The following is a 50,824-nucleotide window of genomic DNA, read 5'->3' as shown; positions in this document are numbered from 1 at the left end:
GGAAGGGTCTGCCCGTGTGCCCAGGCGGGTGCCCGCGTGCTGGGCAGCTTCTCCGGCCTCGCCGGGGGCGATGTTGTATCATCCCTTGTGGGTATGACCAGACGCATCCTAAGATGTTGATTCTTACTGTGTTTATAAAATAGAGTGTAGTTTACAGAAAAAAGAAAAACTTTTGTAAAAGTTAACTACATGCAAAACTGTAGGCAATAAAAATGATGTATTTTTTTTTCATCTTTTTTTGTTAACTAATTTGCAATAAAAAACTATACTGATGCCATCCAGGTTTTGGTAAACTCGGTGGCTGGCCGTGGTGTTGGCTCCCTGTCTTGGGGGACTGGGGATAGGGTTGGGGGAGACCCACACTGGAGTCCCTCTGCCTCTTCTGACCAGAGAGCGGGAGAGCCACAGAGACCAGCAGCCCTGGCCCAGGGCCCTGCTGTCTCCAAAAGTTCCATGGGTGTCACTGCATCTTCCAGGGCAACCCCCGCCTGGAGAGGGTGGGGACACAGCAGAAAGCAGGGCCCATGCAGCTCCATCAAAGGGACTGGGGTGACACTTGGCTCTAGGTTCTCCCGTCCTGAGCCACAGAGAGACAAAGGCACCGCTCACACAGCCTAGGGATGGCGGGCAGAAGGGTCGTCCGGACCCCGGCCAGAGGGCAAAGCCAGTCACAGAGGTATCTGCGCAGTGGCACTGGGGTGACTGAGCTTCGAAGGTTCCGTGAACCCAAGAGGGTGCTGGCTGAGGAGCACTGTTCACCTGTGAGTACTGAGCAGGACCATCAGTCTCCAGACCTTGCCAAGCGCTTACATGGGACCCTCTCCTCTCCCCCCCTAGCCCCAGGCAGGTGGGATTAACAGTCTGCTGTCCCCTCCTGCCAGGTGCCCTGCCTCCTGCCCCCTGGCCGCCTGAGCACACTGAGCCCAGGATTTCCCCACTGCGCTGGGGCTTGCGTGCTTCCTCTGGCCAGATGGCGCTGGGCAAGAATCTCCAGGAAGAGAGTCATGTGGCCCAGCTTTCAGCTGGCAGGCTCATCCTGAACTCTGCCCCATGCACTCTCAGCACCCCGAAACCCCACTCCCAGGTGTACACCCAAAAGAAGTGAAAACAGACTCAAGTCCACGTTCACCCGTGTTCCTAGCTGCGCCTGTCGCATCGGCCAAGAGGCGGGACCAGCCCAGTGCCCACCCACTGACAGTGGGCGGACAGAAGTGTGGTCCGTCCACACTTTGGCTGGGCCATTTCACCAACTCTGAGTGGCTCTGGATAGGTTCCCATTTGAACAGATGGACTGAGCCAAGCAGAGGCCACCCCCAACTAGCGGGGGTGGTTCTCACCCAATCAGGTGAAGATCAAAGAGACCCCAATGGCTGAGTAAGAGAGCTGCAGCCAGGCCACTTGGGCTGGACGTCAGGTCAGCCCTTCCCGCCTCTGGGCATGGACGGGAACAGCCGCTCTCCTGGGCCTCCGGCCTGCTGACCCCATATCTTGGGTCTCCTCAGCCTCCGTCACTGCATAGGCCAATTCCTTATGACACCTCTTTATTACACGCGATGTACCGCCTGATTGGCCCTGTTTCTCTGGAGAACCCAGACTCATACACAGACCAAGGAATACCTTGCAGCCATGGTGAAGAAGCCAGAGACAAAGGCCAAATAAAAGTGATTCTAGGTATGACTCTAATTGTCCATAAATGTCCAATTTTATGTTCTGTGAACTTTATCTCAACAAATGATTTTTTTATTTATACATAGATTTAGTGATGATTCTAATGGATGATTCTTCTGTTTTTTATTGGTCTCCCCTGCCCCTCGCCCCTTCCCCCTGGTCACTGTCAGTCTGCTCCTTGTTTCCAGGCCTCTGGTTCTACTTCACTCATTTGTATGTGTTATTCATTAGGTTCCTGTATTGGGTGAGATCATGTGGTGTTTGTCCTTCGCTGCCTGGCTTTTTCACTTAGCGTAATACCCTCCAGTTCCATCCATGCTGACACAAAAGGCAGGAGTTCCTTCTTTCTGCTACATAGCACCCCATTGTGTAAATGTACCCCAGTTTTTTGATCCACCAGTCTGCATTCCCACCAGCAGTGCACCTGGGTTCCCCTTTCCCCACGTCCTTGTCAGCCCTTGCTGTTTGTTGATTTGTTGGTGACGGCCATTCTGACTGGTGTGAGGTGGCATCTCATGGTGGTTTCTATTTGCATCTCTCTGATGGCTTGTGATGTTGACCATTCTTTCATTCAACAAGTTCATTTTAAAAAGAAAGAACTAGCAATGTGACCTTCCAAGAAAGTCATTCAGGGCGTGAGGTTCCCACGGAAGCAGCAGATGGGCCTCGGGGGACCTGCTGATCTGCTCCCCGAAATCACTGCAGCCCCTGCAGAGGAGATGCACCACCTTGAACCTCAGTGTCATGTGTGCACTGGGCACAATGGACTCCTGGCCCCGCCCTCTCCTGACAGGGCCCAGAGGGCGGCTGGGGTGAGGAGTGCCTGGCCCCAGGTTTCTTCTTCAGGGACTCAACCCCCACTGGCCCCCCAGGCTCTGAAGTGCTGGCGTAGACTCCCCAGGCCCCAGACGTGCCCCTGACAGCCTGAAAGGGCCTGACACCCACCCATGTGTCCCAGCGGGGGTCCAACGTGCTCGGGCTACCTGCTGGCCTCCCTCCCTGCCCCCTGACCTTGATCCTGATGTATGTGCGGCCCGGGTCGGCCTTCTCCACCAGCCCCCACACTCGGAGGACCCTGTCCCCCACCACACACCTCCCAGAGAGGACACAGCCACTCCGTCAGGGCTAAGCTCAGCCGAGACACCCCTCACTTAGGAGTCATCCGCTGAAGTTCTGGCCCCCAGGACCTCAGAATCTGGCTGTTCCTGGAGGTGGGTGTGACAGGAATCATTAAGGTAAAGTGAGGTCCCTAGGGTGGGTCCTAAGCCAGTCTGTCTGGTGGCCTCATGAGAAGAGGGTGAGGACAGAAAACGATGATAGCACACGGGAGCAGGTGGCCGTCTACACGCCCAGGAGGGAGGAGGCCTCTCAAGAAGCCGACCCCCCTGCGCCTGCACATCCGGTGTCCAGCCCCCAGGACGGGAGAGAACTCCTCTCCATTAAAGCCACCCAGTCTGCGGTACATAATCACGGCAGCCCCAGCAGGCAAATACAGGGCCCCAGGTCACACCTCCTGGGGACCAAATGCATGTCCCAAGGGGCCGCATCAGCAGTAGGCGGGCTCAGGGGTCCGACCGGCTGTCCCGGGCATCCCGCCACACCCCAGGGGCCTGGGGGCTTGTACTTTCCACACTCACAGCACGTGACATCGACGTGGCAGCGGCTGCCGCCCTCCCAAGGCTGCCTTCCCCTCGAACGGCTTCTCGTGTGATGCAACGGGGTCTCCCTCCTCCGTGCCTCCCAGTGACTTTGAGGCACGGCCCCCATGCAGGCCACATCTGCAATTTAAAACACGATATTTTCATAGCCGCCTTAAAAGGGTAAAAAGGAACAGGTGAAGTTTACTTTAATAATATATCTTAGTGAATCCAGTATACATTATAGTTAATCCTTGAACAACAGAGGGGGTCAGGGGCGCCAACTCTCCAAGAGTCAAAATTCTGAGTATAACTTCTGACACCCACCCCCCCACCCCCCAGACCTTACCTCCTCATAGCCTGCTGCTGACCAGAAACCTTCCAATAGCATAATGAGCTGATCAAGGCTGGTTTTTGGACATTGTATGTATGATATACTCTGTTCTTTTTTGTTTTTTTTTAAGATTTTATTTATATTTTAATATGGGCAGACTTCCAGCCAAGATGGAGGTGTAGACAGACACGCTGCATCTCCCTCCACAACTAAGAAGGAATACAACTACCTCAGAACTAGAAACAACCAGAAGTTCCAGAAAATCAAACTGCATGGAAGTCCAGCAAACAAAGGAATAAAGAAGAAATACTCACCCGAACAGGTAGGAGGGGCAGAGCCAGGGCGGAGAGGACACGGTGTGGTGGCAGCAGCGGTGGCACCATCAGACCAGCATAAAGCAGTTACACATTTTAAAAATTCTGGAGGGTCACTGGACCTAGCAGCTCACACTCCCAGCACCCGGGAAAATCAAGCCTCATTGCTTCTGACTGTGCAGACCAGTGGGGGCTGGGGCAGAGGCAGAAACTGCCTGTCTCTCAGCAGAGTCCGCTTGTTTAAAGGGTCCCCACAGTCCTGGAACATCCACAGACCCACCCACTCTGGGAACAATAGCCAGGGCAGCAACTAGAGGGACGCCAGTCCAGTGTGAAAGAGGGAGAGGTACTTGGAAAAGGGGTGAGTACTGAGCAGGCAGCATTGTTCCCTCTCAGCCCCCCCCCCCACAGCACCACAACGTGGTGAAATGGGTCGCCCTGTACTGACGAATCCCTAAGGTTCCACCCCTTATAATGTAACAGGTGCAGCTGCTCTACCTAAGACACAGAGGCAAACACAGGAGCCTATCAAGATGAGAAGACAGAGACATACAGCCCAAAAGAGGGAACAGATCAAGGTTCTAGTGGGAGAACTAAGCGACGAGGAGACAGCCAACCTAACAAATGAGGAGATCGACAACCTAACAAACGCAGAGTTCAAAACACTGGTGATAAAGACGCTCACAGGCTTGACAGATATGCTTGAGTACAGCAAACGCATAAGGGAAGAAGTGAAGGCTATGCTAAGTGAAATGAAGGAAAACCCACACAAAACCAATGGTGAAGGGAAGGAAACCGGGGTTCAAATCAATGACTTGGAACATAAGGAAGAAGAAAAAAACAGTCAACCAGGAAGCAAAAATTGAAAAAAAAAAATGAAGAAAACTTCCCAAATTTTGTGAAAGAGATGGACATACAGGTCCGGGAAGCACGGAGGGTCCCGGGCAAGCTGGACCCAGAGGGGACCACACCAGGACACATCATGACTGAGATAACAAAGGTGAAAGACAAAGAGTCTTGGTGGCAGCAAGAGAGAGGCAGAGAGTTGCCTACAGGGAGGTGCCTATAGGAGTATCAGCTGATTTCTCATAGGACACTGTGCAGGCAGGAAGGGACTGGCAAGCAGTATTCAATGTGATGAAAGTCAACCTGCAACCAAGATTACCCTATCCAGCAAAGCTAGCATTTAGAATGGAAAGGCAGATGAAGTGCTTCCTAGACAAGGTAAAGCTAAAGGAGCTCATCATCACCAAGCCATTAATACATGAAATGCCAAAGGGACTTACTTAAGAAAAAGAAGATCAAAACTATGAACACTAAAATGACAACAAACTCACAACTATCAACAACTGAATCTAAAAAATAAAAACAAAATCCAACTAAGCAAACCAGAATAGGAACAGAATCATAGGTATGGGGGTCATTTGGAGAGAAGGGGGGTACTGGCCAGAGGGGAGCAAAGGGGAAGAAAATTGGAACTATTGTAACAACATAATCAATAAAATATACTTTAAAAAGATTTTATTTATTTACTTTTAGAGAGAAGGGAAGGGAAGGAGAAAGAGAGGGAGAGAAACATTGATGTGCAAGAGATACATCGATCAGTTGCCTCTCGCATGCCCCCAACTGGGGACCTGGTCCACAACCCAGGCCTGTGCCCTGCCTGGGAATCAAACCGGTGACCTTTGGGTTCATAGGCCAGTGCTCGGTCCACTGAGCCACACTAGCCAGGGTGGGTATACTGTATTTTTACGACAAAGTAAGCTAGAGAACAGGAAGTGTTGTTAAGAAGATCATAAGGAAAAGAAAATACATTTACAGTATTTATGGGGGGAAAACATACATGTAAGTGGACCCAGCAGGTCAGACCTATGTTGTAAAGGGTCACTGTATCCAAAACAGTATCATCTTAGCATGATACTGCCCACAGGAGCGTCCCTGGCGTGATGCTCAAGATTATTCAGTGAAAGTATTTCAACGAGAAACCCACACAGTGATCCGGCTTCATCCGGGGGAAAACCAGGACCGGACGCATCGTGTCCTAAAGGGTGTTTGGCGGGAGGCTGACAGGTTTGGGGGCCCTGGGTCTGAGGATCCTTTCCTTCAGGACTTCTTTGGAATGACGGCGTGCCATGGGTCTCTCAGAGAGCAAGCGCACGGGGCAGCTCCCACACAGAACCCCCTTACCACCGTGAGGGAGGCACAAGGCCGCCCATGGCGCAGCGGCTGGGAAACGACATGAAGGCCACGCACGAGCCAGTCCCGGGGTGCTTCCCCGTTGCATGGCTTTGAGTCTGCAGCCATAGGACCACAGGCGGGTGGGCGGCTTGGTGTCTCTGAGCCTCGGTGTTCTCAGGGTACAGTGGGAGCCGCTCCAAGCCGGCTTCTGGGGCTCGCGGGGGATCCTGGCCGGTCCCCACACTAAGCTCCTGGCACAGTGACGACTCCACAGTGGCATCGCCGCAGCCGTGCCGAATGCTAATGGCGCGCTTCTGTGCTGGCTCACTCTGGCCAGGCAGCGGCCCCGCTCCGTGCACGCCGTCACCACCCCCACTTGGGATGAAAAGCCAGGCTCGGAGGTGACAGTCTGTGCCACCAAAACCACCTATGCCCCAGACTTAGGCTTTCCACATCTTCACACAACCTTGGACTCGTGACCATGCCCGACCACACAGCGTGGGACTCCCAAGAAACGTTATTAGTGTTTATTACGAACGTGACTGTCTGTAGATTCAAGACGTTTCCTACGAAGCTTTATCTTCGACGATATTCCATTGCATTTTGCGGTGAAATGTCCCCGGCTCAAGGCAAACCTTGACACTACTATAGCTCTTGTCACTTTGTGACAAGAAAACTGGGTGAACCTCAGTAAGTGACCTGTTCCCCACCCACCTTGTCCTCATCTGGAAGATGAAAGGCAGGATGAGGATGTGGAGCCCCCGTCCCTGGCCACACCCACAGTCGCCAGGGCCCCCAGTGGGTGCAGGGCGAGGCTGAACGGCTGAACATCATCCTTTTTGGTTGGAAAGCAACACCTACGAGCCCCCGCAGCGGAGCACTCCATCACTGAGCGTGCAGCTTGAGAAACGCGACCTCTGCTTCACTAAGTCTACGCGGGGCATTTACGGGGCACCCGCTGTCAGCAGCCTCCCCCACCCCCGCCATCCCTGGGGAATCCAGAGGTGAATGGCGCCCCCCCCCCAAGAGGGCGCGGCCTGGGGGTGACGCGAGAACCCAAAGCCCTCCTCTGGCTGCCCTGGGGCCAGCCCCCGCGCGAGCCCGGGTGTTCCCCACGCCGGCACCCAGAGCCTCCAGCCCCGCAGGCCGCCTCGGAGGCGGCGTTCTGCCGCCCCCTGCTGGCAGCGCCCCACCAGTGCCCCAGCGGCACGCAGGCGGCGCGATGGGGCCCCCCACCCAGCCAGGTGAGTGTCTAGGTGTGCACCTGCCCCTCGCCTAACCCTCACAGCCACCTCCTGCAACAGGGTCATCCTCCCATTCGACAGATGCGGAGGCTGAGGCTCAGAGGTAGGGGACTTCCCCGAATTCATCCGTTCAAGCCGAGGCCCAGTGACTCCTGGATCCACGTCCGCATGATCACTTGAGGGGCCACCACCCCTCGGAGGACTGGGGGTCTGCAGGGCCTAGGTCGCTCATCCTGTCGCTTTTCAGACGAGGGAGGGAGGGACCTGCCAAGGCCGCTGCCAGGAGTCAATGCCACAGCCAGCCTGGCACTTGGCTACCTGCACACGTTGGCGTTCTTCCTGGCTCCACCTGGGCCTTTCCTCTTCCCGAACCACAGCCCCCACCCCAGCCTCCGAGGCCGCGCCTGTGACTTAAGTCTCTAACGATGCTCAGGACCCTCACCGTCCTGTCCTGTCTGTTCCTGGGTCCATGTGTGTGGGGCACCCGCGCTGAGCTGGACTGGGGGCTGCGGCTGCAGCTGGAAGCAAGAGAGTTGGGTCCTGCCCTGGAGGGTCATCCGGGCTTCGGCTCTCCTGCCGCTCTGGCCCCAGCAGCCTCGCTGCTTGCCCAGAGGCCCTAAGGCCACCTCCCGGGCTCCTGGCTCCCTCTAGGGCCTCGCAGAGGGCCTGGGAGAGGCTAGGCTGATGGTGGCAGTCCTGGCCTGAAGCCCCGGAACTCTTCTCTCACTTTCAGAAGTCAATCCCCTCGCAGGGCCTGCAGGTGCCCCGCAGTGCAAACCCACCAGCCGCCGCCATGCCGCGGCCCGCTCTCCGGGTTTCTGCCCCTTGCCACTGCAGGAGCTTTGCTTAGGCCACCAATGCTCCTTCACTTCCCTCACTGACCCCTGTCCCACACCCCCAGCAGGTGGGATCGAGGCCTTGCCAGGTGCCCCCTGCCTGCACTGGGCGTTCACAGCTGCCCTGTGTCCCTGCTCCCCAAGGGCAGAGCCCAGGGCTGCCCGTCCCATGGCCACAGCCCCGTTCCTAGCAGTGAATGGCACACAAATGCCTGGGAGCAGTTTTGGGAAGGTCTCCAGGGACCTGGCCGCAGCTAAAGGGCCACCACACTGTTTTCCTGAAGTTCCACTCCTCTGCGCCTGCGGTGGGTTCGAAACTGCAGTTTTCTCTGCACTTCCTGTTTGGTCCTTACTGCTTAGTCGGTGGCTGAGATGCTTAGTGCTTGGCACGGTGATTCAGAAAGAAAGCCCTCTGAAAGCCGGGTGCCAGGCCCACGTCCGGAGGCTGCACAGGAGACTCGGGGTGCTGTCTCCTGCTGGCGGCAATGCGGGGTGGTGCTCTTTGTCCGGTCTGGCTGCGTTGGTGCTTGCCCGACGAGGATATGCTCCCACGAAGCCCCCGGCCCCCTGATGGCTCCCACAGTGCTGGCCTCCCACCTCGGTCTGCACCCTCTTTGCACATATGGCCTGGGTGCACACCACAGGGGCCCGCACACCGACTGGCCCGAGGCGCAGATGCCCAGGACCCACTAAGCCAAACTCATCTCCGCCTCTAGACTTGCTTTCTCCCGGAGACGTGACTCGCGCCCCTGCCCCTGCAGCCATGACGTCCTCCTCAGCTCTCACCGCCTCCTCCAGAAGCCCTCCCTGCCAGCTAGTGCCACCTCCAAGGCCCCCACACTTTTGCCTGGACCCTTCAGCCAGCCCTGTCTCATGGAGGCTGCCCCTTCCTCTCTCCAGGCAGCCGAGGGGGCCAGGCCCCCCTTTCGCACCCCCAGCCTCAGCGCCCAGGACTGAGGGTGCACATCAGTGTCTGAGCAGAGTGCCTGGCAAGAAGCAGGCCTGTCCCACAAACGGGGACAAGCCACATTTCATGCAGTTACTTTATGCAGGGGTGAGGGGAGGTTAAGGGCTGCGGCATATGGCCCCTGCCCCCAAGGGCTCCTTTGAGGACGACCAGGCTGGTTGGTCCACAGGTGAGAGGCTACAAGCCCCAGGCTGGGGTGCTGAGAGGGAGTCCCCTGACCCTCTCCCCCGCTGACCAGTGGAAAACAATGCCAGTCACTATGGAATTTTTAACTTTTTAGTAGCTAATTTTAATTCAACATATCCAAAATACTATCATGTCAACATATAATAAAAATGTATCGATGAGATAACGGCACTCCTGCAAGTCTGTGGTTCCCACCAGTACGCCCCCCGCCCCCCACCAAGGGCTCGGTGCCAGCTCCTCGGATGGACATACCAATGGGAGAGGCCGGCTGCCGTGATCACGGAAAGGACAGCCAGGTTCTCTGGCATAGCCTCTGCCCGTTATCCTGGAAAGTGTGCAGCCTTGCGTCCTGTGTGCTCCGGGCAATGTGACAGTAACTCCATCATGGAACTTTGCAGGAGGAGCTACAATTTTGCAGCTGATTCTAGGCCACCTAGGGGGGCTTCAGGGAGGTGGTGACATTTCTACTGAGGAGTGGGCATTGCAGGCAACAGGAAGGAAGCCTGATCATGGCAGCACGCCTCCTAGGCACAGGTCCAGGGGCTCTGCAGTTACAGTCACCCTACACCCCAGTTTGCCCAGTCCAGTTCATGCCTGTTGTCCCAGCATAGGTATCAACAAGCACCACCTTCCAGTCCCCAAACTGTCCACATGCTCATGCTGTCTGAACCCTGATCTTGTCTGAATCCCAGGGTGACAGAACCTGATGCCTAGGGGGGTCAAGGAAACTGACAAAGGGCACACAGCATCTAGGTAGCAGGCTGGGCTTGAAAGCAAAGGTTCTGTGTCAGAGCCCTGGCCTTCATTGCCCAGCCTTGGGCTCTAGAACCTTCTCCAACACCCGAGGCTACAGACGGCTGAGAACCTGAGAAGGCCTCCACTCAGAGGCTTAGTAGGAGGGGGCAGGGGAGAGGAAGCAAGCCCAAGGCCCTTGCACGTCAATTTTAGGGTTACAGCTTTCCTTAAAGTTACCAAAAATGCCGCCTCTTTAACACCCCTGCACCAAGGCTTGGAGGTCTTGCTTGCCCAGGGTGGACTGGTTTCTGCAGCTTGTTGTATCTCCAGGTTAGATCCCTCCAGAGCCAACCCTAGGCTCCTCAGAACACCAGATGGGCAAATCTGGGCTCCAGTTCTTGGGCTATTTGAACTCAGAAGAGGAGCCAGTCCTGAGCCTGGAAAGGTCAGTGCTTTTGCCTCTGCTCCCCGCTTTCAGCAGGAGGGCTGACAGTGACATCTCTCTCTGCGGAGTGGTCCGTGGGGACAGAGACGCTGCAGAGCACAGTGACCACCAGGAAGACGTGGATCAAGGGCATGGGGCCCAGGGCTGAGTTCTGCCAGGCGTTCCCCGACTCTGTGTTGAAACAGACTGGGAACTCAATCTCTGCCAGGCAAATGTTAGCTTAGCAGCGTGGCCACGTCAGACGGGCTGGAGCTCTCCCCGCACCCGCCTGGGTGCTGACAGCGTGGCTGCTCCCTTGCCAGCGACACAGCAAACCACCAGCCGAACCATGCTCCTTCCCTCTTCCCTGGCCTCTAGGTCCCACTGGTGACCAGGATGCCTTCCCGTCCCAGGTCCCGCACCTCAGCCACGGGGGCAGTAGCAGCAGCCACCAGGTGATGTCACCCTTCCTGTCTTCTGGAAGGAGCTGGTCAAGGGCATGGGCTGCTGCTCTTCCCCACTCCTGCTAGACAGGTGTGCAGGTGAGTGGGCCTGGCCTCCCTTTCCTCATCAGGAAAAGGGAGCTACAAATGGCAGCACCCCTTTTTCCCTAAGACCCTCCACAGGTGGGCGCCGATGGCGCCTGCTGGGTGGGTGCCAGGACGGGGCAGCGGCCACGGGGAGGGGCAGGAGACTGAGGCCCAGCAGCCCAGACTGTCGCTCGGTACCTTGGGGGTCGCGCTCATTCAACACAAATATCCACTCAGCAACGGTTGAAGCCTCCGTCCACGGGGCTCCGCGGTTTAGGGGACCCGCCTGGGTCCTCGAGGGGCGTTTAGAGCAAACAAGAGAGGGACTGGGGACTGCGGAGGGAAAGGACCGGACGGAGTGTGTGCCTGGGAGAGGCGCAGAGGGACTGGCGGAGGTGACCGCCGGGCCGGGGAGGAGGGGGCCTGGGCGAGGCGGGCGAGGCGTGCGGCGCGGCTGGGAACCGACGGGACGACCCCCGAGGCGCGCAGAGGCGGACAGTGCCGCTTCGACGGCAGCCTGTGGACTGCGGGCCGGCGGCACCTGCCCCTTCCAGAGCTCTGTGGAGCACACGGGCATTGCTTCCCGAGACCTAAGTGTGCGCAGAAACCAACTTCCCGGGCACAACTGGAAACCAAGGACGCGAACAGCCGTAACTAGGCAACTGTCCGGCCACCGCAAGGTGCGCAAGCGCACTCCGCTGCGGAGGTCCGGCGCATGCGCTGTCGCCTCCCGCCGTCTTCCAGCCGTGAGTCCAACGAGCAAATGGGAGGAACACGCCTGCGCCAGGGCGCCGCTCGGGTTCTCGGCGGGTGCACCTGCTGGCATCGGACGTTCAAGACTGGTTTTCCCTTGAGTCTGATTGAAGAATCCCTACTCTTCTCACATCCTAAAACAGGAAACGGCTGCGAGAAAGAGCCAGCGTAACCCGGGCAACTTCTCGGGGCGGCCTCCGCGCGCCAGGCCCGGCAGGTGGGCTGGGGGTGAGGCCAAGGATGGGTGTAGAAGGACTGGACGAGGCAGGGGGCGGGGCTCAGTGGGCGGGGCTAAGGGATGGGGCGTTGAAGGACTGCCCGGCCGAGGGATGCGGCAGCGAAGGATTGGACACAGGCGGGGGCGGGGCCAAGTCTGGGGCAAGAGAGGATGCTAGCAAGGGGCGGGGCTATGGGCGGGACGACGGGGTGGGCGGGACCAAGGCGCGGAACGGAGGGTTGCGCGGTGAAGGACGCGGGAGAGGGGCGGGGCGGAGCGTCACCTGAGCAGCTGCTAGGGGTGGGGCTAATGTACGGGGTACGGCGAGGGAGGGCGGAGCTTCACGAAAACAGCTGCGAGGGGCGGGGCTGGCTGGCGTGGCGGGCGGGCGTGGCGCGCGCTGACGTCGCGGCCGGACACGTCGGCGGCGCAGCGGCCGCGGGCACCGGAGCCGGATGCGCTAAGATGGCTGCAGCGGCTGCTGTCTCTGCGCTCTTCTTAAGCGCCGGGCCGGCTTCCGCCCGCGGCTCCTGAGCGGCCGGCGCCTGGGATTGCGGAGGGGCCGGGCGGGAGCCGGCGCGGGCTTCGGCCTCCCCGAGGCGCGCCGGTGAGGGCCGGGGTCGGGGTGGAGGGAGGCGGGCCGGGCGGGCCAGGCCCAGCGCCGAGAGGGCTGCGCGTTTCCGGGGTGCCGCAGGAGCGTGGCGGGGTCGCCGGGCGGGGCAGGGAGCCGCGCTCCCGCCCGGGTCCGCACCTCGTTGTCCGTCGCGCAGGCCGACGCGGAGCCCGCCGTGTGGCCGGGCCGGTGACAAGCGCCTGTCTGCCCCGCTGTGCTTGACACCTGTCTTGGCCGCGGGGCCGCGGTGCGGGGTCGCGTTGCAGCGGCTGGAAGACAGGCCAGACCTGCGGCTCCCTGCGGGGCACGAACACTCAGGGAACGCCTCCGCGTGCCCTCCGCCTCGCGGGTTCAGCAGGGGGTTGTCCGCGCCGGTGCGGAGCCCCCTCCGGGCCAAGCAGGGGCTGAGACAGAGTTACTTCGGAGCCGCGGAGCAGCCCTGCTGTCGTCTCCGCCCCGGCGCGGCCAGGCGGCCGAGGTGTTGCGACAGAGGTCGGGCGCTGGCGTTTCATGTCAAAGGTTGGGGCGTCCGTGGCGGGGCGGCGGGACACGCCACGGCCGCGTAAAGCCGGCTTTGGCCGCGTCCCTTTCAAGCGGCTTGGCCAGCGGGCATGAGCTGCTTAGTCAGACTTCGTGTTCGGGACACACGGTGTGGGTTCCCCACGGAGGTGTTTCCCCCCCCCCCCCCGTGGCGAGGAGCACACTGAGTCACAGGCCGCTGCCCCCAGGGGGGCGCCTCTGTGAGTGTGAGCGCAGCCTCCCCGCCCGCGCCCCGCGCCCTTCCGCGGGGTTATGGGCACTGTTATCTCACGAAGATAAGACGAGAGGCACAACAGCTTATTTCTCTCAGTGACTCACTTGCGTTCAATAGCAGTCACTGCAGTAAGTCTCAAGACGGTTTGCGTTTTCTTGAGGGCAGAGTGTAAACTCGAACTTCGGTGAACATCGTTCCCGGGGGTCCTTCCACGTCTCTGTCATTCTTAGCGGCGCGTAGGCTTCCCCTTCTCGCTTTCTTTGACGTCCACACGTGCCTCGGTGCTTAGAAAAGTTGGAGTTGATGGTGTCTTTGGGTCAGGTGTCCCAGGGCCTGGCAGGGACGACAGCCTGGGCCCGGTAGGCGGGGTGCTCGCCTAGAGCTGCAGGCCGCGGGGCTGCGGCGGGGCGTGTGCCGGGCCCTCTCAGTTCAGTGGCCGGGACTTTCTATTGGAGATGGGTTGTGCCTAAGTATCGCACCCGGATGCAGGCAGTTTCGTTGAAGACCTAGGTTTATGAATAATGCATCTTTGAGATCAGCTGGTCTCTCTGAAACAGTCTTCTAAAGTTAGATGATTTACTGGGCAGAATAAAATTCCCCATAGTTGTGAGAGAATGATACAGTTACGTTGTTTTTCTGCTGGTGAATAGAAAAGATCGAGAGTAAGATTCTGCAAGATTGTTTCCAATGAAATTGGTATATTGCTAGAAAGTTCTTAGCTGGGGAGGTGGGTGGAGCAGATGGTGCTGCTTTGTGGAGTGTGACAGTGTTTGCCTCTCCAACTGTTCTGGGTCCAGGAGTTGAGAAAATCATTTTAAGGTTTTCTGCAAGGACAACATTGAAGTATAAACCTGTGACATTCAGATTCTGATAAGGTTTCCCCATGAAAAAGTGGGAGGGGCTTGGGCCTCCCAGAGTTCACTGTGAGTAGCTTCTAAGATTAAATGCAGAGGGGCCTGAGGAACCATTGTGTCAATGCTCTCACTTTCTAGATAAAGAAGCTGGGCTGCAGAAAGAAGGCGTGCCTGGGCCACTCCGCCGGACCCCGGTCCTGCTCTGGCCGTGGCACCTGGCAGACACCCTCCAGGCCTGCGCTCTGCACTCTTCTGTGAAGCTCCTTACAGTGATCGGGGCCCTTCTGCGGGAGGTCCTGGGTGCGCGTCTCACAGAGAAGAGGGAGACGCTCTGGTGGTTCTCCCCTCAGTCCACGTACAGCCAAGCCGTCAGTGTTCTTTGTTTTCAGTGGCAGCTTAGAACCAAACGAAGTCTGGTGCCGCTCCCGATGGACAGTCCTTTGAACGAGTTCCAAAGTGCTTGTTGCTCAGAAGGGCTGCCCGTTGGCCTAGCACAGCGGGGTGGGCAGTAATGGCGGTGAATTCATAGATCTCATAGGACTGCTTTTCAGGTAGGGACTGTTACTTGCAAATTCCTTTATTTAAAACACACTCGTAAGTGTTTTCTTTCATCTGAGTGTTAGAAAGATTTCCAAGAACAAACTCATTTCATGTCTGCACAAACGACTGAAACTCCAGGGTCTGTCCACCGTCTCTCCTTCCGCGGTCACTTTTCTCTGGTTGCTAAGTTGGATCTGTTTGTGAGCATGGCGTTTGGGAAAGGGCCGATTCACAGCAAAGGGCTTTCTCAAGGGGCAGAGCTGGGATTTTTGCCTTAAAAATGCATGGTAACTGTTTGAGATTATAGTTAATGTATTTTAGTGACAACAACTGAAAACACTGTGAAGAGGATTTTTGCCCCTTTGTTTTTGTTTTTTAAGATTTTTTTTAAAAATTGATTCTTAGAAACATCGATTTGTTGTTCCACTTATCGACGCATTCATTGGTTGATCTTTGTACATGCCCTGACCGGGGATCAAACCCATAAGCTTGGGGTAGCGGGACGACGCTCTAACCCACTGAGCTACCCGGCCTTTGATTTCTGTAACTCTGCCTGTTACTGGAAAGGTTTGAATCAGGTCCGTTGGTCACTTTCACAGCTGCTCTGCGTGGCCTTGGGTTTCCCGGGCATGGCTGTGCAGCCCCAGCCTGCAGGGGACCTGCCTTTCCTGCTAGTGTGCAGGCTGTCGCAGAGCGGCAAAGGGGGCTTTTTACGCGGTGGGGAAAGACCGTCGAGAAGAAGATGTGTATTGCCATGTGCCTTATAGTGCTCTTCCACAAAAGAAAACAGAAGGGCTAGTTTGCAACTTTTTGGTTTTCTTTTTGAGACTTAAAGTTACCTGTATGGAAAGTGTGATGCACAGTCGTAGTAGAGGAGCTGCTTCTCTGGATCTGAAGACAGGTCACAGGACAAGTGACCGTATCCCTGGTAGTAAATCAGACAGGCAGATTCTGCTTGATGAAGCCATTAGGAGCAGGCGGCCATTGAGATGGGTCCTTAGCTGGGTTATGTAACGGAGTCCCAGAGAAAGACAGTGACTTGTCTGAAGTCACTCAGCATGTCGGTCACGGCAGCTCTAGACCGGGGTGGGGTGGGAGAGATGCAGCCTTCAGAACTTACGTGATTTGAAGTCATTGCCCGTCTCTCTTTTTTCTTAGTTTTCCTGATGGCAAGCAGACTGTGAATATATGGATTTGATGCCAATTTTTTTCTTTTTCTTTTCCAGTTCAAACTGAGGATCCCTTAGATCCTGCTTCTCTCTGTGAACGGTATTCAACTGTCCCGGAGCTCAGCCATGCAGCCGCCACCACAGGCTGTCCCTCCCGGCGTGGTGGGGCCACCTCCGGCTGGGAGCCCCCCAGGCATGTTCTGGTCTAGCGGCTCATACAGGAGACAGGCGGCAGGTAGCGCCCCAGTGGCTGCAGTAACTTGTCCGCTGCAGCCAGTGACGGATCCGTTTGCTTTTAGTAGACAGGGACTTCAAAACACCTCATTGGGCAGTTTGTCCAAAAGCAGCCCACCCGTCTTACCAGGCCCGGCCCCAGCAACATTTCTTCAGCACCCTGGTCTGCCTGTACCTCACACAAATGCTGGGGCCAGCTCCCAAGGACCCTGTGAGCCTCTGCCGAGACCTCTGTCACAGCCCAGGCCAGGGGCCAGTTCGTTTTCCAGTGTGTTGACCTCTTCAGCACCAGCTGGGCCCGAGACGAGCAGGAGCGCCAAGGTCCCTTCCAGCTCTGAACATGAAGTTCAAGCTCAGTACATTCCAGGAGCGGGTCTGGACAGTTCTCATGGGGGCCATCTGCATGGGAACCTGCCTGGGCCCGACAGACCCCCGAGTGGACAGAACCCTCATGACAGTGCTGCGGTGCCAGCAGCGTCCTCTTTCTTTTCTCAGCCTCATCAGCAGATGCCGGGGCAGTGGGGGCCCATGCCGGGAGGCCCACAGGCCTCCGGTCAGCAGTGTCGGCCCTGCCTAGAAGGGCCTTTTCCGGATACAGGGCCCCAGGTCTCCAGCGTTGCCCACGTCCCTGCTCCATCCAGCCTGCCTCAGGGTCCTGCCCACGAGCAGTACAACCTTTCTGTCCCAAGACCCTTGGCCGGTGACAGGAGAGAGGACACAGCCTGTGTGCAAGGTGAAAACCACTCAGCAGGCACCTTCGGTCTTGACAGCACGCTCAGGCAGAGTGTCAGGGCTGGGGATCCTCGGGCTGGCCCGGGGGGCCGGCCGAGCCCCGGGGTGAATAAGGAGCAGGCGGCAAACACTGCTCCCGTGAATCCCTTTGCTCAGGGAAGTAGCCCAGACGGCCGTCTGCCCTGCCCCCCGGGCGCCGGGGCCAGCCGGGCCCTGCCAGAGGCCAACTCGGGCGCACTCGCCATGTTCTTCCAAGGGGGAGAGACAGAAAACGAGGAGACCCTCTCATCTGAAAACACGGGCCCTGCTGGTCAGTCTAACTTCGACAGTTTCTTCCCCGGCCCTGGCCTCGGCCCTCCTGCCCACGGCGGTGCAGGCGGTGTTTACCAGGCTTCGCTCAGAGGCTCGCGCAGCGAGACCCCGCAGCAGGGAGGAGACTCGCAGCCCTACTTCCCTCGGTCTGCGGGCCCCCAGCGAGAGACGTCCCCCACCAGGAGCGCAGCTGCTGACCTGTGGGTTGACATGGCCGGCACCCGGACTCACCATGCCGGGGGCTCACGCTGTGAGAACTTGGAGAACTTAGAGTTTACTCAGAACCAGGAGGTTCTACCCAGTGAGCCCCCACGTTTGGATGCTGCCTCCCCAGGCGATCAGTTCCGATACGGACCCCTTCCCGGGACCGCAGTCCCCAGGCTCAGTGTCGCGGGCCATGCTGGAGGCGGGGGCTCAAATCTCGAGGCCCTGGATGCACCATCGCACCCCGTGCGGTCTGATAGCGTCTCTTCTAGTTACAGCAGCAGGAGCCACAGGAGCGCGTCCGGGGCAGCCAGGCCTCAAGACCTGGGCACGTTCATCCAGCAGGAAGCTGGAAAACTGGAGGACGAGGCTTCAGGGAGCTTTTTTAAGCAAATCGATTCTTCTCCTGTGGGAGGTGAGCCGGATGAGACCGCTGCGGGCCACAGTTACCGCGGCGGCCCAGCCCAGCCCGTGACCCCCAGCCCCCCTAAACCTACGGGGGTGTTTCAGACAAGTGCAAATAGCCCTTTTGAGCCGGTGAGAGCTCACCTTGTTGGGGTAAAACCGGTCGAAGCCGATCGTGCCAACGTGGTGGGGGAGGTGACGGCGACCCACACCCCGCAGAAGCTCAGACCGGCCGCTGCGCCGCCTGACGCCTGCCCTGGCAACCTGGAGCAGCCTCCGGACAACATGGAGACCCTGCTCCCGCCCCAGGGCTGTCCCCTGCCTCTCGCCACGCCTGCGGAAGCTGGCCCTGGGCTTCCGCACCCTGGGGGGCCGCCCTTGGAACCCATGCTTGCAACACCTGAGAAGAGGCCCCCGACGCGGGCCCAGGGAGTCGTGAAGTGCGAGAGCCCAGCGACCACTCTCTGGGCGCAGAACGAGCTGCCAGACTTCGGGGGCAGTGTCCTCCTAGCCCCCGCTGCGCCTGCACTGCACGTGCCTGGGAAGCCTCGGCCGTCGGAAGTGATTCAGCCTCCAGATGAGGGGGTGTCCGGTCAGCTGCCCCGGCCGCTGGGCTGCCTGCCCCCTCTGCAGAGCGGGGACGGCATCGGTGCCTCTGAGAACCTCGAAAACCCTCCCAGGATGGGGGAAGAGGAGGCCCTCCCATCGCAGGCAAGTTCTGGTTATGCCAGTCTGTTGTCCTCACCGCCCACTGAATCTTTGCAAAATCAACCAGTCTTGATTGCTCATCCTGATCAGAGCTCTAATCTAGCTCAGCCCATTAATTTTCCCGTGTCCTTGTTGAATCCTAATGAGAAGACTCAGTCCTGGAGAGACGCTTGGGTCGGGGACAGATCTGCCCTGAGCAGCCGGGCCATCGGGGGTGACTCTGGAGAAACCGCGCCTCTGTCTGGGGTTCCAGCCAGTGCGTTCATTTGCTCACCTCTGCCTAACAGTCTTGTCCAGAGTAATGTCCCACAGGTTTCTGGTACTTCTGAAATGGTTTCCACTCAGCCTGCTAATTTGCTGGTTCAACCACCATCTCATCCAGCTCCAAAGAACTTGCTTCCAGAAGATCAGAAGATTCATGATGCAGAGAACACTCTTTCAGAGTCAAATGATAGCCCTGCCGGGAGCACAGGCTTCATGTTGGTGTCGCCCACAGACACCGCTCTGGGGCCTCGTAGTAATAAGGCAAATCATCCCAATAACCGGGCAGAGCCTTCAGGAGCCCTAAACTTCACATTAAATAGGACTTTAGAAAAACCCATGAGATTGTCCAGCCCTTCCCACGCTGACGGCCCAGCCTCTCAGCAGCAGACCGCCCCTAATCATCCCAAACAGCCTGGGCCTGGGGTGCATGACCCGGACCGTTTCTACCAACAGGAGCAGAGCGGCCTGGAGAGAGCCCAGCAGGAGCCAGCTCCTCCTCCCCCACCAGGGCCCAAGGCAGCACCTGCAGAACCCTCAAACCCAGAAAGTCCACCAGCACAAGGACAGCCCCAAGGCTCAGCCCAGCCACCTGCAAGCCCGGCCCCAGCTGAGCCGGGTCAGCAGCCGCTTCCCCGGCCGCCTCAGTCCTCCAGCCCGTCGGTCGTGTCTGGTAGCCCAAGCCGGGCAGCCATGCTGCAGGGCCAGCAGTGGGTACAGCCGCCGCCCCCGGACTTGGCGTCATACTACTATTACAGGCCCCCGTACGATGGCTACCAGGCCCAGTACCCCTCACCGTACCCCCCGGACCCCAGCACAGCCTCGCTTTACTACCAGGTAGGGTCAAGTTCAGATGGTTGAACCCTCTGACAAGCAGTTTTTCCTTGTGTGCTCCTTGGCAGGATTCTGTGGGTTCAGAAGCGACCCGTAGCCCCCTGCCGTGCGGGACCCTGATTCATTGCACCGCTCGTGAGAAAAGCGCTGCCAGCCCCTGCTGCTCCGCTGCGTGCGCCCGTCTCACGGAGTCCACGCCACCCCTTAGCACGTTTGTGTCACGCAGCAGTCCCGGCTTGTGGGACGGGATGGCCCTTTGCTTCCCGTCACGCCCGCTGGCTGTCTGCAGGACCCGGATTCTGAGCAGCAGGCTGGGAAATTGGGGAGCTGCCTGATGCTATGTTTGGTTGTGGCATCAGAAACCTAAAAAGCAGTAGGAAAACTATAGTCTTATGAATCCCTCCTTCCGAATAAAAGAAGGAAAAAAGTTAGGCTTGACGTGTAACCCAAATGAAACAGTATGGAGGGGTGAAATTTCAGCCGCTTCTCTCCGGTACCCGCTGGGTCCCAGTAGCAGAGTCAGGGGACCCTTCTGCTGTACAGAAGGTGCGTGGCCTCTCTCAGAGCTGCGAGCTCACGCGTGTTTAATTAGGGTCTGTTTAACCCTCACTGGTTTGAGAAAGCGGGTTCCAAGTGGACACATTTGGTCATTCCCTGCTTTTTATCCCGTGTCCGGCCCAGTGTCATTTGAGGTCAGCCGAGGCAGCGGGATTGTGGACTCCGGAGGCTGAAGCTGCTGACTCCCCACAGACGGGCCCGGGGCCGGGGTGGGGGTGGGGGCTGAGCCGGGGACCTTGTGGTCAGAAGAGGCAGGGCCGGACTGGGCGGGGCGGTGGAGGCCTGTGCCCCGTCGTGGGCCCTGAGCGTGTGTGAGAAAGAGAGAGACACCTCTGACCACCGAGACCTGTGAGTTCGAGGTCCCCAAGGGAGCTGTGCGGAAGTCAGGCTCTGTCAGGAGGCCAGGGCCACGCCGCGCCCGCTTCTGACCCTTTGCGCAGCGCTGCCTCTGCTCCCCTGGAGCTCAGCATCCCGGGAGCCCCCTGCCTTCTCCCGCTGTCACCGCGGCCTCCAGCACCCGCCAAGAAGTCTGTGTGACTTGACGTTCGTCCTCTGCCAGGTCGCGGCAGAGTTAGGCTCCCAGACAGAAAGGGCTGGTGCTGCGTGGTTCCCAAGTCACTTTGTCTGCCTCAGGCCTCCCCGTGCTCGCCCCTAGAGACAGAGCTGAGCGGCCCAGTGGTTTGTGATGGGGGCCGAGGGCTGCCGAATACAAAATATCCTCCATTTGAGGCTGCCCGCAGCCCCCAGGGGCACTGCTGTGACTGCTGGCGCTCTGTCTGGGGCCTCATGAGGCAGAGGCCTGAGGGGACCCTCGAGTCACCACGGCCCCGGGGGGGGGCTGCTGACATGCTGGTGCCCCCTGTGCAGGGCCGCACAGTGGTTTAGGACGGTTGGCTGCGTGCCTGGGGCTGTCACGCTGCCGGTTTGGTTTCGCACGGGAAGCCCCCTCCACCCAGTGCTGGGAGAGCAGTGCCTGGGCCCAGTGCTGGGTGGGCTGCTCTTTACTGACGTCTGATGCTGCACAAACCCCTCTTCCAACAGGACGTCTGTGGCCTCTACGATCCCAGGTACAGGCCCTACGATGGTGCAGCCTCCGCCTACGCCGACAACTACCGCTACCCCGAGCCTGAGCGGCCCAGCTCCCGGGCAAGTCAGTGCTCGGACCGGCCATCTGCCAGGTGAGTGCCGTTTGTGTTCCTGGCTGCGCCGGGAGTGTCGTGATTTGAAAAGACCACGTGTGCACAGAAGACGTGATACAGACCTGCCGTACTGCTGCTTGTCCACATGGACAGGCTGGAGGAGGCTTCCGTCGAGGCAGGCGCACCGCCACGCTGCCGGCCAGACCTTGTGCAGGGCCTCACACAGGGCTCGCCCCGGCCCGGGCTGTGGCCCCGTCGCCGGTGCGTGTGCACCCCGGAGGCTCGCTGACCGAGCGCGCGGGGTCCCGACACGGCCGGTCTCACCTTGCCTGGCGTTCCCACAGCCGCTCACCGTCCTCGGTGCTTCGGCCGGGCAGGCTCGGGCCCGAGGGACGCTGGTGGCCACGGCCCAAAGGCCACGTGTCTTCTCCGCACGGCCTCCCGTGCCCGAGAGCCCGGGTGTCGCTGCCCTGCTGCTCGCCCACACCGACCCCGGCTCGGTTTCATGGTTTCGGAGGCGGGCTGTTGAGAGGGCGTGTCCTGGCCCACGCCTCCGGCCGAGGAGGTCTTGAGCGGGTCAGCGGCCGCCCGCCCAGGTGTTGAAGGAGGCGGATGCGGGGGCGGCTGTCGTCAGTCCTGCCAGCCCTGCCCGCCTGCCAGAGCCTTCACTTGGCGGGCCAGCATCTCGTGGGTGGAGGTTTTGCTACAAGGGTCTGTGGTTCCTTAAACTCGGGACAGGGCAGGTCTGGTCGCTGACGAGGACTTTGTACACGCGCTGCGTTTCAGACCGGGGCCTCATGCCGGCTCTTTGGGTGTCTGGTAGCTTGTCAGTGAGCCTTTGGCATCAGCTGGCCTCTGTCCAGTGCCGCAGGGGGCCTCACTGCCCCGTGTGCAGCCCGGCGTGCGGGGCCTTTAGCACCGGGGCACCGCCCTCTCCCCGGGAGCGTGGCGGCCTGCGTGTGAGAGCCCCTGGGAGGCGGGAGCGCGGAGGCAGGCGGAGCCGGTTCCCTTGGTCCACGAGGCCCCTTGTGCCCGAGGCCAGGACTGGGCAGTCCTGGCGGAGCTGTGTCACCTTGCCTGCCGTGTTCCCTCCACTTTGTTACAGCGCTGGAGAGTAGCCTCTTCTTCCTGCCCTACTTGGGTTGGGGGCGCGTGCGTGCGTGTGTGCGTTTCCACGCAGCGTTCTTATACCACTAGGACCCCATGCCTGGTGGAACTGCCTGAGGTGAGCAGGGCCTTTTGTTTCTGAGACTGTCTTTCAGAAAGGAAGGGTTGGTGGGGCAAGGAGGCGCGTGTCCAGCAGCCCCTGCACCCCATGTGCGCAGGTCCTCTTACTCTGGGGTGGTGGCAGCAGGTGCTGGGCAGAGGCCTGGGCACTCCCTCCCAGGAGCTGCGCCGCCCAAGCCCTGGGCTCAGCTGAGTGAGACAGAAGGGAAGTCTGTTTTCAAATCAATATTATCTAAGAGCTGCTATTAGAAAACAAAAGTGTCATTAAGCCCTTTTAAGAACCTTACTGGCCCAGGTCTGATACCTGATCTTCCCGCTAAGTTCCACCTCCTCTGTAATGCAGTCTGGGGCAGGCTTGCTCCAGGAGGCCCGCCCCGTCAGCTCCGGGGGCCGCCATGGCTGGGTGCGCCTGCCCGCTCCGAGGACCCACGGCGCAGGCTGTGCAGCGGGTCTGAAAGCCAGCCTCCCGCTGGTCCTCGTGCCTCCGCCAAGTCTGGCGCACGCGCCTTGAGAGCCTGCGGCAGTCCTGGCTGCCCTGAGTCCCAGCCCGGAGAGCCAGGCTCCTCTGTGCCAATGCGCTCACATAGTGGTCGTAGGGGAGATGCTGCCTCGCTGTATGAACCCGTGAGCGCATCCTTGTGTGGTTTGGGAGCTTCTGACCACAATTTCCCACAACTAAGTGCTTTTTCCAGAGCAGGTGACCTGGTAACTGCTGTGTGTTTTCAGGCAAGGGCATCCTGAAGGCCACTCCAGTTCCAAACGAGGGTGGAGCAGCCAGAGCGATTACGCCCACTACTACAGCGGCCAGTACGATTACGGAGGTACGCGGGGCAGCCTGCCGGCGGCCAGCCGCTCACCGCAGGGGCTGGTGTGGGGCCCTCAGGAAGTGTCCTTTCTGGGAGTCTCCGTCCTCATCCAGAAGCCCAAGTAACCTGCCTCTGGAAGTCACTCTGTTGCTACTTCTCGTCTAGAGGTTACGTCTTAATGACAGCATTGACGTGTCTTTATCTTGTTAGCAGTTGCCTTTGACTTCCTAGCAGAGCGTAGTTGTCAGTGGTTCTGGAGCTGCCCTGTCTGTAAACTAAACAAAACAAGGAAGCAGCTCCTCCGAGTGCTGGCCACGTTGGACACGCTCTGTGGCTCCTGCACGCGAGGGCACAGACGTGTCCCCTCGCTGTCAGGCAGGGTGTGCCTCTTGGCCGCACGTCCCCGGGCCCTGATGTTCCCTCTGCCAAGCTGTGTCCTGAGCTTGGAGCAGAGGAGGGTCCCAGCCTGCAGCCCTCACTTCTCCCACACGGCCACCTGCCCACCGCTCACAGCCCCGTTTCCCCTGCACTGTCTGTGCCCCACGTGCCGGAAGTGGCGCATCTGGTCTGTTCCAATATTACTGGTTGTTTCTAAAGCAGTCCTTTAACTTTGAGGGTATTTCTTAAACCATTCTTGACCACGTTAGAAGAGATGGGAATAAAACGTAGTTATGGGATTAGCTAGTAAAGGTGGTAACTGAGCAAGAGCTCGATCGAAGTGTTGTGTAGCAGGTTTACGTTTCTTTTTAATCCAGTACATTGAGAGAAAGACAGCCAGTGGCCTCAGGTCTTACACAGGCGGGACCTCCATTGTCTCAGCTAACCCCCAGGGTCATGCTGACCGTCGGGAGGCAGATGGGTTCCTGCAGGGAGCCTGGCAGCACCCTTCAGTGCTGGGGGCATGGCTTGTCCAGGGAAAGCTGGGCTCTGTCTTCCATGGGTGTTGTATTAATCTATTACTCTTGCTTGCAGAGCTGGGTCGCTGGGATCGGTACCCCTACGGCTCTAGGTTCAGGGACCCCCACGCCTATGACCGCAGGTACTGGTATGACACAGACTACGACCCGTACAGGAAGGAGAGCTACGCTTACGCTGACAGGTAGGTCGGACACCCTTGGCTGAGGAGGGTGGGTGGAAGTCAGAGCTGCGCTCCATAAACGACGCACGAGCTGTGGTTGTGTGTGGGTTCCTGGGGAGCAGCTGGTGTCACCATTAATGTCTAAAAGAGGGGAACAGACCAGACCCTCCCAGCATTTCTCACTGTGGACCTCAGGACGAGCGCCTGGGGGTGGGTTTGACCTTGTCTTCTCAGTGTCCGTGGGGAGCACGACCGCTAGCCCGCCCACACTTGGAGCGTGCTTCTGCGTCTTCAGATGGGACCTGAACTTGGACTTGGGTTCCCTGGCTCCACTTCAGGGTGGGCTCTGACCAGGGTCCTTAGGGTCAGGACTCGGAACGAGGGCAGGACGGCAGGGCAGGGAGGCCCTGGTGGGGGCTGGAGCGCTGAGTGACAGCTCACGTCACTGTCCTGGGTGGCCCTGCACCCTTTATTGCCTCTGCCCCGTGGCTCCTCTAGGCCTGAGAGGTACGATGACCCCTGGAGGTACGACCCTCGCTTCACGGGGAGCTTCGATGACGACCCTGAGCCCCACAGGGACCCTTACGGGGACGACGGGGACCGGCGCAGCGTGCACAGCGAGCACTCGGGGCACAGCCTGCGCAGCGCGCCCAGTGTTCACAGCCGCCACAGCAGCTTCAGCGCCCACTCGCAGCAGGTGGGTGCCAGCCCTGCAGCTCTCGTCGACGCCGCCCCCCGCCCTGTGCCCTGACACACGCTCCCGTCTTCCTGGCGCTCACGGGGAACTGATGTTCCCTGTCGGCTTTGTGTTTTCAAGAGTCAGATTTACAGAAGTCGAAACATGGCTGTGGGGCCCTATGAGGCCCCGCCCCCGCCAGGCTCCTTCCATGGGGACTATGCCTACGACGCCTACGTCAGCGCCCAGGGCTTCCCGGAGTATGGCTACCCTGCTGACGCCGGCTGGCCTGCCGTGGAGCAAGGTGTGTGAGGCCGGGGCCTGGTGTGCGGCACGGGCGTGGGGTGAGGTGTACCTGTGGTGGGCGTGACTGAGTGCAGGCTCGCTGCCGAGTTCTTCAGTGGGGCCTCATGTCCCCATGCCAACCACATGGGTAGCAGCTTTCGGAGGAAACTTCCAGCTCTCCGAGAAAAACTGTCATCCACTGGTCACATGTCCCGTTCTCAGTCCCTCTGAAATGCTGTATCGTGAAAGCCACAAAAACACATGTACATGCTACTTTCCTTTTGAAAGTCGCGGCTCAGTGGGAAGCCCTCTTTCCTGACTGGCGATGTTGCGCTGTCGCCTCTGCTGGGTGTGGGGACACTCGGCTCAGCGGCTGAGACGGGGAGCTGAGGCGCGAAGGACCCAAGGGCTCTGCTTGCTGTGACGCGCGCTCTTGGGCGGTGTTTTAAAGGACCTTTTTTTTTTTTAACATAGAGAACAGTTCCCCATTTTTAATAATTTAAACATCTTCCTAACACACGTTGAAGTCCTGCTTCTCATGGGATGCTTAGCAGTTTTTAACTCAGTGGGGAGTCCGCTCATCGGGGGTCCCGGCCGTGTGGCCCCGTGGCCTCTGAGCTGCTGCTCCAGTGCGGAGCCTCCAGAGCTGACAGGCGGTCGCTTGTGCGTGCCCTTTCGCCACAGCTCCCTCGAGACCCACGTCTCCCGAGAAGTTCTCCGTGCCGCACGTCTGCGCCAGGTTTGGCCCCGGGGGTCAGCTCCTCAAAGTGATCCCCAACCTGCCTTCGGAAGGACAGCCCGCCCTGGTGGAGGTGCACAGCATGGAGGTGAGCCCCGCGTGCGCGCCCTGTCCTGAGAGACGCCTTGCACAGGGCTCGTTCCTGGACTCCTTAGCTGATGAGGTTTTTCTGTTGAGGTTTTTCTGTTATTTGGTCACACACCTTTTATCTTGATTTGCATTTCTGATTTCAAGGGGAAGACACTGTTGATGTGCGTTTATGGGCGTTTTTGATAACGGGTACAGAGCCGCCTCATGGCCCTGTGGGAAGTGGGCGCCGTCCTGTGGCCCCGCAGGCCTCACCGTGTGTCGGGGCCTTGCTTCGGCGGGCGGGGGCGGGGAGGCATCTCGCTGCTTCAGATCAAGCTTGAAAGTCAGCGTAGCTGACCGGCTGTGGCCGTGCCCCAGGACAGAGCCTTCCCCTCCCTCCTGGGGGCAGGCCGTCCTCAGTCGGCAGGCGGGGTGGACAGTGGCGGCGCCTGCCCCTGAGCTGCCCTCCCCCGCCTCTCCCCCGCTGTCCCGCAGACGCTGCTGCAGCACCTGCCGGAGCAGGAGGAGATGCGCACGTTCCCGGGGCCCCTCGGCAAGTACGTCCCCGGGCACCCTGGGAGGCTGACTCCGGCCGTGGCTGAGGGTGGCCTCGCCGCTGCGCTGGTCGCCGTTCACTGAGCGCTGTTCTTTTTTCAGAGACGACACCCATAAAGTGGATGTTATTAATTTTGCACAGAACAAAGCCACAAAGTGTTTGCAAAACGAGAGCTTAATTGACAAAGAGTCTGCAAATCTTCTTTGGAACTTTATTGTTCTGTTGTGCAGACAGAACGGGGTACGTGTAATTTTGCCATTGGAATGGCTCTTCTTGTTGGCCTTGAGTCTCAGGGACCCTGGGTCCCCCCAGGAGTGGGGCTTGGGGAGGGGGGGAGATAAGCAGGGTGTGCATGTGGGGGGAAGGGAGGTTCGGGCCACCGTGTCTGCCTGTCGGGTAGTCTGTGGTCTGTCTGTCTGGCTCATGGCCGTGGGGCAGTGGCAGTTCGTGCCGTGGCAGCCTGGCGTGCTCGTCTGCACAGACCGGCTGGGGCCCTCCCCTGAGCAGGGCCTGAGGGGAGCCCCAGCGTAGCAAAGCCCCTCGTTCCTCCTGCCGCTGCTGCCTCTGCAGACCGTGGTGGGGACCGACATCGCCGAGCTGCTGCTGCAAGACCACCAGACGGTGTGGCTCCCGGGGCAGTCCCCCAACGAGGCCAACCTGATCGACTTTGCCAGCGAGGCCTTGGCGCAGGCCGACGGGGAGGAGTCAGGGGAGGCCCCGCTCGCCTTTCTCACGGACAGTCAGGCGGCCGCCCCCGGCGCCCAGGAGAAGGAGACGGAGAGGTTCAGAGAGCTGCTGCTCTATGGCCGCAAGAAGGTATGTCCCTTCACGTGCAGATGCCACGTGGGGCGTGAGAGGGACACGGGTCTTGACAGCGATGTCCGATGAGGAACTGGCTGGTCCCTGTATCATCTCTCTGAAGGTGTCACAGTGGTTTTCCTCTAAGTGGGGCCAGTATCAAAGATTTCAGGCTCAGGTTTCAGTCACGTGACAAATGCACTTACCAAGCGCGGCTGTGCGCAGCCTATACAGCCGTGTCAGGGACGAGCGTGTGCGTGAGACCGAAGTGAAGCCTGCTGGCCCAGTCAGTGGTGAGCCCAGGGTCTCAGGAGGGCAGCGGGTGCTGGAGGGAGCCGGGGCCCCGCGGGGACGGCGCGGGCAGAGGCCTGCAGGAGGGGACGGGTGCCTGGACGCCACGCACAGGGGCTGGCGCTGCGGACGTCCAGCCGGGTCGTGCGGCGTGGAGGGGCGGGTGTAGGGCAGAGGGGTGCCCGCGTGCCGTGGGCACGTGCCAGCGCGTGTGTGGCCCCGGCGGGAGGGGCCTGATGGGCCGCAAGTCCTTGGTGCTTCTGCGTCACGGTAACTCGGGTCCTCGTCAGGGCTTGTCTGCGGTGCGCCCCAGGCTGTGTGGCTAAGGGCAGGCTCTCCCCAGCTCGAGAAGACAGCGTTCTGGGACTGCGGAGTGGGCGTGGGCCTGGCGTTTCCCACCGGGTCCCAGTGGAAGGCCGTCGGGTTGCCGCCCTGCCGCCCTGTTCCCAGCTGCCCGCTTATGACTTGCACTGCAGACACAGGGAACGCAGCAGGCGGGCTGCGGGCCCTGGGCCGCGGGGGTGAACGGGGACAGTGAGGGCGGTGCTCTCGGCTGCAGTTCTGAGCTGTACGCAGCTGTGTGCAGGGCCCGTAGGGGCGTGCCTGTCACCGCAGTGGAGTCCGTCCTTCTCTCCTGGAGGTGCGGGCGGCATGTGCCCTGCAGCTGCCGGCTCGCGTCCCCTGAGCCCTGCGCCAGCTCGGCTCACCCCGCCCTGCTTTGCAGGATGCTTTGGAGTCCGCCATGAAAAACGGCCTGTGGGGCCACGCCCTGTTACTTGCCAGTAAGATGGACAGCCGGACCCACGCCAGGGTCATGACCAGGTGAAGAATCTCGCGGGGCGGTCGGCTTCTGGGCACGGTCAGCTGGTCCAGGGGCAGTGCCTGGGCAGCTCCTTGAGGCACACAGGTGTGTCCGGTGCTGTCCCACCATGCACGCCGCCCTGCCCTGCCCTGCATGCTGCCCAGGGTGGGCCCCCGAGGCTTCACCTCTCACAGTGTCTTTCAGCGCTGAGCTGTGTGCACTGCCCAGTTAAGCATCAGGGCTGGTCATGGAAGGGGCTGAGCTAAGGCCAGACTTGGATCTCCTGCCTTGTTTTTGAGCCAAGTTAGATTTTCTCTTGCTCTGTCTCCCCAGGTTCGCCAACAGTCTCCCCATCAATGACCCTTTGCAGACCGTCTACCAGCTGATGTCTGGGCGGATGCCTGCGGCGTCCACGGTCAGTGGGGGCTCACCCCGGCGTTTCTGCAGCCCTGCTCTCTGTCAGCCCTGGCTCCTGGGAAAGGCCTCATCCCAGGATGAGATCCATGTGTCTGTCCTGCCCTTGCCCCAGTCACACTCCCTGAGCCCAGCCATCGCAGAGTTCAGGTGACGCTGCCTTCCCAGGGTAAGGTTTGCTCTTCTTGGCTTTCTTGTGACCTCAGTGCTGCGGAGATGAGAAGTGGGGGGACTGGAGGCCACACCTGGCTATGGTTCTGTCCAACCTGAGCAGCAACGTGGAGGTGGAGTCCAGGACGATGGCCACCATGGGCGACACGCTAGGTGGGTCAGGCGGCGGCGCAGGCCGGGAGCCCGCAGGCCTGCTGTGGTCCCGGCTGCCGTCCGTGTGCAGCCTTGGGTTTCTGGGAGAGCCCCGCCTGAGACCCGGCCCGCTCCCTGTCTCTCCAGCCTCGAAGGGGCTCCTAGACGCCGCTCACTTCTGCTACCTCACGGCGCAGGCGGGGTTTGGGGTTTATACAAAGAAAACCGCGAAACTCGTCTTGATCGGATCAAACCACAGGTGAGGAACCGCATAATTGGGTGCTTTCCTTTGGAAGGAAACGTCCCTGCCATTAACCCAGAAACAGATCTGGGGGGTGGCCTTGCATCCTTATCAGGTGGCGTGCTGCGCCCCTGGGTGACTGGCTCAAAGATCAGAATAACTCCTTCCCTCAACAGTTTACCATTTTTAAAGTTTGCAACCAACGAAGCTATTCAGCGGACCGAGGCCTACGAGTACGCTCAGTCGCTGGGGGTCCGGTCAGACCCCTTGCCCAACTTCCAGGTGAGCGTCAGCTGTGGGCCTGGGGCTCGCCAGGCTCTGCTGGCATCGGGTTGGGGGTGCTTACGCAAAAGATGACGCTGTCATGTTTGAGGGTGAAAGCTGCTGAATTGAGGATTTTGCTTATATTTTGGGTCTTAATGTTTTAAGTATTAAAAATCTTGAGTATTTTTGCTTTTTTATCTGTTTTTGATGTGATGGGGGAAGTATTACATGACTCAGGAGTGAGTGTGTGTGTATGTGAGTGTAAGAGTTTGTGCATGAGTGTGAGTACGTGTGAGTGCATGTGTGCATGAGTGCATGTGAGTGTGCGTGAACGTGTATGAGCATGGGTGCATGAGCATGTGAGCGTGTGCGTGAGCTTTGTATGCATGAGAGCATGCGAGTGCATGAGCGCATGTATGAAAGCACGTGAGTGAGCATGGGTGTGATTGCGTGAGTGCATGTGAGTACTGAGCATGTGTGAGCACGCGTGAGCACGGGTGCATATGAGCAGCATGTATGCGTGTAAGTATGTGTGAGTGAACATGGGTGCATGTGAGCGAATGTGTGAATGTGTCTGCATGTGAGCGTGTGCGGGAGTGTGCGTGTGTGTAAACACCGGGGCTGGCAGACAGTGGGTGTGGGGCCGTCGGGGCCGTGGGGTGCCCGGCACGCGTGCTAAGGCACGGCCTCTGGGGTTGGAGCCCTGGCGGCTCTGAAGGGTGGTAAGAGAAGAAGTGAGCCTCGTGGACACCCAGTTGTTTCCTTTGATGTGAAATAGCTCAGGGAATGGGGACTGGTGCTGTTGTGGGGGCGTGGGGGGCACATGGGGTACGTGGCACATCCGGAGTAACTCAGCCGTAGGGGACTGCAGGGTGCCCTCAGGAAGCGGGGGAGGAGGCACGGGTGTCTGAGCTGTTGGCTTCTTGCTTTCAGGTGTTCAAGTTCATCTACTCCTGCCGCCTGGCAGACATGGGGCTGGCCACCCAGGCCTTCCACTACTGCGAGGCGGTCGCCAAGAACGTCCTGCGGCAGCCCCAGAGCCACTCCCCCGTGCTCATCCGCCAGCTGGTTGAGGTATCGTCCTCCTGCCCCTCCGTCCCCACACGTGACTGGTGGGCGGGCCTGTGGGTCAGGACGCCTAACTCGGGGCAGAGCAGGGCGGGCCCTGAGCTCAGGGGCAGGTGGGGGCGCCGAGATGTCCCCGGGCAGCTGCTGGGCGCCTTGCGCATTGGCGCGCGTCCCAGTGCAGACGCTCCACAGCGAGCTTCGAGGTGGGAAAGGCTTCGCCGCAGGGCTGGGTCCGAGGCGGGTGAGTCTAGCAGGGGGCCCTGCGGGCCTCCAGAGCTCGGCAGCCTCATGTCCACTCTGGAGGGGGTCGCGTGGCTGCCTCAGAGCCGCATGGGTCGTAAATGGCATGGGTGGAGGGGCGCCCGGACAGTGCCAAAGTGTCCGCGACCGCAGCCTTACGTCTCCCCTCCCCCAGGAGTGTCACTTCTGAAAACGCACTCGTGTGACCCCTGAAAATACACTTTACTCCGGAGGTCTTTAGACAGCTTTGGCCGTTAGTAACACAAATCCAGACTCATTTCACTGGACCTGACCCACGCCCACCGCCCTGCCCCCCCACCCCCACCCCCCCCCAATTCCCGAGCAGAGCGTGTGCATGGCTAGGTCAGTTCAGCTCTTGGATCCGTCAAGTCCAGTCTGCGCGGCCAGACGCTGGGGGCAGGCACGGCGAGCCCCGTGGCTGGGCGCTGCTGACCTCCCGCGGGTACTGCAGCGGTTAGCGCTGGTGAGCGGGAGGTCCTGCTCGCTTCCCGCTCCCGCAGCGTCACTGTGTGCCTGTGAGGCGTGTCACGTAGCACACACGCAACGCCATGCGGCCGATCGAAGCTGTCTCCAACTAGACACTGAGGGGCCGTCTCTTTCCAGGTCAGCGTGGGTTTTGCAAACACCGGTGGTAACGGCAACCCTCGTTTCTCGTGTGTCTGCAGATCGCCTCCCGGTTACGGCTCTTCGACCCTCAGCTGAAGGAGAAACCGGAGGAGGAGTCCTGGGAGGAGCCCGCCTGGCTGGCCCGGCTGCGGCGTGTGGAGAAGCAGGTCCAGGTGCTCGGGCGGCTCGGGCGTGGGGCTGGCGGGCTGTGTGCTTTCCCCTGCGGCGTCAGGTGTCACCAGGACGCTTTTGGGGGTGCACATGCCTGTCAGAGAGGGGGCCTCCCTCCCGGGGAGGAGAGGCTCCCGGAGCCCAGAGCGAGTGGTCCGTGGGGACACGTGCCGTTGGCGAGGCCTGACGAGTGTCTCCCGCAGGAGGGCGCTGTGGTGTGGAGCCAGGACGCAGCCTACCCCCAGCGGTGCCCCAGCACGCCCAGCTCCGAGGTGGGACAGTGCGACGGCCCAGGACTCGCGCAGCCCTCGGGCCCGGGCAATGAGAACCCGCTGCTGGCGCCGCCTGTGCCCAGCACCGAGCACGCCGGACAGGGCGTGTGGCTGCTGCCCTCAGGTGAGCCTAAGTGCGGGGCCTCCCGCCCCGGCGCTCTCGGCACTTGCTGCTTCTCGGTGAGCGGCGTGCCACATGCAGCCCCGCATGGCCGTTGTTGGGTCACCAGCGTGAGCTGCTTCAGGTGACATGGGCCTTTCTCTGCTCCCCCGTCTCCATACAGCTCTGCCGACGCTCCTAGACGGTCACCTCGCCTTCCCGGCGGCGCCACCGGGCCCTGCAGAGCTGGGGCCTGGTTGCGGGCTCCCAGGGTCTGCGCTGGGCTTTGAAGAGCCCTCAGGACCCAGCCCCGCAGCCCTGTACCCGGGGCCTGGCCTGCCGTCCAGCGCCCCATCGCTCCAGGACAGCGTGCACCCGCCGTGGGAGGCCCGGACCCAGGACCCAGGTGGGTCTCCGAGGTGTCGTCCTGAGAGCGCAGCCGCGTTGGGCTTCGTGCCCCAGGAGGTGGTGGGTGGAAGAGGCTGAGTCACTTGGACTTGAAATAAGTTACGTTACTTAACAGATACCAAAGTCCTAGACATTTTAGGCTGAATGGGGTCACTGTCAGTGCTCGTTTCCTCTGGGACTTTTGTTAGGATGTGACGTGTGGCTGCCTAGGGCATGGCAAGCTGGCCTTAGGTATGCACATGCTGTCGCCCTCGTCACGTGCCCGCCCACTGCCACCTGGAGCCATGTGGTGGCCCCCGGGCCTGAGCTGGGCCTTCCTGCCTCAGACTGCTTGGGCCAAGCAGGGTGGGGTCTGTGTTTGGGAGGGTGCCGAGGCTTGGTGCTGACGAGCCCTGGGAGGGGTGCTCCTCCGTGCCCGTCAGCGCCGGCTCCCGCGGACCCGCGCTGGCCGCGCCAGGTCACAGGGTTCTCTCTCCCCACGACAGGACTGGTGCCACAGGATCCCCGCAGGGGAGACTCGCTGGCGGAGCGGAGAGAAGAGGATTTTGGTGACAAATTCGATGTGGTAGTTGCTCACCCTTTTTAGTGACTAGGGGCCCAAACTCCTTGTTCTTCAGGCACAAGCAGATAGATAATACTGAAAACATGGAATTGTCTTGTAAATGGTGTCCTAAAGAGAAGGCACTTCTGAGAAAGCCTGAATCCTTAAAATGTGAAGACTTGGTAAAAACAGAGATGGGAAGAAGGTAACTCAGTAACGTAAAAGTAGTTGCTTTAAAGAGAGGAAACACCCGTCTGGCCAACCAGTGGTAACTTGTGAGGCGGCCCCTGTGGCTCCTGCACCTGCTCTGTGGTGGGGCCCCTGGAATCCCCGCTGGCCCACGTGAAGTCGGGGTTCATGTTATAAGATGTGTTCGCTCTGCTCCCCAAGCAGGAGGGACAAACGCTCTTACAGGCTGCTTCCTGGAGCCTTCTTCACAGGAGCCCCCCGGCAGGGGCCCCTGTCAGCAGGCGATGCTTAAACTCCACCGCGTGTCCTCCCGTTAAGACCTTCTGTCCCTGGGAAAGTAAGAATGAGAGTGTTAGCTGTCCTGAGACAGACTGAATCCAGGGACGAGTGTTTCTCCCTGTAAGCTGCCTGCTGCCCGGCCCGCGTGCCCTGCGCATAAACGGAGGGCGCCTCAGCCCAGAGCCCGCGCCTCGCTCTCCGCGGTGCCTCTCGGCGAGGCCGCTTGTTAAGTGTGGGCGGCCTCACCCTTCCCGCCACCTTCCCTCTCCTTGCTGTGGCCCTCTGGTCTCTCGGGGACGTGCGGAGGGCCCCTGGGAGGTGCACAGGCGAGCCCGCTCCTGCACTGCCTTGCCAGGGCTCTCCGAGGACGTCCCTAGACTCCGAGGTGCCCCCAGGGTGGGGGACTGCCAGCGCCCTGACGTCTGCTGCCGAGGCGAAGAGCCCTGTCCAGGCAGCCAGAAGAGAGGCCAAGGAGCCCAAGAAGGTAATGCTCAGCCCTCCTCCAGCCTCGCCTCGGAGGGGCCCGGCCTGTGCCCGGGGCGAGCACGAGGCTTTGCCTCTGCTCATGGAGCTGAACGCTTCGGGGGCAGAGGGGTCCACAGGGGCATGTGTGCAGGGCCTTGTCTCTGCCCACATGTCACACCGCGCCTGCCGGGCCAGGGCAGCTCCCGCCCTCCAGCACGCTGCGGGTCCGTGACCTGTCCGTACCCAGCCCCAGAGGGTGCCCTCCCTCTGCCTTCTGTCCCCGCGGACGGTGGTGGCCGTTGCTGCCCTTCATTCACACAGAGGAGGCTCGTCTCCGGTCCTCGGGCAGCTCACCGCCCTCCCTCCCAGTGGGGTGCTTGGAGGCAGCCTGCATCCGGCCGGTTCTCCCGGGGGTGTGCCCAGAGTCCAGGCAGCTGTGTCCAGCTTCCAAAGGCAGCACCTGGGCCGGGCCCACAGCTGCCCCGCCCATCCAGGCCTTGTCCCTGTGAGCAGGGGGGCACCGGGGCCTGTCATCAGCCCTCCCGCCAGCAGGCGATTCTTCCCGGGGCTGTCGCTGGCATTTCCTGAGTGAGAGGCGGTGCCTGTCACCGCCACGCTGTCCGCGGCTGTGTTGCCATCTTCCCCTCAGTCCTCTCTCTCTGCCATCTGTGAAGGGCGTGGCTCTTACTGTCCGTGTGGCTCAGTTACCCAGCTCCTCTGTCTGTAGCAAGCAGCTCTCTTTGAGGACAGGTGTGACATTAGCGGGTTGCTGCTGCTGCCCGTCCCCCCCTGCCCCCCGCAGGTTCAGAGAACGGCTCTGGAAGCGCGGCAGCCGCTGCTCACTCTGGTTTTAGTGTCCGTGCAGGACAGTGTCAACGATTAAAGGAGTCGCCCAGCGGGTCAGTGCTCCCCGCTGGGGAGCGAAAGGGACTGTGTTCAGAGGGTCCCACACGACCTTGTCCAGCCTGCCTGACTCACCTCAGGCAGGGAGGGTGTCGGGGCTGCTCACATGTTCTCATTTAGACACGAAAAGTTGCAGAAGGCACTGTAGTAAAATACACAGAACGTAACAGCGACCGTCCCCACCGCGTCTCCATGCGCGGCTCAGCGGCATCGGGGTCCTTCACGCAGCTGTGCAGCCGCCACCACCGTCCCCTCCAGGACTTTCCATCCTCCCAAAGGGACACTCCGTCCCATGAAACACCCACTCCCACCCCTCCCCCTGCCCGGACCTCCACTGTGGACTTCCTGTCTCTAGATCTACCCCCTGCAAGGACCTCGTGCGGGTGGGACCCACAGGACCGTCCTGGGCCGCGTCACCCAGCACAGTGTCCTCCAGTGTGTCCCCGTGGTTTTGTTTAGGGCGCTGAGTCCTGGTTCTCCTGGCTGACCAAGAAGAAGAGGACAGAGGCCTACCTGCCAGACGACAAGAACAAGTCGGTGGGTGTCTTGGGATGTGGCACTCGAGGGCACGTTGGGTGTTCCGGTGTGTTCGTCAGCAGTTGTTGGCACAGAGTGTTTCAGCTTTAGAACGGACCCCAGCATGTGTCTTCCTGAGTCTTAAAGTGTCACAGGGAGACTAATGCTCTCCCCTTCTTCCTGCTGATGTTGTTCCCCGCTGTTCACAACCGTGGCAGATTGTCTGGGACGAAAAGAAGAACCGATGGGTGGATACCAGTGAGCCAGAGGAGGAGGTTCGTGGGGACGGGGCTTTGCGGTCCTGGGAGGAGGCCCTGCCTCCCAAGGCTCCTGTCGGTGGCGCGTCCCCCGCGTCTGGGTTAGTAAACAGGTTTCTAAGGCCAGCCGTCCCTCTGCAGAAGAAGGCTCCGCCTCCACCTCCGGTGTCACTTCCCAAGGCGCCCCATGCTGCCGCCCCTGGGGCCGGAGGGCCCCCCAGAGCCGCTGTGAACATGTTTTCTAGAAAAGCAGGTAACCAGCAACGGGCTTGTTTGGGTGACCCCCCCGTCCTACAGACACACCTGTGCTCTCTGAGTGCGGCCTGTGAAGCGGGTGGCGGCGGTCAGGCACAGGGGGGACGCCAGACCGCCTGTTCTTAGGGGCCGGGACGGTCTGTGTGGGGGCGGGAGCCTCACCCAGGGCCGCCGCCCAACAGGGGCACTCGGGCGGGGGGGGGGCGCCCGCCCAGCCAGCCGCTCACTGGGCCCGGGGGGGTCCCTGCTGGCACTTCCCCTGCCACAGCGAGGAGCCGTGGAAGCGGGTGCCGTGGGTGTGTCCACCTGACCGCCTCCTGCCCCGCCACAGGCGGCACGCGCGCGCGCTACGTGGATGTCCTGAACCCCGGCGGGCCCCAGCGGGCCGACCCCGCCCTCGCCCCCGCGGACCTCTTTGCCCCGCTCGCCCCGCTCCCGATCCCGGCACACCTGTTCGGGTCAAACCCAGGTAGGCAGTGCGGGGCGGCGGCCCCTCCGGCTGAGCCTGGCTCCGGACCCGGGGCCCTCCCGAGAGCCGCTGGCCTTCACCTCCCTTGAGGGGGATGACGGCCGGGCGGGTGCAGAGGGCCTCGCTTCCCCTGCTCCGTGAGCGCGTGTGGGGAGTGTCCCACAGGGGGTGACACCCCGCAACCCCACCCCTGGTCTCCTTCACAGAAGCAGAGGGAGCCCTGCCCTCTGAAGGGGCCGGCAAAGAAGGACACACACCAGCTGGGGGTCCGCCCTATCCAGAAGCTTCCTCGGAACCCAAGGTGAGTGGGCGGAGCGAGACAGGGTGGGACACCGTGGGACTCTGCCTCTCCCCAGGCCAAGAACGTTGGCCCTGACCTTCTGCGGTCTGTGCCCGATGGCGTCCCCAGAGAACACCGCTTCCCGCGGAGGGCTGCGTGACCATGCCCAGAGACACACAGAGAATAACCACACACGTGTTGTGTCCCGGTGGCCTTACTGAAATCAGGGAGTGAAGAGAGGTTTTTTAATGTTTAAAACTTACATGAAGCAGAATGGTTCAGCGTATGGTCTCCAAAGCCAGACGGACAGGGATTCAACCCTGGTTTCTGTCACTTAGCTGCGTGAAGGTTGGGAAGGTCGCTTCTCCAGGCCTCAGTCCCCTGCTCTGAGAAACGGGATAAAAATGACCCCAGGTCACAGGCCATTGCGGGGCGCAGTGGGACGTGGGGTCCATGGGCTAGAGCAGGTCGCAGCCTGGGCCAGCGGAGGGCTCCGCGCCGCCCGCCGGGCTGGGCAGGTGCCGCACCTGTGTCTCTCCCGGCAGGTTGTCAGTTCAGCAGCCTCGCTCCCTGCTTCTGAGCTGGCCCCCTGCCCTGTGGATGGCTCCCCGCGAGGAGAGGTAAGGGGTGCCCTCCACAGTCTCTGCCCCAAGTCCAGGCTGAGGAAACCCATTTTTACTGTCCTGTCCAGCAGCATCTCCTTAAAAATGAATGTCCATGGGGAGGAAAGGCAGTTTAGATACTTTCTACAGCGTGGAAAGTGTCACCGTATTCCCAAAAGGGCAAGCGCACTTGTTTGGGGGCTCGGACCAGCGAGGGGCTGGCCTGCCCAGGCCTGCGTTTCTCAGGGCCACAGGCTCAGCAGCCCTGGCAGAGGCCCAGACGCCCCCCACCCCCCGCTCACAGGTGTTCCCCAACCAGAACTGCACCGGAATGGGACTGTTGCGCCCACGCTGGCTTCCCCCGTGGGAGCGCCGATGCCCTGCAGAGCCCCCGGGCGGCCCGCAGCGGGCGGGGCGGGCGCTGACCGTGTGCGTGTGTTCTCGCTGTCTTGTAGCTTTCGCGCTCTAGCTCAATGAGTTCACTGTCGCGCGAAGTGAGCCGGCACTTTAACCAGGTACCCGAGGCTGGCGGTCCACACTGCGCTCGGGGCTGGGGCGGGCCGCCTTTGCTCCCTGGCACTGCCCACGGGTCCCCGGCCATGACACGGCAGGGTGCAGTGCTCCTGGCCTGCAGAGTCTCAGGGGGCGTCCCACGTGCGACCCCAGACGCTCCTGGGAGTGGTGGGCTCTGTCAGTGCGCGCCCTTGGTGCTGGTTTTCCGGGAGGCCAGCCTTGGGTGGAGCCTCACCGGGTGAGGGTGTCGTGGCCGCCGCGGGGCCCGGGGTCCTGCCCTAGTCTGACCACGCACAAGAAGGGCTACTTTATGCCGGGCAGAGGAGCGGCGGGAGATAAAGGAATACGTTATCTGTGCCGGGCAGCGGGGACCCAGCTCTCCCCGGGGCTCAGCTGGAGGGCTTGGTCTGCACAGCAGACCGAGTTCTGGGGACGGGCACTTAGGGGCCGCAGTAACGGGACACAACACGTCTACTAACCGCTTCCCTGCCACTAACGGGCTGCGTCGGGCAGTGCATGTCCTGGTTTCTGAAGCGTTCACGCTGCATGGCGCTTTGACTCCCACCGTCTCTCTGTGAGCCATCACACGGTTCAGTCCAGTGGGCAGCGCGTCTCTTCCGTGTGCTTCCGTGGCTTACTCAGGTGTCGTGAGTCCTTCCTCGGCAGCGGTGCGTGCTTGTGAGCGTGCCCACTGTCCTGCTGAGCTGAGTTCTCTGTGGTCCCCAGGCCCCCAGCGACCAGCCCTCGGCAGGAGGCACCCCCGGGGCCGCGGTGCCCTTCTACAACCCTGCGCAGTTTGCACAGGTGGGTGCGCTGGGGCCCCCTCGGCTCCCTGCCCGTCCGTCGGCAGGGTCCCCGCCTGTTCCCCTTTCTCTCCCTTCCAAGCTCTTGCTCCACAGTCTAGACTGGCCGCCAGGTTCAGGGAGCTGAGCAGGGGCAGGGGTCTACAGGGGCTCTTGGTGTTTGGAATAGAACAGCTCAGCTGACCCCAGGTTCCCTGATGCACACCCCGCCTCGCTGCCCGGAGGGGTCCCGGCCCCCTTGCTTGGAGCCCACCCTGCCACCCCGCCCCCGCCCCGTCCCCTGCCGCCCGCTGCCTTGGCAGGCGTCTGCAGACAAGGCTGCTGCCTGGCCCCTCTCCCCTCCCCGCTCCCAGGACCGGGGTGTCCCATTACCGCCTGGCTGTCTGTCTGCATTTCCGCGTCACGATTTGGTGCTTTTCTTCTCTCCCACTACCTTTTTCTTGGAGTTCATGTTTCTGCGAGGGCCCCTCACCTCACTTCCGTTAGGGCTTGTTTGGGGGCACTTCAGTGCCCGTCCTGGTTCACTGTGCTTCCCTGGGCGCCTCCCTGGGGTCTTTGGATGCTCAGCCCTTGAATCGGCCTCATTCTGGGCCCCTAACAAACAGCTGCACATATAAAGGGAACTCCAGCATCTGACAGTGACTTGGCCAGTGGTCACGCGCTGCGGAAACGGGACAAAGCAGACATGTCCGTTTGACTTAAGGGGGTGTTCTGGCTTGTGACCCAGGCCTGTGTGGAAGCATGCTGAGCCCTCACTGAGTGCCACCCACCTCGGGGCGGGTGTGTGGAGGCCAGCGCTGTTCCTGTCATTTCAGGCCCCTGCCACCTCAGGAAGTTCAAGGTTGGGACGGATCGGCCAGAGGAAGTACCCAGCGTTGAGGTAGACGGGTCCCTGCTCTGGATTGGCTGTGGACACTCAGGCTGACTGCCCGTGGCCTCCCTTCCATTCCAGGCGAAGGTGCCCAGCACCCGTCATAGAAAGTGTCACCAGAGCTAATCCTACATCTCCCCTGAGCCCTGGAGCCAGGGGTAGCCCCTTGGCTCAGACCCTCTCACCTAAAGGATGAGTTCAGGAGAGACCCCCCCAGTCACTTAGGAACATTTCGCTAAGCAAGCTGCGGCACTTTGCTGCAGGCAGGGCTTTGACCTTCAGGAACTAGGGCGTCTCTTGAAGCCCGATGCGAATTGCTGCCAGATTTGTCCCACGGTGCATCTCAAGACCCTGGAAGGAAGGAGGCACTGACGCCTGCTCTGCGCCAGTGTGGCCGGCGCCCTGGCCCGGCGTTCCGAGCCCAGAACAGTGACGTGCGGACGGCACATTCTGAGTCAGTCTCAGAGTGTGGAGTCACATTAGGCCCTGGCCCCTGCAGTGCGTTTCCTGCAGCAAAGGTGTCCTCAGCAGCACCGAGTCTCCGGCGGCCTGGCCAGCACCATGAGGGGGTTTCCTGCCACCAGGGCTTTGTCTGTCTGTGAGGTAGGAAAGAGCCACCTAACAACTTGTGTTCCACGTGTGACTGACCTCACTGATCAGCCAGTGCTAAAGCTTGGCTGTCACCTACTTGGATTTTTTAGGGTGGGGCCTGGTTGCACAACTGGTCGGAGCAGCCCTTGGGCCACCCCACTGCACACTGGCCAGAGCAGGACTTGCCTGGTGGCTCCGGAGTGCCCCCCCAACTGGCGCGCCCCCCCCTCCCCACCTAAGTGATGTGACCAGGGGCCAGCCACATCTTGAAGAAAGTGGCTTAAATTAGTTTCCTGACAGAAGCTCTAGAAGCTGATGCTTCTGCCCCTCGGTTTTTTCCACACCAAGACCTTCCGCAGCAAAGGGGTGGATCTCAGCCACAGGGACCCACCTGCAAAGGAAGCCCTCCCTCATATGGGCTCCCAGTTTTAAGGCTTCACCGACTGTTCTGAAAACGATCCACGTTCTTGTCAAGTCTGAAGAGACGAAGAAGGGTTTAATATTTATGAGAATCATTAGGAACTAATTTCTGTAGTTCTGCCTGGTGTTTCAGACCTCAGCGAAGGGTCGTGTGAATGTGCTGTGCACACCGGTCCTTCCCTGCTTCCTGGCTCACTTGATCACCTAGGAATGACCACCGAGTGTTCAGACCTGTACGACTGGGCCCATGTGTTCTTCACCTGGGAAAGGCCGGCCTCCGGAGGGGCCTCCTCGTGTGCCTAGGCCAGCGAGCGATTCCGGGGCGGAGACCCTCCTGTGCCCTCGGCTTCCCCAGCCCGTTGTTCTGTTAGCGACTTTTGATTCAAGACGTTATTTTTCCTAAATGCTGATTGTTACACTGCAAATTGTTAAATAAAATAAAATATTTTGGGCTCCAAGCACTCTCCTGTTGCTTGCTTTTGCTGATTGAAGCCAGCGAGCCGGCGTGGCAGTGACTGCCGGTGGCCCGCTTCCGCAGGGCACTGCTCGGCCTGGGCGGCGGGCAGGTGGGCAGGTTTGCTCCGAAGCCTGCCCTTCCCCCCGCCCCCGTGAACTGGGCCGTGCGTTAGGGTTCCATTGGCTCGCGAGGTCCGCACTGGTCAAGTCTGCGGAGACGGGGCGGGGCCGAGGGCCGAGGCTGGGGGCGGGGCAGGTCGGGGCGGAGCTGGCCCCGCCCCTCGTCTCCAGGGAAGGAAGCCGCGGGTGGGGGCGTGGCCGCCAAGTCCCTGGCCCCGCCCCCGGCACCCTTGTCCCCGCTCCGCCGGCTGGGGCCTCCGGCCGCCAGAGGCCGCTGTAGGCGCAGGCCCAGCACCCTGCCCGCCGGTCGTCAAGGCGGCTGCGGAGGCCCGTGGGGGCTGGGGAGCGGGCGGCGGCGAGAGGTAGAGGTGCGGGCCTGGGAGGGCGGGGGCGCGGGGTGACCCCGGGCGGCGGCCCGTGGCTGGTGGTCCCTAGGCGCGGAGTTGGGGCGCAGGGTGACCCCTGTGCGCGAAATGACCTGAGCGTGGGGTCCGCGCGTGGTGGCCCCGAGGCGCGGGTCTGGTCCCACCCCCAGATCCGCAGCGGTCGTTGCCCCGGGAGCCGCCGCGCTCGTAGGCCTTGCTGTCGTGGCCTTGGCCGCTGCGCTGCAGACCTGCTGCGGGTCGTGGGTCTTGGGGCGGTGTCTGCGGGCCCGCCCTGGTGCTGGGCGTGCGGTGGAGCCAGGGCCGATGGGCCCCCCATCCCAGGCTGCGCCGCGGAACTGGCCTCCACTGGCCTTCACCTTGGGGGCGTGAATTCTGACTCGGTCCTGCCCCGAGCGCCCCCGTGAGAAGCAGGCCCCCACCAGGAAGGTGGCCACCCCCTAGAAGGAGGCAGCAGGCCCGGATGTCTGGGTGCTGGGTCCTGCTGGACTGCCGCTGGCCTGTCCACTGTCACCCTGCACCGTCGCTGTCCTTCAGGAACGATCCATTCGTGGAAGTAATAGCAGTTTTTCCTTAGGCCCCTGTGGGGGCTCCAGGACTTCGGGCCTCCAGCCATGCAGCCACTGGCCCTGCTCCTGCGGGTCCTCTCTGTGTCTCACCGGGGACATCTGACTGCACATCCCTGACATCGGGCATCACGGGCAGCCCCCCAGGTGCGCTAGGCCCCTGGACTATGCCGTCCAAGTCGGCCTGCCCGGGAACCTCCAAGACGGCTCCCCAGCAGCCCACCACTGCCCAGGGGCACCTGCAGCCTGAAGGAAGGATGCTCAAGGGGCGACTTCCGAACACCGACAAAGACCTGGTCCCCTGCCCAGGGTCCCCGCCCACTGACAACTGTCCCGGGCCTGAGAAGAGCCCAGTGGTCCCTCTGAACATTCCAGCAAAAACCAGCAATGAAGACCCCGAGGCTAAGGCGAAACCCTTCACGCCAAAGCCACCGACAAGGCCCAGGCTGGCGCGGGCGCTGTCCTTTGACGAGAGGGGCTGGAGGAGGAGGCGTTTCCGAAACAGCCACGAGGACCTGGACTCCCGAAGCGGGGCCAGCCCCTCTCCGGGCTCCTCGCAGAACGAGGCCCCCGAGCCCCCTGCCCACACTTGCTCCCCGCCCTGCCTGAGCACCTCCTTGCAGGAAATGCCCACGTCCCACAGGGCTCTGGGCCACGCAGGCAGGAGCTCCTCCTCATGGGGTAATGGTGTCTCCGGAATCATGGGCACCTCCCTGGACATCCTGCACCAGAACGCGGCCTCGGCCGGGAGCACTCCCAGGCTGCCCAGTGGGCTTCCCTCACGGCCGCTGCCCTCCCTGGACTGGAACGTCGCCTCCAACTCCCTGCGGACAGCAAACAAGGTGGACGCAGACCACACCGACTACAAGCTCCGCCTGCAGACCGGGGCGTCCCGGGGCCGCGGCAGCCTGGGCTCCAGCCGGCCCCCAAGCCCCCTGGCCTGTGACGCCTGTTCCTTGCGCTCCGCCAGGTCCTCCTGCAGCCTCCTGGCGCCCATCCGTGCCAAGGACGTCCGGGACAGGTAGGGCCTCCCCAGGGTGTGGGGTGGGGATGGGGCTGCCGCATCCGTGGCCTTAATTTTAGGGTTGAGAAGCAAGCTGCCCAAGGACCACGTGATGGTGTTCTTAACAAACTGTCAGGGTCATAAAGATGGAGGCTAACCCGTCTCCCAGCTCCTGCCCAGGGGCTGTGCCTGCAGCAGGTGACCAGGACCCACAGCGAGGCGTGTCGCTGGACCACGGGCCAAGCAGGGAGGGGACAGCAGGTGGAGCCTGATTGCCTCAACTTAAGTTTCCAGCAGGATCCCGTGATTTCTCTAGTGATCTGGGACCCAGTTTGCTGAGTGCCCACCAAAGTTCATGGTGGGGAGGGGCTCATATCGCAGAAGATGCTTGGTCTCCTGGCTCTACGCGGCTTTGACATTTAACCCGTGTGGACATTCCATGGCTTGGAAAGAACTTGGGTGCCGGCCCCCGTGGCTTCTCTTCTGCTTCCAACTCCCAAGCAGGCTTTGGGCTCCTCTCCCCCGAGGCAAGAGCCATGAATTCACCAGATGGGGGTGCAGGGACTTCTGAGCCCACCACACACACCCACGACCTATTTCCGGGCGGGGCTGCTCCTGGACGCTCGGTCTGGGGACAACTGTGCCAACGTGCCCAGCTGCGGCTCCACCCTCCCTCTCCCCCGCCCCCACACCCTCCCCCGGGCCTTCGTCTCCCCGCCCTCCCATCTGGGGCTGGGCGGGCGGTTTGAAGCACACACGGGCCCTGGCCTTGACTTCAGGGGCCCAAGGAGTGTGTCCTGGCAGCTGGCCCCTCCCCGGGTCCATCTGCTTGGACCCAAGCCCAGGCTGCGCCCTTCTCTGCAGGAGCTACCTGGAGGGGAGCCTCCTGGCCAGTGGGGCCCTGATGGGGGCCGATGAGCTGGCCCGGTACTTCCCGGACCGGAGCGTGGCCCTCTTCGTGGCCACCTGGAACATGCAGGGCCAGAAGGTAAGCAGGCCGCCCACCTGTCAGGGTGAGACCTTGGCTCCTGCCTGCTCTTTCCAGAGCCCCCCAAGCTGCACCCCTGCCCTGCCCCCCGCATTAGTGACCAAGCAGCAATGTGTTCTTCCACAGCCGCTTTATTTAGGCAGTTTTAGGTGGACAGCAAACTTGAGAGGAAGGCACAGCACTTCCCCTCCCCCCACCCCCACCGCAAGGTCTGTCCTCAGCTTAGCGCTCTCTGTCCTCCTTCCTCCTGCCTGTGCAGCCTTGTTCTGGGCTGGGGTGACCCTGACGCCCGTGGGGTGAGGGACAGCGTTGTTGCCACACACCGCTTCGTGAGGCCTCTCATTGCCCGTGTCAGTGTCTGAGAAGGAGAAGATGGAAGGATTTCCCCCCTCGTGGCCGTGGGGTCCCAGCTGACATTCGGGTGGTGTTCGGGCGAGGGCTGGCTGACCTAACTGACAAAATAGCCACCTGAATGAGATGGAAGTCATGTTCTGTTGAGTCGGAGGAGGAGGCAGGTGCCCAGGCTGCTGCTCTGCTGTCCTCGGGCAGCCACCCTGCCTGTCCGTGGGGCATGGCCCTTGTCCTTGGCCCACAGGACTTGCAGGGTCAAAGCCAGGTGGCACTGCAGCCACAGATTGGAGCGAAGATGGGCGAGGGTGCGTCCCTCCCTGCGGGACCCGCTGCACCCCAGCCCCACGCCAGCTGCACGCTGGCCCTGGGTGTGTGTGTGTTGGGGTGCACACGGAGGGTCAGGCTCAGGGGCCAGGCTGGGGCCGGATGCAACTGACCAGCAGCAGTTTGGGGGCACAATGGGGGAGGGGGCGCCGACTCAGCCTTGGTGATGCCAGGCTGGGAGGGGGAGAGACCACGGGGTCCCTGGGGGAGCAGGAACCCCGTGTGCCTGCCCCTCCGGCCCCTTGCTAGGTGCTGCTTCTCCACAGGAGCTGCCCCCAAACCTGGACGAGCTCCTGCTGCCCGCCGAGGCCGACTACGCCCAGGACCTGTATGTTGTCGGGGTCCAGGAGGGCTGCTCCGACAGGTAGGCCCCCACCTTGCCCCACGTCTCCCCAGGCCCATCGGTCCCTCGCAGCCCCTGGGAACAGCACTGCTCAGGGGGGCTTCCAGGGCTGAGGCTGCTGTGACCCGAGGCCCCCGCTGCCAAGCCTGGGCCAAACACACAGACCACCTTCTAAAAGGGTGACTCCGAGAATTCAAAATAAATGAGGTTTTCCTTCTGGTAAATAGTAGCTGACCTAGGAGATTATAAACGCAGTGGATTGCAGCTTGGCCACTTGGGCCCCTCCAGGCTCCCAGCCAGAACCTTCAGTGGCGTCACGGACACACCCTGGGGCCTGTGGGGCTACGGTTCACCTGTCCTCTGTCTGGCTGCATACCTGTGCATTGTTGAGGGTCACCTGGTGAGGGGTGCCGGCTCCGGGCAGCACACAGGTGTCCTGCTCCTCCCGCGCGCCAGGGGCCCGGCCTCACTCCTGCCTGGCCTGGGGCTTCTGGGGCCTTTGCCAGGGAGGTCGGGAGCTCTCGCTTGGGACCCAGCCCACATCATGGTGCCTTTCCGGGCCTGTGATGTTGCTGCAGGCACCCCAGGAAGCCAGTCTTGCAGGGAGCCCCCAACCTTCGGCCCCACAGACCCAGCAGCCCCTCGTGTGGCTCCCGTCTGCTCTTCTCCTTGCAAGACAAGGGTGCCAGGGCAGACCAGGAAGGCCCCTCTGCGCAGTGCCCCCGGGGTCCCAGCGTGCGGAGCTGGGAGGCCCATTCCCCCCCCCCCCAGCCCCGTGTGGCCTTGACTTTCTCTGCAGGCGGGAGTGGGAGGCGCGCCTGCAGGAGACGTTGGGCCCTCACTACGTCATGCTGCACTCGGCGGCCCATGGGGCGCTGCATGTGTCCCTGCTCATCCGCCGTGACCTCATCTGGTTCTGCTCGGGTAGGCGGCGGCTCGCACCCTGCCCCCTCCCTGCCAGCCCAATAGCCCCGGCTGTCCGGGGACAGGGGCGTGCTGAGTCCCGGCAGTGCGGCTGCCCTAGGGGCCCTGCGCTGCGGGGTGGCAGCTGGTCAGCTCTGCCCCCTCCCCACGCAGAGGTGGAAAGCTCCACAGTGACCACGCGCATCGTGTCCCAGATCAAGACCAAGGGGGCCCTGGGCGTTGGCTTCACCTTCTTTGGCACCTCCTTCCTCTTCATCACATCCCACTTCACCTGTAAGTCCCCGGCACCCACACCCTGGCATCATGTAGGGACATTGTTCCTGTCCCTGGAAGGCGGGGCGCAGGGTCCCTCCACGTGGTCTCAGGGGACCCACAGCCCCGGGCCCTGAGACACCCTGACGGCTGTGACGGTGGCCTTGTCCCATGGCTCCCTTCTTGAGAGAGGTGTGGTGGGGTGGGTCACTGCAGGCCCCACGTTGGGGAGCATGTGCTGTGGGGGCCTTCACCTGGACCGACCACCCATGTCCAGCCCTCAGTCTGACCTGCCCCTCGAGTGGTCCCCAGCGCTCTGTCCTTGCAGCTGGAGAGGGGAAGGTCGGCGAGCGGCTCCTGGATTACAGCAAGACCGTCCAAGGCCTCGCGCTGCCCAAGAACGTGCCGGACACCTGCCCCTACCGCTCCGACGCAGGTGAGCGGGCCAGTGGACGGTCGATGGTGCCCACGGGCGCTTCCCCTTCCCTGGAGGACGTGGCCTCAGCCTTGTTCTCTGGGTGACTGAGTGGAGACAAAGTGGGCAGAGGACAGGGACCAATCCCCATCGCTAAGGTGCAGCAGGCGGGGAGGGCTGGGCTCACGCGCTTTCTGGCCTGTGCCCCAGCGGACGTCACCACCCGCTTCGACGGGGTGTTCTGGTTTGGAGACTTCAACTTCCGCCTGAGCGGCGGGCGCGTGGCCGTGGAGGCCATCCTGAAGCGGGACCCGGGCGCGAGCGTGCCCGCCCTGCTGCAGCTCGACCAGCTCACCCTCGAGAGGAAGAGAGGTGAGGCGGGGGGGAGGGGCAACCTCCGGGAGTGGGCGAAGCCCCAGCAGAGGGCGAGGCCGGAGCGGCCTGATACATGCGCCTGCCCCAGGGTCCATCTTCAGGGGCTTCCAGGAGCCTGACATCCACTTCCTGCCGTCATACAAGTTCGACATCGGGACGGACGCGTACGACACCTCATCCAAGCAGAGGACCCCGTCCTACACGGTGAGCGGGGCCGGCCGGCCTGCTCCGCCGAGGCTGGATGCGCTCACCCTGCGGCCGGGTGCAAGAGCGGGGGCGCTCCTGGGCGCTGTCGCCCACTTGGCCGGTGACTGCCTGCCTGAGCGCTGAGGGTCGCCCTGGAGGCTGGGTGTCCGGGCCCCTCTCTCAGAGGCCTGGACCCCAGCGCCCGCGGCACCATCAGTCACTCTGTCGGGGGCACTGCGCCGGGGGAGGCGGCCATGTGCTGGCGCTGGGCAAGCACGGGAGGCGGGGCGCCGATCCGAGCCTGGCTGCCTCTGCTGGCTCCACGGGGTCCGAGGGGAGCGGCTGTTGCCTCAGGGCAGCGAGGGAAAGGCCTGGGCACACCTGCTCCTCCCAGCGCCCGGGTGCCCAGCGATCAAGTGGGCTCAGGGTGCGGGGTTCCGGGACTGGCTCCCACTCAGCACTGACACAGGACTCTGCTCATGCAGCTGGGGGGAGGGGCAGGCAGGTCAGACCCCGCCGCAAACTGGACATCACGGGTCCTTTGCCTCTGGGCTCTTCCTGCAGGACCGGGTCATGTACCGGAGCCGCCACAAGGACGACATCTGTCCACTCAAGTACTCCTCCTGTCCTGGGATCAAGACCTCTGACCACCGCCCCGTGTACGGCCTCTTCCGGGTGAAAGTGAGGCCAGGGAGAGACAAGTCAGTATCCTGGCTTCCTCACTCTCGGGGCTCAGTGCCGGAGGGGCGGGGGTCAGGGACAGGGGTGGGGGTGCCATCTTTGGACCTTGATGCAGGCCATTGTCTCACTGTGTCCTGACAGCCCCAGACAGGAGCAGGGTTCCAGCAGCCCTGGGCGGAGATCACTGCCACGGGTCGATGGGAAGTGGCTGTCATTTCAGCAACAGGCCACAGGGTTGAGACCTGGCCTGGCCCCGTGCCCATGGGACTGACTGGAACCCCGGTTCCCCCAGCGGGCGGGCCTGGCTCACAGCATCGGCCCTGGGGTTATGCGGGCTGGGCAGCCTGAGACGAGGTCGGCCCCATCTGCCTTCCTGACGGTTCTTTCCTCCACAGCATCCCGCTGGCTGCCGGCAAGTTTGACCGCGAACTGTACTTAATAGGGATTAAAAGACGGATTTCCAAAGAGATGCAGAGACAGCAGGCCCTGAAGGCACAGCACTCCAGCGCCGTCTGCACCGTGTCCTGAGGGAGCTGGCTGGAAGGCTGCTGTCACTGGCTGCCCGGCCTCCCGGGAGGGATGCAGGAGGTTGCTGTTTGGGACTGCTCAGCCTTTGGGCACACGATGACCCACTGCTGGGGCCGTCCTACCTTCTTAGCAAGAGCACGACAGCTGGAGCAGGCCCCGCTCCCTGAACCAGACTAGCTGCTTGCTTACCAGCCGTCCCTCCAAAACCTCAGCTTCCCTGTCGGGCCCGTAGGGCTTGGGCCTGACGCCGGCCACAGCAAACCTGCCACCGTCCCTTGGGGGCCCACACCTCTCAGGCCGGCAGCAGAGCCCGTGCTCAGCCAGCCTGCCCCAGCTGCCGCCTGCCCCATTTGCCAGCTGCAGCCGCTCGTGTCCAGGTCGGCATCCTCCAGCCTTTCAGCTGACCTCGGGGGGGGGGGGGCGGGGGGCAACCTGGGGCCCCAGATCCCATGGCATGTGTCCAGGGAGCCACCGTGGTCCCACTGTGGGCTGGGAGGAGGGCGTGGCCGATGCTTCCGGGCCGGCCCGGCCTGCTGGGCTCTGCTGGTGTCAGACCCTTTGTTCCTGCGATGTCACGAGTGGCGGTGATGTAAGCAGTGAATCTGCCAGCCAGAGCAGCTGTCGGGCGTTTAGGAGGGACCAGCCTGCTGCCTGGGCCCTTCTCCTCGGTGGTCAGAGCCCATTATTCCTTTGACCCCGTCTCGTGGAAAAGGCACAGGTTCTGAATGTGGGCTGACCTGGGGAACTTCAGCCCAGGCCACTCAATTATTTATTTTTCCATATTTATATTTTAATAAATGAATATATTAAATCTTTTAACTTCCTGGCCAAAGCGTGGGTCCTGGAAAGGACCAACTGTATGCAGGCCGTCCTCACACCGTATGAAAAGGCAGGTTTGCCTCCAAGGTCAGCCGAGGGCAGCGCCTGCCTTTGCCTCGGCCGGGTCTGGTCCACGTCCCCCCATGTCCCACCCACTGCCCTGAGGTGTTAGCTGGAAAGGGGGCACTCCTGGCGTGAGGGAACGTGGTCAGCCCGACCAGCAGCCCCCCCGCAGCCTTCCAGGCAGGGGGAGAAACCCTGTCTAGTAACCAATTACCCCGATTCTCCGCAGGCATAAAATTGTGCTGAAACGAATGTGCTGCTGAGTTTCCAATCAATCCACTGAAAACCTCTCGTGAAGCTCTCTGCAACAATGGGCGTAAATAAGGACAATTCTACAGTTCTTTCTGGGCACTGTCTGTGACCCATGCAGTGGCACAGTGATTTTACCGTCTCGAGTCTGGCCAGAGAGTGAGCTTTCATTCTGGGGTGACTGTCACATGCACCTCGTAAGGGGTGGGGGGGGGGCAGGCTTCAGTGACCAGCCCCAGCAGCCGTCACTTTCACTGGGGAAGTCAGTGTAAAATCCAAGTACACTCAAGCGCAGCGGCCCCTCTGAAAGAGGCCTCACCCAGGACTGGGAGCGATGACCGCGTGAGGCGGGCTCTGAAGCCCGGCGCTCACCCCCGGACAGGCTGTGCGGCTGTCCCTCTGCCAGCAGGGTGACGGCCATCCTACCTGTCCCGGGAAACCGTGCTGACAGGGCAAGCAGACAGGGAGAAGGGGAGTGGCAGGAGTGCCACAGCTCTGGGATGGGCTGGGGGCCACGAGGTGGCAGGGAAAGGAGATGTCCAGTGCCCGCTGAGGGAACAAGGTGGCTGGGCCCTGAAGGGGGCAAGGGAGGCCAGCAGGCAAACAGCGAAAACCTCGGGCTGCCTCCCAAACAGACACTTGTGTCTGGTCATCAGCAGTTTCTAGAATGTTCAGAAAGCTGCGGGTCGCCAGAAGTCGAACTGAGCTCTGCGAGGCCCACCTGACCTGCCTGACGGGCCCCACTCTGGTCCTCACGCACATCTAGCAGCAGCCGGACTCCTGGCCGGAGCTCGACCCAGCCAGGCCCCTCCCCCGTGCGGTAACTGCAGGGGGTCTACGAAGGGCAAGTCTGCCGTGCGGCTGGCTGCACCTGACTGCCGGGTGCCCGCCCAGGGGACGGCCGTGACGGGCAGGCGTGGGGGGCAGCGGGGCTGGCACTCCCCCGCAGGCCCTGGGACACAATCAGGAGACAGAAGAGCAGCAGCCCACACACTTTATTTGGCTTCCTTAGCCCCCCTCCCACCTGTGCCGCAGGCGGGCTCCTGAGGCCGCAGAGGTGCGGCAGGGA

General features: G+C 61.4%; 2 protein-coding genes across 3 annotated transcripts; both read left to right on the top strand.

Moving 5' to 3' along the window:
* The first annotated feature begins 12,468 nt into the window (after positions 1-12,468).
* Positions 12,469-41,187, top strand: SEC16A (SEC16 homolog A, endoplasmic reticulum export factor). The gene is made up of 31 exons (XM_090274975.1): positions 12,469-12,630; positions 16,011-19,646; positions 21,243-21,379; positions 23,294-23,388; positions 24,346-24,472; positions 24,950-25,148; positions 25,269-25,431; positions 26,097-26,239; positions 26,716-26,777; positions 26,878-27,016; positions 27,347-27,592; positions 28,590-28,687; positions 29,001-29,082; positions 29,288-29,405; positions 29,532-29,643; positions 29,802-29,907; positions 30,823-30,963; positions 31,884-31,997; positions 32,199-32,391; positions 32,552-32,773; positions 33,261-33,340; positions 34,140-34,268; positions 35,612-35,689; positions 35,887-35,943; positions 36,067-36,178; positions 36,512-36,649; positions 36,856-36,950; positions 37,475-37,549; positions 37,987-38,046; positions 38,771-38,848; positions 39,663-41,187. The coding sequence occupies exons 2-31, from the start codon at positions 16,080-16,082 to the stop codon at positions 39,729-39,731; spliced, it is 7,035 nt and encodes a 2,344-aa protein (XP_090131101.1). The 5' UTR covers positions 12,469-12,630; positions 16,011-16,079; the 3' UTR covers positions 39,732-41,187.
* Positions 41,188-41,597: 410 nt separating this feature from the next.
* On the top strand, positions 41,598-49,029 carry INPP5E (inositol polyphosphate-5-phosphatase E). 2 transcript variants are annotated; one of them, XM_090274973.1, is made up of 11 exons: positions 41,598-41,667; positions 42,266-43,275; positions 44,122-44,245; positions 45,187-45,284; positions 46,063-46,187; positions 46,341-46,460; positions 46,768-46,875; positions 47,065-47,226; positions 47,318-47,433; positions 47,980-48,116; positions 48,492-49,029. In XM_090274973.1, the coding sequence occupies exons 2-11, from the start codon at positions 42,422-42,424 to the stop codon at positions 48,622-48,624; spliced, it is 1,977 nt and encodes a 658-aa protein (XP_090131099.1). In that variant the 5' UTR covers positions 41,598-41,667; positions 42,266-42,421; the 3' UTR covers positions 48,625-49,029. The 2 variants fall into 2 exon arrangements, with proteins under 2 accessions (XP_090131099.1, XP_090131100.1); XM_090274974.1 differs by having other exon boundaries at positions 41,598-41,673.
* The last annotated feature ends 1,795 nt before the right edge of the window (positions 49,030-50,824 follow it).

Source organism: Furipterus horrens, unplaced genomic scaffold (genome assembly GCF_987537825.1).
Source record: "Furipterus horrens unplaced genomic scaffold, mFurHor1.1.pri manual_scaffold_4, whole genome shotgun sequence".
Taxonomy (NCBI): domain Eukaryota; kingdom Metazoa; phylum Chordata; class Mammalia; order Chiroptera; family Furipteridae; genus Furipterus; species Furipterus horrens.
This window is presented reverse-complemented; position numbering and strand designations above follow the sequence as displayed.

Bases quoted from the DNA above. Each gene is read 5' to 3' on its own strand.
- SEC16A (XM_090274975.1), top strand. From the start codon at position 16,080: ATGCAGCCGCCACCACAGGCTGTCCCTCCCGGCGTGGTGGGGCCACCT. The intron at 29,908-30,822 runs GTGAGCGTCAGC...TCTTGCTTTCAG, and splicing joins ACCCCTTGCCCAACTTCCAG to GTGTTCAAGTTCATCTACTC. The intron at 38,047-38,770 runs GTACCCGAGGCT...TGTGGTCCCCAG, and splicing joins TGAGCCGGCACTTTAACCAG to GCCCCCAGCGACCAGCCCTC.
- INPP5E (XM_090274973.1), top strand. From the start codon at position 42,422: ATGCCGTCCAAGTCGGCCTGCCCGGGAACCTCCAAGACGGCTCCCCAG. The intron at 46,188-46,340 runs GTAGGCGGCGGC...CTCCCCACGCAG, and splicing joins CCTCATCTGGTTCTGCTCGG to AGGTGGAAAGCTCCACAGTG. The intron at 48,117-48,491 runs GTCAGTATCCTG...TTTCCTCCACAG, and splicing joins GTGAGGCCAGGGAGAGACAA to CATCCCGCTGGCTGCCGGCA.